The 64,850-nt window shown below is 39.9% G+C and overlaps 2 protein-coding genes across 3 annotated transcripts; both read right to left on the bottom strand.

Annotated features, from left to right (window-relative positions):
* Positions 1 to 8,718: 8,718 nt before the first annotated feature.
* On the bottom strand, positions 8,719 to 23,341 carry LOC308140858 (uncharacterized protein). 2 transcript variants are annotated; one of them, XM_080510809.1, is made up of 6 exons: positions 22,645 to 23,341; positions 21,583 to 21,750; positions 15,059 to 15,183; positions 13,066 to 14,707; positions 11,581 to 12,669; positions 8,719 to 9,990 (listed from the first exon to the last, which is right to left on the bottom strand). In XM_080510809.1, exons 1-6 carry the CDS (start codon positions 23,095 to 23,097, stop codon positions 9,487 to 9,489), a joined length of 3,981 nt encoding a protein of 1,326 aa, XP_080366935.1. In that variant the 5' UTR covers positions 23,098 to 23,341; the 3' UTR covers positions 8,719 to 9,486. The 2 variants fall into 2 exon arrangements, with proteins under 2 accessions (XP_080366935.1, XP_080366934.1); XM_080510808.1 differs by having other exon boundaries at positions 11,581 to 14,707.
* Positions 23,342 to 29,303: 5,962 nt separating this feature from the next.
* On the bottom strand, positions 29,304 to 60,353 carry grapa (GRB2 related adaptor protein a). Its single transcript, XM_080510865.1, has 5 exons — positions 60,226 to 60,353; positions 53,821 to 53,918; positions 52,676 to 52,795; positions 42,052 to 42,220; positions 29,304 to 29,950 (listed from the first exon to the last, which is right to left on the bottom strand). The coding sequence occupies exons 1-5, from the start codon at positions 60,301 to 60,303 to the stop codon at positions 29,765 to 29,767; spliced, it is 651 nt and encodes a 216-aa protein (XP_080366991.1). The 5' UTR covers positions 60,304 to 60,353; the 3' UTR covers positions 29,304 to 29,764.
* Between the last annotated feature and the right edge of the window lie 4,497 nt (positions 60,354 to 64,850).

Raw genomic sequence — 64,850 nt, 5'->3', positions numbered from 1 at the left:
AGGGATGGAGCCAAGCCAGGCATCTTGCACAGATCAGCAATCCAGAGGGCAAACAGATAATCACATTATTTGGACATATGTGGCTCTTCAGCCATCCTGTGGTGGCTGAATGAATTAGATAAATCATCTTAAATGGGTAAAAATGCGTGCGTCTTGCTCAGAGAAGGAGCCAGGATACCGTTATTGGTGGAACAGGAGCTCATTTATAATCTAACCCAAAATTCAAATGTCTGAAAGAACAAAGTCCTCAAAACGACATTACTGAGGCACAAGAAAGCAGGACAGACAGAAATGCAGACTGACACACAGACGTCTCCCTACACAGACAAGCCAACAACCAGAATGCATGGAGGACGGCCCTATATATACCCGGCTGCCACCAGGTGAAGACAATCACAAATTCAGACACAGGTGAGAGACATTAGGACAGGCAGCAGCAATTCGACATGAGTAGGGGAACGCAAAGAGCCTGAGGATCTCCAAAAAACAAACAACAAAACAAACCATAAATGACAAAACATGAACCATGAACCACTGTTTAAATTTGTAAAAAAAAAATAATAATAAAATACAAGAAAGAAAGAAAGAACCTTGAACCACTTAAAACTGTTAAAAACCCCATTAAACTGAATTCAGTTAAATGAGGTGAAATCGCTAAACACAGCGATAAAACATTTTAAGAACTTTTTGTTTTGTTTTGTAAATATGGGGAAATGATTCCGCTCTATATGTTGAAACATATTGTTGTTATTTTAAACTGTAAACATCTTTTGTGTCTCCAGATGGATTTTATTCGTGACAACAATGGGTCTTTGGTTACAACGTTTGCAGACCAATATGTTGAAACCAATTAGATTGAAGCAAAAATTCAATACAATGTTCTGTGGATTTATTATCATTTTAGCTTTTGGTCCACATAATGTCAAACACTAAAACATCATTGTCTTGTTGTGCAAGCTGGTAAAATGTTGGAAAAAAGAGAGTTTGCAGCACTAATTTGTGCTGCATGCATTTGCTTGTTTTCAGATATCCAACCACTGGGTGTATCAATATGGCCATTATGGCCAAAATGTGAGTCAAATTCATTTAAATACATTTGCAGTGGTGTTTGTATTACAATCAAACACCACTGTCACAATCCCAATGGATATTTAAATATTTTTGCTTGGTCTTATTATGACTTATTACTTGTTATGGCTTGTTATGGCTTATTGTGAAACATATGACTTATATATGCTCTCAAAGCAGATAGGTGGCATTTTGGAAGTTATTTAAATCAGGAAAAATTTGGGCACGAGTCTTTATGGAAATCCATTTAAGATGTTTGCAAATTTCAAATGGAAAAAAAGAAATCTTAGTGTTCCAAGTCATTTACATCATGTATGTTTTAATGATAAACACATGTCTGTGTTTGGTATTAGATTCAAACCTCCAGGAAATTAAAGAGTGGTATTAAACAGTGTATGATTATCAAACAACAATTTTTGTCTTACCATTAGCATTCATATCGCATGAATGCTAATATTTCACCAAACTCCTGTCTATTGGGAGAGGACAATAATGTTCCTTTCCGTTGTCATCAGTTCATAAATCAAAAAGCAACAAGATTACAGAGCTTTGACAACTGTCCTGCACCTCACTACTTCCTCCACCAGAGAGAGACAGAGGCTGGGTCTTATCGCACTCGTGCTTTGTGCCATGAAATGACCTTAATAGAGACTTCCTCCACCAGATTTGTAAAGATTTCGTTTTTAATTATTGTAGTCGTTTGTTATTCCTGCAGTTGTTGACGGATTTGGCAAAATGTTCTCAATAAACAGGCAGCTGTTTGTGAGTCATTGAAACCCCTGCAGATGACTGTGTGTGTGTGTGTGTGTGTGTGTGTGTGTGTGTGTGTGTCAAGTCTGGACAAGTCTGACTGAAGGTCATCTTTAAGCTCCTTTACCGCTAATATGCAAATATACATAAAAGCCTCCTGGACTTTCACCACATGATCAACGAATGCCACAGAATTTAATCATGACTTTCCTTTACATTGACCTCTAGGGCAGGTTTATCAATCACCTGATGGCCCAAGTGCTACCACCATGCTAACAAAGTAGCATTGACCTCAAAGCCACATTGTGAGGGCGGGTTTTGTGAATATAATGCAAAAAATAAGAAAAAGAGAGGAGAGGCACTGAGGAGAGTGTATCAGAGTTTCACAAAGATTCTTGGAGCCAAGTAAAAAAAACGTGAAAAATAAATTAATAAATTGCATTATGATGGAATTTCACTTACAGATTCAACTCAGTAATTAGTAGTTATCATTTGCAACTTTTGGTCATTATGCTACCATTTTATTGTTCCTGTCTTCTTGGGATCAAATCCATCTCTTTGTAACCTCTGAGTGAAAATGAGTGTGACGCCTCTGTCGAGTGAGAGGATGCACATGTGAACAATTCTCGCAGTCCAGTGAATGCGGAGTATGTGGGAATTTACTTTCAATATAAGAAAACTGAGACCCCTGGAAGAGTAATCGATAACCTCTTTCACCTGAAAAGGCTCCTTCCATCATGTGGTATAAAGTATGAAAAACCCTTTATTACTCCTCTGAGCTGCTGTGAAAATACATCAATCTACAAATGATTGTGCACAAACCCTCCACATTTCTTAACCTGTGCTGAATTTTTATTTTCATTTACTTTCTTTTTCCCACAAGAACACCTGGTTACATATAATCACACCTGTACGACAAGTCATTTCTTGCACCCAATCCCAGGGTTGAATCATTTGCACCAATACCTGGTAACAATTCTTAAGAAAGGGGATTTACTTTCACTTCATAGACCAAACCCGGAGATCCAGGAGGAGGGCTGACGTCAATTATTGCACCGCGTGTGATTTCTAATAACCTGCTGTGCGGTTGAAGAGCTTGTAACATTGCTATCATACAAAAACACATTCAGTGTGGCGAAGGAAGATTTCGGATACACTAAAACCACTCATTTCCAGAGTGAAGCTGAGAAAAACTGCTCGAGGAGAGATTAATTGTTTTTCAGCTGGCATGTCAAGCACTTTATAAAGTCTCTCCCTCTGTCTACATCTTTGATTCACTTTTCCTCCTTTACGTCTGATTTTTCTTAACCTTCTACTGACAGGATTAATTATCTGCTGCTCTGACAATCCGCTGCATGCCAGAGGAGGGAGTGGAGCCAGAAAGTGATCTGTGCAGATGGGTGTGTGTGTGTATGTGACCTTAAGCTTTTTTTTTTTTTTTTTTTAAACACGGACCCTCCTTGAAGCTCTGCCTCAACAGATCTAAAGCCAGGATGCTCTGGTTGCCTGTCTGTCTCTTGTTGTTGCAGGGCAGCCTGGAGGGCGGCAAGACAAGTAGGGAATCTAAGCATTGTGTCATAATGCTCCCAAAGCCAGAAATAATAATAAAAAAAAAAGCTTTTCAAGACAACTCTATTCAAACAGAAGTGACCAAAAATGAATTGCCAATGCTCTACAACAGGTAAAGATTGTAATTAGAATAGATGCTGTTGCCAATTTATCCAAGAGGTTAATTGTAGGCTCCTTACAGGTACTTTACTTTACTTACTGTCTCTCAGATTCAGCCTATGTCAGTCCAATGTTGACGTCATCATCAAGCTTGTAAAAAAGCCCAATAATCAGCCCCTTATTGTAATGACGTGTGTTACAGCTGGGAGACACCCAAAGCATGCAGCTGCTAATCCCTTCTCTATATCATCGTGTCTGAAGAGCCTATAGGCACATCGTAGGTATTTCATGTGCCATTTAGGAGCTCTTCAGGGTTTTTACGTCCCGTTAGAGGCTCTTTATAGGGACCTCATCGGCATTCTTTTAGGCTCAGAATAGACTAGACTCACTCTATAAGCATTTTAGAAGCTCTTCATCGGCCCCATATAGACACATCATTGCCATTTTATAGGTTCTCGAGACAGTTCATAAGAAACAATTCATAGACACTTTATAGGCTCAATATTTGCACTTTAAAGTGAATACACCCTTCCTTGGTTTTTCATAGAGACTAGGGTCTACTATAGAACCTCCTCTAAGTGGAATTCTACCATCAGGAATCTACACAGCTGCTTTTATACCATGACAAGTTAAAACATCTACCATGAACAATGTCTGTTTCCTGAAGGCCCCTGAAGCTTCTTCCACATAAACTGCATAGTAAAACAAGATATGTGTTTTATGAGATTTCACACAATTTTATTTTGGACTCCAGTCCAAAAAATTGAAGTGGGATGTTTGTGACCAAACTCTTGTAGTATTTAGTACTATTTTGTACTCCATACACATGAATTGTCTTGTTTTTCTATCTTTTACTAATTTTGTGCTTTGCTTTGATGATGGTGCAGTGGATCTTCACAAGAAACTCATAATGTCGAATGACAAATAATGTATTTGATCACACTGTTTGAATATTACTTCCCTTTTTTAATCCTGGTCTTCTTCATACATTTTTTTTTGACAGCAGATGTCTATTTTCAATGAACTACTACTTCTCATTTTTCCCAAATGACAAATTTGGGAAATGGGATATGAGTGCATTTTATTTGCATACAACTAGCTCAGATGTGATATTTTTTTTAAGTTATGTCAGTTGAGTGATTATTAGTTAGTACTTAGTGGAATAACCTCTGGGAAGACTCCCTAATTTTATGTGTTTGGTTACAGAAATATATTATTGTGAATAATATTTTGTGATAAAACATAATTCTCTACAACTGAATATGCTATCAAACTATAAACTATTAACGTCATACCGCATCTCTGCCGGTTGACTTGTTTCTCTGTCTGACATGTGACTGATTGGTTTCCAACCCAGTGTCAGCTATGAATGGTAAGTTTACAACAAAGACAACCACACTTCTTTCAAAATGTGACAGCTCACCATGAAGCAATTTTCCAGGGGATGAACTGTGTGTGTGTGTGTGTGTGTTTTCTTTCTTTGTCTTTTTCATGCATGAAATTAAGGTTTTGTGTTCAACAGTTTGTCAATCCAACGCATTAAAGCAAATAATGCCTGTGAATAAACTCAAAAGTATTCAATATGTATTTTTGATCTTGGTAAATGGATTTTTGTTTTCTCTTCTGTGAAATAACAATAAAAGAAAATACCAAGCATCGGCTCTGACGTGTGAATCCAACAGCCAAAGCTGGCATCAAGCTCTGCTCTTCCGAGCGCTGGAAGCAGGTCCATACACCAAAGAACCCGGTGAAATATGCAACACACCCTTCTTACCTCCAGATTCAGACACATAATTCATTTGGGTGAGGCACAGCACTGTCAGGCTGCTTCAAAAAACGTTGTCTTCTTCATTCCTTTAGGAGGGATCATGGCTTTGTTAGCAGGGATTGCCCTTTTTTTTGTTGCCCAAATAAGGCATTATATCCGGTGCATCACTTTATGTAAACCTATTGGTTTGTGTCAGATGATATAATAAACTGCATCAACAGCACATTGGAGAGTGGATGACATTTTTACCATCAACTTCTCAATCCACGGTGCTTTCAGCTCACCGCGACGATGTCTGACCAGAAAGGGATTACTCAAATTGTCTCTTTTTTTAATATTGATGTGACAGGGATGCTATTTCATTTCATTCAAACCATGGATGAATAAAGATGTGATGTGTCAAGCAGAGAACTGTTCATCAAGAGGGTATATTTAGTGATGACTTCACAAAATGAAAATAAATAAATAAATATATATAAAAAAAATTCTAGCAGCTGTTCCAAATTTTTCCACCAGGGTGTCACACTGTTTCACTATACTCTGCAAGAAGAGATGGCAGGAAGAAGCAAACAAACAAAGATAAAATCTTGCCGGGATATTTCACATTTCAAGAGAAGCTTGATAACTTGCTTGATGCAGTTTGACAACGGTATGAACCAAAGACAGACCACGACAAACAATGTTCAGATCATATCGTCTGCGTCTGTGTGTACACAACAGACTTTCCTAGTCGTTATACCTTTGGACTGTATTGGTCCCAGGATTTAAAAACACAACCAAATGATATTCAGCTCACATCATTGTTAGAAAATGGTACTACGGTACATACCTTTTCGCTTTATATTCTTAAAAAAAGCAAACGTGAAACCACAGCAAACTGAATGACAAAGCTTTTCTATTCAAAGTTAATCTAAACCCAATAACTGCACCAACAGTCTCTTTTCACATCTGGTTTTTGACGACTGAGTCGATACTGTTTCATTGAATGTCTGGTTTCACCCAGTTGAAGGCTGAACAAGCCGACGTGCTTCAAAGATAATTGATGACGCTTTGAGGAAGGATGATGATTTCCAAGAACACGATAATTATCACGCCATGCTGGGGTTTCCCTTTTATTTGTTTTCGTGCATCTCGGTACTCTAACATGTAACCACAAATCTCATCCTGTTAATTCACTTCGCTTGCACATGGTAGCTGACTTTATTCTGTCATTCCTCTATTTAACCCTTTATAGGAAGAGTGCCCTATGAATTTCAGCATTACTTTCCATTTCAAAACATGTCATTGTAAAATGACAAGCTACACCCACTACAGTCCATCACATGGCAATCGTTGAGAGACAGAAGGTCTCACACACTCACATAGGAGTGCTGGCAGGAAACTGAAATAAACTCCATACAGAAAATTCAGACGAAGAGTAGAACCCATGGTACTGTCATATGACATTACTGCACTCAAAACATATAGTCAAGAATCAAGTTAGTCACACTGGACATTTTTGTGTAAATAACAATATAGAGTACAGCAGACGTGATCCAATATGTATTTAGCTCAGGTTTTACAGAAATTTATTGAGAAATATTTTAAAATTCTCCGAATTCTGAGCAAAGAAAAATAGTTTAGATCAGTTAAGCGGTTTTTGACAGACTTTATCAAACTTGTGTCAACTTCCAAAATGTTTTTGAACCTCACAGTCTTGAGCTTAAAATGTCACTGACCTGATGAAATTAGAAAACAGAACACTCTAATAGAACTTGGACCTTTGCTCGTGATTCCTTAAGATGTGTCAATATGCCATCACCAGCTGATGCTTTCTTCAGATCTTTGTTTTTCTTCTTTAGTCGCAAGGCCGACGCTCCAGGATTAACATAAAGTGATAATATGTGTTGTATAAATAAATCTGAAATGACACTTGTGTGCCTTTAATCAGGTCCAAACGGGCTAATGGGACACTTCATTACCCAGAGGACCAAGGGAATGTGAAAAGGCACTAATTAAAAAATGACTCACATCAAGTGTCACAAACTGTTGACATCAGAGGATGTTTTGACTGTCGACCTCCTCTTTTCTGATCACACAAACATAAAGCCGCCACGTATCTGTGCATCCTGTCCTGATGTTCGTGTGAATGTGTGTCTTTTATGAGGCAGCTGAAGAGCCCGAAGGCCTGTACACACAGCAGAGACACAAAATGGCTGAGTCATTGGTGTGTGTGTGTGTGTGTGTGTGTGTGTGTGTGTGTGTTAGGGTTTAGACTGAATGGGAAGTTTGGCATTATCATTTATGATGAGCTTGAAGGGCTCAGCGGAATGGATGATCTTAAAAGCTGCACGTGTGCGCGTGTCTGTTTGTGTGTCCGTGTGTAACCAAGCGTCTCATCTCCATATAAACGACGTGTGGGAGAGTCGCAGGTTGCTATTTAAATTCTGTGAGCATGTGTAACGTGTGCAATTTCAATATATTGAACTACCTCTATCATGCAGTCCAGTCATCGACGCAAACGAGACCATCTCATCAGACTTTCATAGTATGTGTGTGTCACTGCTAAAGAGATTACAATTTATATGAGTAGAGAGGTAATGAAGCCTCACATTGGTTTTCCCACTCACCACTGTGCAAGATACCTATGAATGGCAAACACTCACATTAGTCACTTTCTTGGTGTATTTCCATCTCCCTTTAAGTTTCTACATATCTGATTCATCTAAATACCACCCAGGATCGTGGGATAAGATTCTGTGGCTTCAAATAGGATCGCATCCATCAGTAAACACTGACTTGTGGAAATGATATATGCTAAGTGCACGATTATTAAGTCAGAAAAAGTCAAAGTAACCTTTAAGAGGTATTTATCCAAATTGCGCCTCGATTTGTACGTTGTATTTCTTCAGCTGTTTTTATGTCGTCTGTAATTTGTTTTAGAAGCATTAAAGTCTCATAGTAAAACAAGGAACACTCTGCAAGTTTTGTTGTGCTCACAGATCTTTTCTGCTCCCATCACTTCTGAAAAGGAGGACTTTATTGTTGTCTGCCTCACTACGTTACTTTGTGCGGCTCCTCACATCACCTGATTTTCTTTTTATGTAATATTTGTACTGACGGTTGCAAATCTTTTCTTAATCTGGATGCAGAGATGTATTGTGAAAGCATATTTCACCACAAACAGTCCCAAGTGTATTCGTTTCAGTCGTAATTCATTTTTTCCCCTAACAGGACACTGACAGCTTTTTGCAAACGTGACATGCCCCATCATTTTTCCTGTTCCTATACGCCATTTAAATGTGCCACTTGGCTTTTGTTGGCACATTTTAATAAAATACAAAGATTGTCACCCATCACCCAGTGCAGAATCTATAATCAATCCATTTGTAATGGGTCTGATAGTGATATATGTCAGTGAAAAGAATAGTGGTTTAAGAAAAACACAGGATCTAGGCAAGTGCACATAATTGCTGAAGAACAGTGATTCTATAGTGGCTCGATTTACACATATTTCCATAAATGTCTACAAATTTGGTGACCAATTAATATCATATGTACATTTTTGGACTATGGGAGGAAACCCACACACAGCGAACTCAGAAGGGCCACAGAATTGTTTCGTTTCTGACTGGGAGTGGGACTTGGCGTGAACAAAGAATAAATCAATAGCCTGACTTCAATAAAACGGTTGAGATATCAAAAACAAGAATTCACTAGGTGTATATTTTCATTTTCTTTTTTCTTTTTTTTTTTTTATCATAAAGCTTTATACAGTTGCAGAAGAAAGAAAACTTTAAGAATATAAGTCAAACATATATGGAGAAGAAATAAATGTCAGCAATAAGAGCAAATACTAATCTGTCTGCTGACAGAACATTATAAAAAATAAAAAGTATCATACAGAATGTGTGTCTGTATATTTCTGATAAAAATATAGAACCATTTATGTACATTTTGATAAAACCCAGATATTCCAATAAAACCTAATCACAGACTAATGACACCGTTGTCATCGTGTTCACACTTCACCAACCCTGAGAGAATAAAATACCCGAGAAGAAAGTACACACACACACACGTCAACAGACTAAATACTGAGGTAAGCTTTAGCTCCGTATAAAAATATTCAATGTAATCAGTAAAACAGTTCAGACAAGCACATTTGCTTGCTCCTACACACAGTAACCCCACATACAGGAGTCTCTCTTACCTGACGTGTTACAATAACATGCATTGCTGGTGACAGCACACTAACTCGTGCTTTTACGCGACTCTGCTGGAGATCTGGAACTGCCTCTTTTGCTCTGCGTTGGCGACTTGTTCACTTTGTCCTTTAGGCCCGTCAGGTTGTAGAGCTTGCTAAAAGTGAAGCTGAAAGGACCCTTCCCATCATCCTGCCCGTGAGCCTCCTCTGCAGACGCCACCTGGCTCTGCGTCTGAGGCGGGAGCTGGGACTGTTGGGGAGACGTTTGGCTCTGCGTTTGTCCGCCTCTCGTCCTTCCCCGCACTGCCGGAGGCTGTTGAGTGGCGCCGCTTTGCTGGCTTGGGGAGACCTGCTTCTGCCCAGCGGCTGCTGGAGGTGGCACTCTTGATGGTGATTTGCGAGATTCCAAAACTTCAAGCACCTTGCTTTCTATCTGGGTCAACGGACGGTTTTCCCAAGGGCGCCCACCCATGTACTGGTTTCCCGAGAGAGGCCGACCTGCTCTGGGTGGTCGAGAGGAGGGAGTCCCACCATCATGCTGCTGAGCCCTCTGAGTTTTGTGATGAACATGCAAAGAAAAAAAAAAACAACACAAAAAACATTTGTGACTCTAGTTAGCAAACCAGAGCACAGCACAGATCCTTATATCTATTAGTTTAATTAAAAAAAAAACTATATACAATGCAGGGTAAAACTTTCACATTCACAACTTCTCTATGAAATGACATAAACATTTTTTTGTCTAAATGGAGAGGCTTTTTGCTTTGTTTCAAACATTGGGTGTGTCTTTTACTGAATCTTCTGTTAATAATATATGACTGAACAAAGTTAAAACATGCAAGCAACACCCCCCCTGACTTGAACAATCTTTCGTATGAAAGGCCACGGGCTCAACACGATCCAACAGTGAAGGAGAGACTTAAACACCAATAGAAGTGAAAATATCAATCTTTTACACAGTCATTAATACTGCATTAGTGTGAATGCACGTGGCATTCGATTAAAAGGGATGTCACTTTAATTCACACAGTCTCCTTGCTCAATAATGAACGAGCGCCGTGTTTCAACTTAGTGATGCTCGTCTTCAGGACTGCACGCAGAGAGACAGAGCCACGGGGCTACAGAAAAACAGTGAGGTGATTTGGGTGATTACAGGATACATAACTAACATTTTTATAATATATTCAAAAGGAGTCCGACTTGTTGCTTCTGTTTATATTTATAATTGTGATGCTTGACCGATTGTCCATCACAGATCCAGACAACAATCCACACTCCCACCGACAGAAAAAATTCAGTTACCTGTTTAGACAGGTGTGAGGGAGGAAAGTACACAGAAATAACAGGTGAAAGAAAAGTGCAAGCCCAGAGTCAAACCAAAGTCTTCTCAAAGAATGCAAATGCAAAACATGCCAGTATTAGTCAAGGTAATTTCAGTAGGAATCTTTATATGTGCTACATTGCTCTCTTTCAAACTAACTCAGCACTTGAGACACAGGACAATCTGATGCTGCAATATTTTAAGTAGAAATAAAATGTCTTCAAAATATTTTGGTGTCCACCAAGCAAGTGTACTGAGTCCACTTAAAAAGAAGGTCTCAGTACGGTTGCAAACCAACTATGGTGCAGTTTGATTCAAGTCAGAACAGACCATGGACCAAAGAGCTGTGAGGGGGCCCAACATAAGAAGTGACTGACTTTCACAAATTGTATCTTCACATTTCTTTGGGAACTGTACATGACAGAGAAATCTCTACTCAACTCAATTCAACTCAACCTTAATCATAGAGCACTTTATAGAGCTGCGGTTTTGGTGAGTTCTAAGTTGCAAACAATCCGACCACAATTAATACCCCATGACCGAATTGCACTGCAAGCACAACACACAGCATTGTTGTGAAAATTATGTGGTGAAATCTAAGTTGAGTTATGTTTGCATCTTTTACATGTTAAAAATGTCAGTGTGGACATGAGACAATCCATGCACTACTTGACTCTTAAGAAAAAAAAAAAAACAGATCCTTTGGTCTGGACCAGGGGTCAGCACCATGAGTGCAACGTTCGCAAAGAGTTACTGCTTTGTTATTGAGTTAATTGATTTCAATGAAAAGATGAAAATCTGCTGCCTTGCTGTTCATACCTTTAATTCTTCAGTCTCTCTGCTCAACTGGGGCTTCTCCCTCCTCTCCACAGCACTGGACCTCAGTCCCTCCTGGTGTGATACCTTCTCCCTTCCGGAGGGCACCTTGGCTGGTCTCTCTCCATCAGCAGAAATCCGGACTGGTTTAAGGTCACCACTGGAACGTCGTGTCCGGCTTGATCCTTCAGTGGTCGATTCTCCAGGAATCTCTCTTCTATCTGTCGCTAATTGGTTCAGAGTCCCTTTTTTCTTCGGACTATGGGGCTCTTTGGCATTTTCTGCTGTTTGTGTTGAATTTTTATATTTGTTAAGCTGGTCCGCCATTCTGCCAGCCTCCACACCATCTCTCCTGTCACTCTCCTGGGACTCCCGCTCTGCCCTCCTTCTAGCCACACTCGGTTTCCTCACCTTTTCTTCCTTGCTTTTGTCATTTTCTTCAGCCTCTACCTGCCTTGTTTTCACTCTCTTATCAATAACAGAAGAAGCAGAGCCTCTATCGGACCCAGTTAATGTTTCGCTCCAAACACTGCTCCTGTCTTTAGGGCTTAACGTGGCCGAAACAGGGCTGTGATTTCTGTACGCAGAACCTGAGCTGGAATACATATGTTCAAAAACAGGGTCATGGAAAGAAGAGTCACTACATTCGTAATACTCTTCAGAGGTGGTGGATAGGTTAGAATCATCCCTTGATGAGACATAACCATCACTAACATCAGGTGTGGGCGTTCGAAAGTCTGGTGTGTGTGATCGCAGGTCTGGCGTGGGCGTTCTTGAATCAGGGGTAGAAAATCTATCTGGAGTAGGAGTTCGTACAGGAGACAGGATTGAGCGCGATTCTCGGTCAGGGGACTGCGTATACTGCCCTGGCACGTGTGTGTCAGTCAGCGGTAATTGCAGGGTTTTATCTGGAGCTTGTGCATTTCCCCGTGTTCTGGAAATCAATTTTGGAAAGCTACTCTGTGGGTTTTGTGGTGATGTATCCTGACTGTGTGATGGTGTGAACCCCACTTGTTTCCCTTGCTCACTGAGTTTTTCTGCAGAAACTTTGACTGTACTCCTGCCAGCACTGTCTTTGGACTGGTATCGACTCTGTGAGGGAGAAACAGGAGAGTGAATAAGATCTTTTGAAGAATCGACATCATCAAATACGCCAATATCTTGAGGAGTCAATCTATAATAGGATATTCTCTGGGGGTAATTCTGTTTTGCAAGGTATGTTTTTGACTCATTTTCAACTTTTTCATTTAACACTTGGTCAAATACACGACTTGTTAGATTTTTATCTAGGACCTTGGCGTTTTCCTGCTCTGCAGATACAGAGCCCCTCTTTGGGGTAATCTTGTAATCTGTCGATATGGAGGTTTTGGCATTAACAGCATTAGATACTGTTTCATGCAAAGTCACACTGGCTGCATTTAATGAATCGGTAATCAAAATATCTGACTGGGTTTGCAGTTTGTTTCCAATAAATAATGGAGGTCTTACTTTGCCGTCAAGTCGTCCATCTGCTTCTTTACTCTTTGTTTCTTTGGATGTCAGACTCTCTTTGGGATGTGCAGTTTCTTTGGTAGTTCTCATGTGCTCACTGTGTATTTGTGTGCCTGCTTTACTGTCAGGCCCTTTTACTGAAGATGATGGGCCTGTAGTTTGTACAGGGGACTCATTGTGGACCACTCTCGGCTGTGAGCTTGTCTCGGGTTTCTTGACAAGACACACCTTGCTATTACTGCTCTCATCTTTGATAAGAAGCTGAACGGTTCGAGGCTTTGGGACAGGAAGAGGTGAGGTCAAAGAAGAGGATGTAAAGGATGAGCAGGAAGAATTTTGTGTTGTTAAATGCTGGGTACTGAGGGGAGACAAGGCTGCATCAGTGAAAACAGAAGCAGAGGAGGCGGAAACATGATCTGGTTGCATTCGAACAGCCTGTGTGCGCGAATCCGTATGCAATGCTACAATCTGTTCTTGTGTTTCTACTTTTGTTTTTGAGTTTGAGCCAGAGAAACCAGGTAGCTGAGAGGTTTGTGTGCTGTTTGACTCCAGGGTATGTGCCCTGTACGCCGGAACACCTTCTGTGTTTAAACGAGACACAGTGTCTGCTTTCTTGGTAGTGTTTGATTCTCTGAGGGAGTCTGGTTTAAGGCTGTTTCTGGAGAGAGTTTCTGTTATGTGGGAAGCTGTCCCCTTGCTAGGAATGGGTGTTTTGCTGCTTGATCTGAGACCAATATGTGCACTGATGTAAGGTGTCTCACCACCTGGGACTTGGTTAGTGGCTGTGTTTGTTACATACAGTTTGTTGCCAGGGTCGACAGCCTTAGTGGTGTCTTTGTCAAAGTGGGACTTTGGCACAGAAGCAGGAAGATTATGTTCCGGTGCCTTTTCTGTACTTTTGGTAACACTGATGTGTGCTGGCAGCACTTTGTCTGCTGTAAACTCTTTAGATTTATTTTCCACTTTGTTTACTTCCAACTTTGCAGTTGTGGTTCTATTGAGTGCAGGCTGGGGTTTATACAGGTCTTGAGTTGTAACAGTCATCTGTCTAGGTTTGGCGACGTCTGGTAGTATTTCAGTTGGCTTGCTAAAGGGAGAGCTAAACCTGATAGCCTGGCTGGATTCAAACATCTCTGAGCGCTGCAGATGGACTTGAGTTGGTTTACTGACATCCCGAATGTTAATGAACCCTATTACATCACTGGATGGGTCAGGCTCTGGCCAGGTGGGCAAGTATGGGATCAAGTATGCTTTTTCTAGATTCACTAGTCCAGGATGGATGGGAAAAGGATCCTCTTCAATAGCCTTCTTGTGCCTCTTTTTCTTGGGGTCGTCGGATATTTCCGGCTCTTTGGGACTCTCGCGCCCAGCAGAGGGGGTGGGGCTGGGGTTGGAGGCAACAAGCAGGGCATACTTTGGATTGTACATTTTTCTTGCAATAGCAGCAGAAGGGGGCGCCACGGTGACTGGCTGCGGCAGAGCTTCTGGCTCAGGTTCAGGCTCCATGACAACCTGACGGAGGTCAACACAACTAGAGTTCGCATAGAGGTAGCGAAACACCCGATCAAAGCCATCCACGGCCTGTCCTGTGGTCACGGTGATGAGGTTTCTATCCAGCCGAGAGGACATCCAGGTGAAACTACACAAAACAAATATAAAGTTAGGCTTCTTCATCTGCCCTAAGACCCTAAAAAAGAAACAACACTCGAGGGCAAATACACAAGAAATGACTGACAGGAAGGACAATTCAAGCTGTTATCTAGTTGCTGTTTTTTTTTTTTTTTATATGCATGTTAGTCTTGTATACTTGCTACAATTACAACTTGTTTGTCTGCTATGAGACAGAGGTATGTGGACACGAACCGTCTCATGCCGAAACAGAGAAACAAAGGCAGGTGTGGGGCAGACAGACGTAATGTTTTTTTCTCCTGCAGCTTCTCTCTTAATCTGTTATTTTTATACAAATACCAGATTGATGATGTGGACTGACCTGTATGACCCAGACACAGCTTTGTCTCCATCGACGAACATGAATCGGTGTCCCAGCCGACCTCTGACCTTCCGGCAGGACCGAGTGTAGAACTCTGCTCCCTCTGTGCAGCGTACCCGCAAATGCTGAAACACACACAATGAGCAATTCTATTGAAATATCAACAATTTTACAATTCTCCCTCTATGATCTGAGTTGTATTTCAGGAGCATTGGAAAAATATACTGTTGTTTATTTTCACATGTCCCTGCAGGATCGCAATGTTACTAAAAGCTGTGGCTTATTGTTAACACGTATGAAAATAATAGTTATTGATGATTTTCACTGTACTTTTTATGCTTTTTGAGAGAAAATCATTGCTAAAGTAATGATGCACACATTCTGCTGTTGCTAAATCTTGGGAAAGTATCATTTCTGTAAAGTGTGTAGTCTACAGTATCTTTAAAACTCTAGAGCAGTTATTCCCGAGCTAAAGAATTCCAAGGTCCACTTAAAAAAAAAAAATCTGAAAATCTTCTGGTGCCCTTCTGATGTTTATCTCTGTTTCAACCTCACCACAAGCTGTAGTTTAAGCTCAGAAGGTGCCACTCTTTCCTAACGAAAACTAACTTCAAGACAAAACCGAGTGAATATAAACCAGATAACTGTATTGACAGTTTTGGTAATTTTTTTGATACAAATGTTTTGTGCACACTTTTGTGGTAATAATGAACTCAATTACAAAATACAATACAAAAATCTTTTTTCTGTACCAATTGTAAATGACCTCTCCGATACCTTCTAATGAGTTTTGAGCAAAGCCATCTCATTCCTCGATGTTCAGTCTGGCCTTTTGCATGTCTGCGGTCTTCTGTGCATGCCAGGTCTGTGAGAGAGGCCAGGTGAGGCAAGGGAGCCAGCCAAAACATTAGATAACCTCCCATCAAGATGCAGCAGATTATTCCTGGCCTGGCTTGTTTCACAGCAGAAGCACTTGTTTGCCTCCTTCCTGCAGTCACACCCAACTTCATACCTTCCCGCAGAGCATTCCATCGCTTAACAGCTCACATAACGAATCAGTGAAACTGAAATTGAGTTTGTGTATTCAGCTCTCACTTGTGGATAATGAGGAATTAAGTTGTCAGGAACATGCAACCACAAATAAAAAGGAAAGGAAACTTGGATGGCGAGACGTACAGTAGAGAAAACGTTTCGTTAAAAGTATTTGAGTCTGCCAGACCGACGAGTCACTGTTAAATACTTGTAAGCCTTCCAGAAACCTTCTTGGACAACCGAGGGATAAGAAGAATCTGGCACCTTTTTGTCTACAGAAGTGCCAGATTTTTCTCACTCATCCGTCAGCCCATGAGCTTGTGTGTATCCGCCCTCCTCCTACTTCGTCTCCTCACTTACAGATTGCAGGAAAAACGGTCACACCTGTGCTCTGTTCCTCCTGCCAGTCACATTCACATTCACCAACGCAATCTCAGCCTCCCAACAGACTTCTTAGTCCTGCAAATGTTTTTTTTTCCTTTTTTGTACATCTGTTACCCATAACCACATTTTTGGAGTTATTACATAGAAAGCACAACAGTAACCTTCCTCTATAAACGCATGTTAATGCATACAAAAAGATTAGATTAGGAAATATATATTCTTCCAATCTAATGATTACATACCAAAACCTTTTCAGTAGTAAATTAAATTCATGAGACACATCAGGAAGTGAAACCTGATCATTAGTACACCACTAAAAATGGAGATTAAAAGAGAAAACTGAATTCCAGCTGGCAAACACACACCGAACCATATGCAATTAAAGCACGGGATCCATTTCTAACTGGAAGTGTGACGGCACCACACGGTCAGATAAAAGTAAAAAAGCCAGCTGGTATAATAAATGAGATTCACTCTAACAAGGAGTGTCGCCGGGTGCAACGCCATTGTGGGTGAAGAAGAAAAGAATCTTTCTCAGGTGAATAACTGGTGCTGTTAAAATCTGAATGTTTATGTGACACACTTCCCTGAAGGGAGCTGTGGGTCTTTCTGCACATAGACAGAGTGTGCAATCAAATATTTGACTGATGTCAATGTGTGAAAGGTCTCCTCTTTGTAGAGATTTTACTGTGGTCAGGGGAGCACTTGGTTAGAAAAAGATACAGTATGCAGTACCTACATGTAATGCATTCAAAAACAAATCACATCAATGGTAATAGTACATCGTTTTTTGTTTTTTTTCTTCAATGAAAGCATCTGTGATGTGGATTAAAATGACAAAACGTATTTACTGAAAAATATTTCCACTTACTTATCCTTCTTGGTGCCATAACAATGTGTGTTTATGTAGCACAAAATGTGGAAATGCGACTGTGGCGTCATCCACTGTTTTGCTCGCTATTCAGATTCGGATGGTCCTGAAAGCTTGTCAAGCTGTTGCAGCCTTTGTGCTTCACTTTGATTCCTCCAAGGCATACATTGGGAGGGGTATGTGTGTCTGCCTTTGGCTCTGTACGAGCATATCTGCAGGATTGGTGTGTGTGCAAATCAATATGTAGAATAAAGCGCAAAGATTTTAGGAGGTTTCCACGTCGAGATTACTATCCATCAGACAGAGCCTTTGGGAAAACCTCTGGTGGGCAGTAAATTACTTCTGCAGCATGACAGTGACCATACTGATATTCAATGCGTCCTACAGCAGATGGTGTGGCCTCTACAGAGCCATCATCAAATCAATCTTATCACAAGATAGAGAAAAACAAAAAAACCCAAAAAACAATTAAACAGCCTAAATCCACAGATAAATCATGTTTATTCAGAAACGTGTATGCGAGGGCGTTCAGGAGAACTTTGGGTTGTCAGTCAAGAGTCGTCACACATAACAACACCAATATTACTTCAGTTTACTAAACAAAAAATTAAGAGTTGACAAATGTTTGAAACTACGGAATTGTAATGCCGCGAGTTTTTGCACAGTGCTGCACAGCATGCCCACATGCGTACAGTATATGCGTGTGCGCGCGTGTGTGTGTGTGTGTGTAAACACCAGTATGCAGGCTGTGTGTGCTCATTAATTTGTATGTTTTTCTCTTCATCCCTTGCGATCATGAAAAAACTGCTTTCTGCAACCAGCCGCGCACCCATACAAGCCCCCAACAGTACCAAACCCTCTCAGCACTATCTGACAGTCACACTAGAAGCTGCTGAATTATAAATGAACTCTCACTGAATAGATTAAGTAACGCCTGTGACTTCAGCCAACCAGGTTATAATCTACCGTTTGAAGGCTGATTCACGATGAGGTGGGTTTCTTTCCATCTGCTCTGTATACATCCCTCAAACAAAGGTCTACTTCTATGGGCCTTTATTGGTCTTCGAAACATTTGTACGTTAAAAAAGAAAAGCGGGACAGACATGCAAAATAACTCAATTTAGAGCTTTTCAATTCATGGACATACTTTTATTAACTTTGAAAAGGAGGTAAAAACTGTATTTCTGTGTCTCCCTAAGTTTGATTTTGTAAGAGATCTTCTCCCATATTTACATTATTTTACACAAATTCTGCTTTATTTGCTTGAACTCTCCTGTTTGTTGACTTGTTCTACCAACACCAAACTTCATTCTGTACTTGTGGGGGCTTTCCGCTCCATCAAATCATTATACAAACTCAAGCAAGCGGACATGGAAACAGTAGGGTTTCCAGTAGATTGTACTTGTGTATTTAGGACCCAGAGCATGCAAATACCTCACTTGAGTATGTTTTGTTTGCCTGTGATGTATATTGTGGTATCACTCTTTATTGATCAATTGCAAAACAAATGCTAAACCAAAATAGCGACATATCCGAGTGAGCGTGGCTCATACAGGTACCATGTGTTTTACACACCACACAATGTAAATTAAGCTTATTTTGAAATGACTTGGGAAAAGTCTAAACAAGGAAACCCTTGAAAATGGTCTGTTTTATTGACTAATTGCACCCTGGGCTCATCACCAACTGTTCTTGTTGGTCTTGGCCGACTTCAGTCGAAACAGTCATCTCTGGTTTGGCAGCTTCATCCAACTGTTTATCGCTTGAGAAAAACATTTTTTTCCTACCATTTGTGATGGAACTCCTTTTCTCATGTCTTGACATGATTAAAAGTAAAGCTGCGTCATATCTGTTTCATAAGCTTGTGTCTTCCAGGGAAATCGATAATAATCACAGACTACATCTGGTGTGACACAGAAAAGGCATTCCTATAAATGTATGTGTGTGAGAGATAGAGAGGCAAAAAAAACCAAACAGTTGTCATATTCTTTAGTTTCTCAACACAAAACAGATTTCTCTTGACTTTAACTTTCTCTGACAAGACAATTTGTGCTTGTTTTTTGCATTATTAGTTGAATCACTCATTTTGAGGTGAGAATTTCTGTTTGGAAAACAGTTTTAATACACCTGCACTTCCAAAGTGGTTCAATAAAGAAGGACTTACTCCTCATCACAAACTAAATTTTGGCGCAGTCGACATAAACAGCACAAATTCACAGTGACCGGACCGGACAGTGAAATGATAGGTTATTTACTCAACTGACTTCATTTTTTTTTTTTTTTATTGTGCAAAAATACAATTAAATGTCCAAGAATCATGTCCTCTATTTCCTTGTGTCTTTTCTGATGTTTCTGTGTTTGTACATGATTTGGTAAATCTGCTAAATATCTGAAATCAGGTCTTTTTTTTAGGCTAATGTAGGTGAAAACCAATCTGTGACATGCGTGTTTTCCACACTAATGTCACTTCTTTCACTTTAAGATGACTAACTTTCACTGCTTCAAGGCATCACTGCTCTCTCAGTCAGTGTTTGGTATGCTTGTAATGTATTATGTCATCTACTCTCACTAGAACTGGTCAATCCCCAATATGCAAACTGTGAAAAGCAGAGCAGTCACTTCTGTGAGTTTTCTTTGTCATTTTTTTCCTCCACTTTGCAAGGTCATCCTGCTGGCTTTTACCTTTTGACAGGCTGATTCTGGTCATTTATTGACCCACCAGTGCTGTTGAATATTCTTCATACATTTGACAATAACACATTTAACTTAATTACTATTACATTTACATGCTGATTCGTCTTTTTTAAAGTCGTAATGTGTGATCCTGGTCCTAAGAAGCCATTTGAATGGTTTTCTTTTCCAAAATATCTGAATCATCAACAAGCTCTGCACAAAGCTTGGAAAACAATCCCAACACGTTAAAACCTGGAGGGCCTACTTCTGCTGTATCACTTAAATGTCAGAAATAATTAAAAGAAATAATGAAAAATGTAGGGACCTGCCGGGATTGTCTGACTTTTAAGTGAAGCAGCAGTATCACTGCACTTCACTAATTAAAAAAACTTGCAGTGTCTATGTAATACATTAAAAATGAAGTCTAACATTTCATGATTGCCCATTATCACAGTTTCATTTACAAGTCGTTTGTTGACAATTAACTCAAAAAAAAAAAAAGAAGAAAAGAAAAAAAGACTTTAGCGCTGAAACTATTTCAGGGGGGTGATCTGATGCACTTTGCTGGAAGCTGTTGTGTTGTCTGTTTGAAACAGCCCAAAGGTAATCGTCTGGATTCCTGTCACACCACATACTTGGTCATGCCATAATTTTCACTTTTCGAGCTTCATAAAGATAAATGGGGCAGTACACTTTTGGTTATTATGCTCATCCGTTTTCTCCAGCCTGGAAGTCATCACGCTACAGTAGCTAGTGTTTGGCGCAATCTATGAATGGTATCTCCTGAACACCTTTTTTTTTTTTTTTTTTTTTTAAAGCCTTGCAGCCTCATATCATCACACGTTCCCCTCCGTGATTCACTATCGGGACCACGCATCACCGCGTTAGTCCGGGCAGCACTCACTCCAGACATGTTAGACCCTGTTTGAGTTGGAAAAAAAATCAGGTTGGCCTCATGGGAACAAAAGAGAATGTGATTTCAATGTCTACAAAGTCTCTTTTGATGTTGTTAATCTTTTAAGTTTTGTCTTAAACAACAAGTCAGTGAGTTCTGCTTGGACGTCATCCATACAGGTACATGTTCGTGCAATGGCCTTTTGAGCCGTGCCAAGATTCATCTGTGTTTTTAAAGCTGCTCTGTACAAACAGCATGTGGCATCATTTTAGTATCATTTTGGGTTTGGCAGCTACAACTGGGTTTTATACTTTTTTCAGTTGGTCGTTCTTCAATAATTTTCTAACTCTGTGATTGGTCAAAATCATATATAAGATGTTTAGTCTGTTTTCAGTCTGTTTTTAATGTATTGAGGAGGAAGTGCAAATTTGATTAAAGTTAAAACAATACATTTATCACAAGAAGAAGATTGAGGTAAGTTATTCTAAATTCTGTGGTTAAAATTGAAGTTTTCCCAGTGGTATTGATTCACCTGTACGTCTTTTACGAGACTATAATGTTGAAGAAAAATTGCTGAGAGGTGTGACAATTCAAAATGATTTGACATTCAAGAAAAACCTTTGTTTCACTTTCCAACCGCTATGCAAATATTTTGAGACACTGTCTTACCTTGAGGTGTCCCGAGTGCATGTTTGCCCTGCGACACATGGACAGGAAATGAGGTAGATGTGTGCGTTCGAGCAGGATGTAGACCGAAACCTTCTTCTTGAAACCGACGTCCATCAAGTCTCTGAAGATGTCAACGTCCGTAAAGACATCCATGACGACTCCGATCACCTGGAGATGCCACAGATTCACAGGACAGATCATTACACACACTCTCACATACAGACTCTTCATACACGTGAGATAATCATACTATATAGACCGTTTACTGCTCAACAGTAGAGCCTTGCCTCAGGCGTGAGCACATGGCGAGTATGCTTGTGTATGAAAATACGACACAAAACAAACAAGATTAAAGTTGTTCTCCAGGTTTTGGTGAATTGTGCAAGTTTTGCGAGGTTTGAGAGTTTCCCCAGCTCTCTACATGTGACACATCAATTTTTTTTTTCTTTTTTCCGGTTAACAATCAAACAGTGTTTTGGTCTAATCTTCAGCTGCACTGAAATGACAGCCATCTAAAACTTGTGGTTCAAGATTAGTCAGCTAACAGATGCGGGCAAAACTGCACATACCCATGCAAATAACAGACATAACATGCATATTTGGCTACAGCGTGCTGAAAGCTGCCTTCAAGTCCTGATAAAGCAGCTCAATCCAACTGTACTTTACTCTTCATTGCCTTTGGTTGAGTTTCTGTACTATGACCTGACAGTGACTCACTATCATGGCCACTCACTGTAAATCCATGTCAACGTGACAGACAGGTCAGGAGACTATAATATTTGTGAAATATATCATTCATACAAACTTGTGGAACCTTTATTTTGCTTTAAGAAGAAAGTTAGGACCTACTTTCTATATAAGAGGAGAGATTGCTTGGGGACGTTATAAGCACTTAAAACCTACAAATATGGCACCGAAAGGTCGAATTCAATGATACTGTGATTGAATACTGGTTTAAAAAGTGAAAGTAACACTTTTAATAAAAACAGAAAACACAGACAATAACAATGATCATGTGTTGTGCTTGTTTTTTCTAAATATTTACTTTTGGAGCCCACGCACCTTTTGTGCTTGTGTGATCATCTTCCTGACCACCTCTTTGATGTGGACCTGTCCGTCCAGCGGGGGCTGCGTGTACACGGTGGCGCGCGTGACCCCCCGGTAGCCCTCACCGTCGGGCCAGCCAAGGTCCATCTCCGGGATGGACGTGTCCGACAGGTCGGGCCAATAGTGCTGGGACAGCGGTGTCGGCTCGCCCTCCATGGTCTCCGGGTACACGTCCTTTCCCGGGTCGTACGTCTCCACCGCCGCGGTGAGAGCCTCCAGCTCCAGGTCCGACAGGAAGCCCCTAAGGCCGCGTGTCTCCAGGTACTTGATGAACGTCTCGCTACCATCGCGCAGCAGCGTCTCGAGCGCGAGCCGCTGGTCCTCGCAGTAGAAGAACTCCGGTTTGGACTCGTGCGTCCGCGGGTTGACGTTGTTTTCGTCCAGGCATTGTATCTGAGATAGAGCCATATTTCCGTCAAAAAAAAAACAAACAAACAAAAAAAAAGTATCCTCTCACTTCTTCTGAACTTCTCCGGGCTTTTTGTGATTAAAAAAAGTTGTATAAAAGCTTTCTGTTTCCCGCTGTGCGGCTGGAGCATGTGAGTGAACCCGCCGAAGGCTTGGTACACTTTATTTTTTCACATTGATCCCCAATTCTGTCAGCCTTGTTTTTTCTTGCCATCGTGTATTTAAAACTCAGCCATTGTCACTTTCTCCCCAGTGACCGACTCAAAAACCGGCGAGAGACACAGGATGAGTGAGAGGCTGAGTGAGCACCGCCCGGCAGGTGTGAACCTGACAGGTGAAACACGCCTACCCACGTCATACAGAGCAGATGAGTCAGACGGGCATAAATAAATCATGGAAAAACTTTACTTTCAGTTCAATATATTTTAACAATACTTAAAAAGGCATTAATGCCCTATTCGACCGTGATTACTGAGGCAAACTTAAAAAGCAACTTAAAACAAACAACAAAACAGGACCCACATTTATAGAATGCAGCATGACAGCATATTTTTGAACGTGTTCTCACAGTGTGTCTGATGTTAATGCTACATCAATAATGCCCTATCCGCTCAGGTATTGTGTGACTATCGGCTATTGTGATTAAAACACTTCCACCCATAATAAATGAACTGGAAACAATAACGATAATGGTAATACATTTTATTTATCAGAGCCTTTCAGGACATCCAAGGTCAATGTACAATGAACATATATTAAAACAAAATAGTAAAAAACATAGTAATAACATCAAATTATTCAGGGTTTGACAGTAGAACAACATTTTTAACATGGATATTCTTGTTTAGATAAACCTTTATTAGTCCCACAGGTGAGAATTTCAGTGTCACAGCGGCATAATGGACAGTCATACAGAGGTCCTTTAACTAAGCAAGAAGCCGGGGAACACAACAGAGAATAAAGATAAATAATAAAAAGATGAGTTTTAAACGTGTCCCGGGATGAAATGAGTTCCAGAGGTGGGGGACTGAGTGGCTGAAGGCTCTGGACACCATGGTGGCTATGTCAGAGGGACACTGAGGCCCAAACAACAATTTCCATTAAAAAAACATTTCAGTCAATCTCTTCTCTATAATTGTTCACACTTTGTAAAACCAGGCTTTCCTGTTTTCCAGACTATAACTTACTTTGAGCTTGTGTCTGCCCTTAGACTGTATGTTTGACACCTCTCATGAAGACCTTTGTGACAGACCAAGAGTTTCAATATGCAATCTGCAACTTTGACTAAAGCATTGAGGTGATTAATAAGGCAGTACTTCCTTCCAAGCCCTGTTAAATCATTAGCCGTCAGCTCGGCACACAGATAAAACACCACGTGAAAACCATCAACTTAGTGCGGGGCTGTTTTACCTGTTCTGTCGTGTTTCTTTATCGCCCTCAACCTGACTCCGAGACGTGAAAAATGCAGCATATTACTTAAAACAGGTCAGAACAGGTTTGTAGTTAAAGATTTTTTACAAGGTGGTTACTGTATGTGTAACTTTTTTGTTTGATTGTTGTTGATCTCTCTTTTTTGTGTGTGAAGTAATCACATCATTGTAATAATCCAATCTGACAAAACCATGGTTTGTCCAACAATCCATACTTTAAATATTTCAGCCGGGTTATTTTGGCATAAGTACGAGTGATGAAAGGCTTAAACGTCCTGTTTTTATGAAAACATATTTTGGATCCACCCATGCTCTTCAAGCCTGATCTAGGACAAGCCTGTGACTAGAAAAACAGGTGCAAATATGAGCTTGTGGAAGCTGATCTACACACAAGAAGCACTGAGGATGCCTGACAAACCCTCAAAATAACACATCTTCTGACATGCATTCAGCAGAGACGCTGCTGTTACAGAGAAGAAGGATTTCTACACCTGGCTCTCCATGACTTTTGTTTTTGGATCATTTCCTAGATTCTGTATTTTCTGGGTGTCAAATTCCAATTTATTTGCGCAAAATTTCCATTATTTCCTCGACAAACATATTCAACTCCATATTTTTGTGCTCGAAAAGGACTCATTACTGTATTCAATTTATGGTGAGTGTAAGCAAATGAACAAGGGAGTGATATCATTTTGAGGGCATCGTTCTCATGTAGACAGGGTCTGAAGCATGACAAAGTATATTATGGGAAAAATATTCCTGTGAGCATGTTATATCACCCATGACTCTTGATTTATTTATTCTTTTACTAAGAGATGCACATCTGTAAGTCAAAGGAATAAATCATATTAAAGGGTATACATGTACATCAGAAATCGAGGTGCTCTGATCCAAGTCTACAACTTCCACTATCTGATCAATTAAATTACATTTTGCTGTTTACATGATCACTTATATAATCTGATAAACAGGTAACAGCAAAAAAAAATTAAAAATACATTTTAATATTTTTATAAGGTAATTTGAAATCTGGATGACGTCAACGATTTGATTCGCCCTACTTTGATTTGATGATCAGTATTGATTTCTGTTAATATACAGCCTGGAATATGATCTGTTGTGTAATTATTTGTCATTGAATAGAGGCAAGGCGTCATGGCTGAAAGTTCACACAAGTGTTACTTTGAGGCGAGAGGTATTACAGCCTGCAGCTCACAAAGAACTGTTTATCAATACATGTCAATCTAATTTCGGGATTACTGAATGTGTCTTGATAGATGTTTACAGGGTGAAACAAAAGTTGGTTTTGGTCAATGCATTTTAATGCACTATTGTGCTGCAGGACAACAAAAGTTCAAGCTCCATAAATGAGTCTGAGGCCACTGATTGATATTTTCACTTATTTGATGCAAATTTCCAAATCCTTTTCACATTACAAGCAGCCTTTTGAACTCACATACCAACAACCTGACAGCAGATATTGTTTGCTTTGACACTTGTCGGATTGGATTTGATTTGATTTCCGCTTGGAGCAACTTACAGTCACTTGTTTGACAGCTACACAGCTCCTTTTTTTGAATGAGGGTAAAGTGCATTATGTAAATTAAGGACTAGCAAAGTTCATAAAGTAATCTGGCTACAGCCTCCTATGGATTGTGCAATCTCAGCTATCCTTGATTTTGTTACATGTCATAAACGTGTGTCCAATCACTGTCCCGTTGTACATTATGTCATTTTCATCTGTATTTGTATTGACAGATATGTATTTGTATGAAGTAGCAGCAGGCACAAACATTCCCATCTTTTTTCTGGGAGGGACAAAATCCCACAGCATACCTGTTTTTCTTTTTTTCTTTTTTCTTTCTTTCTTTTTTTTTTTTTAGTTACTGAGTACGGTAAAGGTAAAGGCGGGGCAGTGAAAGACCTTGATTAACCTGCTGATCTTATAATAGCTGATGATACAAAAGCTGCTTTTTCCCCTCATTTCTCCAGCCACTTTTTAATCACGTCCTGTGAAATTATGTGATTTTTGGCCGAGGAACTCAGATCATGTGTTATTGTAGATACTCAAGCTGAAACAACAGTGTCATATGATTAAAAAAAAAGAAAAAGAAAAGAAATTGCAATATGCTTTTTGTTTTTCCACAACTTGAAGATTTTCTTTTTCAGGATTGAATATAATCTTGTGAAGTCATTTAACAAGAAAACCAATTTGCTGCATCCCGGCATTTTTATATATTAAAGCTGCAGACCAGCTGTGTTATTGCTTTAGAAATTATGGCTTGATGTGGCTTTTCATTAGACAGCATTAGCTAAAAGAGCCTGAATTATTTATTGCCTTCACTATGTTTGCCTGTCACAACTGATTCTGTTTCGTGACTTGGAAGGTAAATCCGGTCTGCTGACTCATCAGTCACCCCTGTCATCTTTTACTTATTGACTTAATGGTTAGAAGAATACGACTAACTGTCTGATAACCTTCTGATTTATAGTGTTTGACTGGTATGTGTGCAGATCATTTCCATCTTTACAGTTGTCCAGTCAGACGGATCAGGCATCAGTCAGACGGATTCTGTTTTACTGCTTCGACTTTTGAGGCCTGGGAGTGAAATAGCATTGATGTCACAGCTCACACCCACCTTATGCTTTTTTTTCTCCTTGTTTTTTTTACTCTGCATCATGCTCAGTGTCTAGTCTGGTTCCATTTCAGTTTTCTTTCTGTTTGCCTCTTTAAGTTTTACCACCTCAGTTTTAGTGTGTGACACAAATATGTCATTATGACGGAGACAAAAAAAAACAACAAAAAACAAAACACACAACCGAGCGTTGAGTTCCTGCTGAAAGTGACTCAGCAGGTTCTGAAGAGATCAGAGGAAGAACACAGTCTTACTATTCTTGGTACACCTTTCAGTCTTTTGTTCTTCCTCTTCTGCCCCGATGGATGCCCGAGGTTTATTGAATAACTGCCATTGACAAGCGAGAGGTGACTTTGTCAGGAGGAGTGAGAGAAAGCAAAAACACGACACAAAAGAGAGACAGGCAACAAGACAGAAGCGGTTCAGGGCTGAGAGATGATCTTGTTTCCTGCCTCAGTTGATTGTGCTCGGGTGAAAGAAGCGGTGCTGCATTCGTCACTTTATGATGCGGAATCAGGGACATGGAATGTTTTTATTACACATGTATTAACTAATCCTGCCTTGGAAACACAAATTACACAATCAATGAACTCTCTCTTGGCAGAAGGAATGATGAAATTAATTTACTGTGTGGAGTTGCTTGGATTCAACTGTTTCTAGTATATAGTGTAGTCCTACATCACGTTATTTATAGATACAATTATGTTATTCTCAATATAATGCCTGTTATATTGATGCCTGTTTAATGTTAAATTGAGCAACCACTAAAATACGTTTGAACATTTGAGAGTTTTCAGTTTGTCAAAGTGAGTCAGAAACTATTGTATGTGGATTAATGTTTGTAAAATGTGTCACTATGAAGCTTTGCGTACTTCAGTTTTCTTGAACTTTCAACAATTTAGAGCAGGGGTGTCAAACATAAGACCCATGAGCCAAAACCGACTGTTTTGTCTCACACACTGCAAACATATTCTACAGGTTTCACACAGGAGTTAAACACAACTGGGTTTGACTTGTTTGTCTTTGACACCATTGTTAGTTTGTGGGGAATATGGAAGTTACCATATATGGTCAGTTTCCTGGAAAAGGATTAAATGCAGTTTGAACATGTTAGTCACTATATTGTACTGGGCAGATTCATTTTGTCAATTTAGGCATTTAGTAAAACAGAATTTTACTTAACATGTTTTTTTTGTTTGTTTGTTTGTTTCCCAAAAGTAAACGTGAAGTGTATTGTTTGGTACAGCATGTTCCAGGTTCTTTGATTACTATGGGATTGCAACATTTGTATCCAAGTATGCTATTTTTTTCTTAGACAGCTTATCGTGACACAATTGTATTGAGAATAATGTCCAGTCTCCAGGTTCAAAGAGGTAAATGTATCACTTTATTGAAATGATTTGTCACTACAGGTTAAGGAAGACCGGTCCATGTTCTCAATGTTAATCGCTGTTTTTTTTTTTTTTCTTTCTTCAACATTAGTTGCAACAGAAACCAAACTTTTATACCACGTTTCCATTTTACTTGCAATATATGTATTTCAGGATTACACATGGATAAGAATAAATACATAGAAACAAACTCTTAAGCATCTTACACTTGTCGGCAGAGTATTGTTAAAAGAAAGCGGCATCTGGGCAGTGTTCATCTCAAAGTGCTCTCTCTAATACATTTGTGAACTGTGCTGCTAAACCCCCCCCCAAAAAAAAAGATTTAAAAAAATTTAAAAAACACGGCCGCGCGCACACACACACACGCACATACCAGACAACGCCAACTGATATGATTCCCATCCATCAATCTCTCAGTAGCATTGACATGCATTACGACTGTATATATACCCCCCTTCACACTCAAACACTCTGCTTCTCTCCCACACACACAAACACGAGCCCGGTCTGAGACTAAGAGAGGGGAATCTGCTGTGTCAGTCTGCTCAGAGAGTCTGGCTCAAATGTTCACAACACAATGACTTTCTGTGTGTCCCCGCTCAGCTCACCGGATCATCCTCATGGGAATGCCGACAAAACACTGGAGCAGATCTGTGGCGGAGGAAACTCTGACCTCCTTTCTTCAGCCGGCTGAGGCCCCCCCGCACGTCACCCCCCCCCACCACCACCACCACCAGGTTTGTGCATGTGTTACTTCTATCAAGTCTGCACCAGTGCTGATAAGCTGTAATAAATGATTATGGCTGGCAGCGTGTGTGTGTGTGTATGTGTATGTGTATGTGTGTGCATGTGTGTGTTTCACTGTGTGTAAGTGTGAGAGATGTCCACAGTGTGTAGGTCCTGGTGTGAATGTTAACATGTTTAAAAGGAAGTGCAGTTGTGGGATCAGGTGAAGGAAATCGACGGGCCTTCAGCAGCAGTCCTGGAGAGGCTTCCTCCCGAGAAGGTGACACCACATGGAATTGGGCGGCGCCAGTAAGATAATGAGCAGCTCAGTGGCAGCTCCATCAGTCATTCACCCCAGAAATTAAGTACAGATCAGAGGAAACGTGTTTGTGTGTGTGTGTGTTTGAGGGGTGGGCGGTGTCGAGGCGGTCTCTCTCCGAAAACCCACCAAGGAACGGCTGCGTGTCTACTTAGCCACGTCAGGTCATTGGCATTGATAAATGGGCTGCACATATTCTGGGGGGAAGCAGCCCACACGTCCATGGCAGCGACCCCTCCAGCGTAGCGAGTCAGAGCAGTCAATGAGTTCGATGACGTCCCCGCGCAGGAAGCGTAGCTGCGACGGGTGGTGCGGTGTGAAGTCGAAGAGAGCGTGGGCATGATGGGGACGCTGCGGAGGGGAAGAGAGAGAAAGAGGGAGGAGTTGAGCACAATTCGGTCAAAAAGTTTGAAAACAATAATAACCATGACATCATGGTGCTGAAAAAACTTATTGCAAAACTGCTAGATAACAGTAATGAAACATACACAACAGTCACGTCAGTGTTAGCCCGTGTAGTGCAAACTGGAACCAGGCATTGGGAAATTAGTTTTATACATACTCCACTTTCTATGCTGTTTTATCAAGCTGAGGGTACATCCTGGACACTTCAACAGTTCGTCACAGGGCAGACACAGAGAGACACACATAGTATAACAGCTTAACAGTCATACACACATGTATTTCCAGACATAAAAGCTATTGATACATTTGATCAATTTCTTTCATTTGAATCTTCACAATGATGTAATTGTCATTGGTCGCTTTGAGGGCAACAACATTTGCAATGTCTATACCGGTTACATGTGCATTTATAAATTAGTTTATTAAATCAACATACACGGATTTGCTATTTTCCACCTTGAAATGTATTAAATTGTATATTATTAATTTTGTCTGGATCAGATGTGTTGAAATGACCTTGCTGAAATTGACTCCCAGGCTGAACAGAGTAGGTTTTGAGCCACCAGTCATTTATATCTACATAAGACTCCGCTGTGAGGTTGTATAGTGTCAAACTTGAATGATTCGTGATCCTAAAAGTTGGCCACAAAAGTCAATTCTAATGTGACAAACTTTGTGGTTTTTAATTTTATTTTTTCCTCATGGGTAATGCATACTTATAACAATCAACAGCATGTAGTCACTTCACTATCGAAGAAGGGTGTCTTATTGAGTGACAACAAAAAATAAAAATACAAGAAAGAAGTTAAGGTATGTGTATGTAAATTACATTTCACATTTAAAAAATATTAATACATTCTCAAAAATATTTACGTTAGAACTGCATCAATTTGCCTCCATTGACTCACCCATAAATTACACACAGTTGCATTTGAACTGCAATGTAATTCAGGAATTTAACATCAAGCCTAAAATAAACAGCAATACATGAGATTGATGAGCCAAATCTAATCCAACAGCTTTCTCATGCATGAGAATTCCAGCACTCAGTGAGCTACACTGACTGTACAGCCTGTTGTTGTTTGTATGTGCTGTAAAAGTCTGCTCATACAGTACTCCCCCCCCCAGACACACACACACACACACACACACACACACACACACACACACACACACACACACACACACACACACACACACACACACACACACACACACACACACACACACACACAAATAAAATAAAATAGAGACAGAAAAAAAATCAGGGGCTGCAGATTTATTAATATGTCTGTTCTGTTGCCTTCAAATGGCTGCAGGGGTTTAATCAACTGCATAAAAAGCTTTTTATATAGAGAAAAATGTCTTTGGGCAACAGATGCCATAAGAATAATTTGTTGTTGGTATTACTTTATAGATCAGTGCACAATGCCTCATCCGTGATGCTGCCAAATGAATTTATTATCGTCATGCTGATTTAATTCTGTAAGGGTCACTTTGGTTTTTCTCTCTCACTGAATACTATTTGAATATATTCAGTGCAATACAAACAATTTTTATTGTTCCAGATTCATACTACTACAACAAGGATTTAATATTTAATTGATCTTTTACACTGTCAGAAATTATTAAACAATCCTACTTTTTCTGCAGAAAAGTATGACAGATTATTTAATTTAAAAAACATGGTCCAGCAGGTGGGTTTTAAACCTCGTGCTGTCTCTTTAAAGCGGTTGAACTTGTTGCCATTACGTGAACACTGGAAGAAAACATGAGGAGCTGTATTTGCTCTGAAGTGTTGTTAGAAAATTCAAAATGACAAAGAAACACGTGTTAAGTTCAGTTGTAACTAGTTCAATCTCATCAAAAGGCTTTTTCACTCACGAAGTTTGGTCACATTTTTGTCACCTTTGTTTGTTTTACACAGTGACTTTTTCAGGTTTTTGTCTGTGTGCCCATAGTTTAATGTGAATGAGATCAGGGTAAATACATAAACTCAAACACCAGTTGGAGTTTTGTCTTGGTGAACAGCTTGTGTTTTTCAAGCTGTCTATTTAAAATCAGACAAGACAACTTTTCTCCTCACAAGCGACATCTGTTTTATTCTTTTTTGACAGAGCTAAGCATTTTTACACAGTCAACAACATAACTGTACTCCATGGAGATCATAAGCGAGAAAAGGAAATCAGGTTGAGCACAAAGAGAGGCAGCCGTGAGCCGTGGAGGCGTTGTGAAGACAGTTGCACGTGAACGTCAACCACAAAACAGCAGTGACGCGTTTGTTTCCGAGATGTCTGACTGCGGTCCACGGGAAGGTGAACCGCTTTTAATTCAGTCCTCAGATGCAGCGCCGTCTCCATCTCACGGTGCTTGTCTTTGAATTCACCAAAGCAGTGTTTTGCTTCCCTCCTCATACCCACTGTTCTCTGATCTCTGTTGACTCGTGAAGTAAAAGCAGTTTAAGAGCAGCAGAAGAAAAGCGGCTATTTTAAGAACAGCATCTTGAACCTAACTAACCTCGTAGCTGTCAGATGCACAGAGGGAAGGAGATGTGATACGTGCGTGCGTGCGTGCGTGCGTGCGTGTCCTGGCATACATGTTCCAGTTCTTGACTTTATTCGCAGGGACAGTGCACTTGTCTCACAGTAAGATCCAATATGATGCCAAGCAGACAGAGGGAACGACACACACACTAACCAGACTGCAGGATTAGGACCAAGAGACATGGAACCAATCAGCCTGCAGATCTATAAATCCCCATGCTTTTATATCTCATTGTTTTGATGATCCAGTCTAGACTATTAGTGAGTGTCCGCATATGCAAGCATGTATGTGCAGGCCTCTGTTTTCTCTGTGAGTTTCCATGTTGCTGATGCACATGTACATTTCTTTGCCAAGCTGTGTGGAGCAAAGGTTCGGAGGGAAAAATACAGTCTGTCCATATCAGCTGCGCTCTGTTACTCTGTGATCACCATCATCTCCAGGAGCCACTCCAGCACCAGGGAGAGCACTGACAGTGGAACAAATTACTCCGCAGCGCCAATGGACTGCCGCTTTGCTCTAGATTTGTCTCTGCACTCATGTAGGGAGCACTTAAGGCTAAAAAAAAAAAAAGAGAGAGATATGGCTTGAGTTAGCACTTGAGGAAACATGACAAGGTGTCAAGAAAAGGTCCAAGTTTCACACAAAAAAGGTCTTTGTTGGAAGAGAAAGCTTAGGGACACAGGGAAAGGGGGATATTAGGGATAAGTTGAGAGATGAAATGGGGGGGGGAATCTGCCATGGAGAGATAAGGACATGAAGCTATATGATGAGTTGATGTGAAACAAGTTTGTAAAGACTGTACAATAGGAGGGCACAGCACAAAAAATGATTAATTTACTCATATTAAAGCTGTAGTCAAAATATTGTGTTCCATGTTCATGAAACGAATCCTCATTGTCATGATCTGGAAATAAAAAGGTTTTGTGCTTCAATATTTTCATGTTTACTTTTTCTTGTGGTTCCTGGTATGTTTGTGAAGTTTAGGTTTAGTTGGAGTTAGGGAAAACATACTTTTGGATTAACCAGAAAAAGGACTCAGAACCAGGAGATGTTTAAAGGTTTCTCAAAGATGCCTCATAATATTAATATTTTATAAGTATACTTCCTCTGTATAAGTGGAAAATTCAGTTATTTGACAGTTTATTTGACTGTTATTTTCTGTAATAATGATGATACAATCATTTGAATGAACCTGTTTGGTATATAAAAAAAATCAAAACTCATTGACAAGATAATGACTTGTTTAAGTGTGTTCATAATGTGCCATTTTGCTTATGGTAGACTTGGACAGAAACATTTTTTTTTTTTAATTCATTTCCTGTGTCAAGAAGCCCTTGCTCTGCTTTTCTTTGCAAAGTGCCAGTCAATTTAAATATGTTCTTATAGCTTGCTGAAACAGTAACAAAAAAATTTTAGTTCGATAAAATCTTTAAAATCCCTCCAGATGCTCACAGTAACTCTGAACCAGCTGTGTATGCGGGTCTGTGTAAATGAAGTTTGCCTTGTAAACGTAAAGGGATAAATATCAGTTTTTGTAAGAACTCTGATATGTGTGAACCTGGCCTCAGTCTGTCTGTTCATCTCCATTTACCATCCTTGTCTACATTCTACCAGTATTATTCTTTCGTCATAACTCTCATTATTCATGCCGTGTTCATCTGAACTCCCGGTTGCACCTTCTCTTTGCTTGTGTTTTTTGGGGGGGGGCTTCGCAGCATCTTTGAACCTTTAATTGGACTTGATCTGACTTTGAGTACTCCTTCCACCCCCTTAGAGACACTTATTCCCACCAACATCAGTTTTAGTCCAAACGGTAACATTTTGCTATTATTGGTTTAATAATCTCATGGAACAGATTTAACTAGTTTTTACTTATTGTTAATGTTAATGTTCCTAACTTAAATTTGTATGGATGGAAGTAGGGTGATGATGATAACAGAAGAATTGTGTACTATTATAGTAGCCCAAACTAAAGCAGCACACAGAACAAGTGTATAAAAAAGACAGAGGGAGCAGATATGGAATATATGAGAAACTGGCTTGTTTTCACGTCTGGCACTGAAGTTGTCTTGTTATCTGACCCTCAGGGCAAAGGCTGGGAAGTTATTGTTCCTCCGTTTGCCCACTTTCTAGCCTTTTCTTATTTCTTTTTCCAATTTGTGTTAGCTTTCACAGTTCACCAAAACAAAAACAAAAAAACCCACCCCAAAGTCAATTGCAAACCTGCTTTTTATGTGACTGAATTGTGTGGCACAAATTAATAATAATGTATTTCAAATGCCAATTGAATATGATCCATATCGCATCACTATTACTGCCATGATCAGGTGAAGATAGCCTGGAAGTGAAATAAAGCCTTTATCGAGTGAGAATTTAGGACGGGGTGCAAACACTCAGTGAGAGACGGTGGGCGTAAGAGCTTTGTTGATGCCGAAGGCCAAGATAAAACCCCACAGATACAAACACCAGCCGACTGATTTTATGTAACTTGACAGTCAAAAAGGCAGTTGGGAATTCAGCTAAAATTTGTGTTTCCGTGTGGTTTTAATCTGCAGATCTACCGACAGGGAAACTGAGGCCACGGATGTAGCTTCTGGAAGACCAATATAAACCAGGACCCTCAAAAGGTTGGACTGAGTTTATGTGGCTGTTCTTTGTTCTCTGTCTGCCTACAGACTGAATGTGTGGTTAACACTGCTGATATCTTTTTTTTTTTTTTTTAAACATAACTGGGGGATAAGGCACAAGACAGAAATTAGTAACAATTACAGAACAGAAAACAATGAATGTACAGACAAGCCGGTATGACTAAGCAGCTGTGATCTCATGCGGAAAGACAGACATTTTCTAAGGGTACAAAGAAATAGAGGTAAATACAGCACCTTCAGCACGCGACGCTGACCTTTGGGACATGTTGTGATTCAGACTCAAATTATCTCTCCGGGATATGACAAAGCAACATGGCAACATAGACCACAATAAATCCACATCCAATGTGCTCATGAGAGAGAAACCATCAAATTAGCTTAAACTCTAATATATTAAGAACCACATATATCGAAACATACGGCTGTGTATAAAGTAAATGATGCCACATCTTGACAAATAAGGAAGGAATTCTATGACACGTCATCACAAGACTTCTATCGCAAAGTATTCTCGGTTGGTTGATTCACTAATTCAACTTTACATCATTTCCAGCACAATTCTCAAAAAAACATTTCCATACAATTGTATAGTGTGAGATGTTTCCAGTGTCAAGCTGACACACAACTCTTCTTAGATCTGCACATTGATATAAAACTGCAAGGCGAACTCTGATCACAGGATTCAACCTCAAGGCAGAATAATGCAGAATACAATCCTGTTCAGACATAAATATGCATACTCCTGATGTGATAGCATTAGCTTTCCAACCTGAGGCAATTTACATTATATGATATAAAGCCTGTGTTACTTTATACAGTGTATGGAGACGACTAGAAACTCACATCAAAGAACCAGCTGAAGGTTATCAAGTAATCTCATAAGACCAAGGAATAAAATTAAACATATTTTTTTTAATGTGATAATCTACACTTGTGTTACATGCTCTACACTTTGCTGACTAGTCCTTTATAGACTCACCCACACGAATAAAGGTTGTTTCTGTTGTCATGTTACAGCACAGACAGCCCAGTCAATTTCAAATAAACACATTTTTAACATGAAAACTCATCTATGTATTGTTATTAATGGAGGAGACATAGCCTCAAGATTAGAGCTGAATAAACTAATGAGTAATTGATTGTAGCTACATACAGTAAGCTGTAAACTCAACTTCTTTAGGTAATGGACTACATTTGGTAATGCTTAATTAGGATGTAAAGATCAGAAAAAAGACCAAATGGATGAATGTGGGTAAATTAGCTAAGTCACAGCAGACAATCAACTTTATTATTGAAAAAAGGGTCACAGCTCATAGAATAACTGAATGTGTTTAGAGAAATTGAATAAAGAGAATAAGTAAAGTAGTATGAAAAAGAATGAATGAAAAAGAAAACTGAAATATTTGATTTAGAAAACTGTAACTGTGTTTGTTACTTGAGCTTGCTTTAAATCAAGTCAAACAAGTAGATCCAGTGAAAGGAAGTAAGAAGTATGACCTTTATCTGAATGATTGTTTTGAGGAGATAGAAAGAGCACCTATTGTTATCATGATACTAACAACAGCAAGGTTAGAAGTCCTAACATCACATTTCAGTTTCGGACAAGAGTGTGCACGCAAGGTTCAGGGTGCTTGCATGTGTTTGAAAGTGTTTAATGTCACTGAGGGGATATAATTATAGGTCACTATTAGGAAAATATGTGTTGGTTAGTTTAGGAAAAGATAAAGGTTAGTGTTATACAAGTAAGTGTCACCCCGTAGTTTTAATTAAATCCGCAAGAAATAGATATACGTGAATCCAATGTTCCCATGAGGCATTAAAACATACTGTTTGTGTCAAGGAATTTTGTTTCAACTTTATAATGTTTATATAAAACAAATAGTCGTGAGGTATGAATGCATCTAATAACATTACAATTTCAGTGCACTGGTTCAAAAGTACTTGTATTGACAGTGCACATTTGCATGTCATTTGTTTAATATAAATAAATTCAAATCCCAGAAATACAAATGCTTACAAATCCCTGCTGATATTTTCATGTATTATTTGCTCCTTTTAGAGGGATTGTCACTGTATTTAGGCCAGGTAGTTTATTAGTGTCCTCCGGGACGGCAGTTGTTGTCATCCATTTAACTACCCTCATGAAGCCCCTGAGCTAAATTCATATCTGGCACCTGCTCCAGCTGCACTGGTTTAGTATACCATTCACCTCCCCCAATGCTTTGGAGCAGGCTTGAAAGTGTGCAGGAGGAAGGCAGGTTGCTTCTATAAAAAGTCCCACATTTTTGAGGAGCTGCTCTGAGAAACAAAAGTCTATTTTTGTGTTTCAAAACTGTCACGCTCATTTCAAAATTGCCTGTTCCACTCGGCGAAATACACCTGCACTGAAAACACTCATCACCTAACATCTAAACAATATATGATCAAACTTAATCGGCTATTCCATGACAGTAACACCATCCAAGTGATAAAATAATGCTATTAAAAGATGATTAAAAGCTCAAATCCTACTGCCTTTAAAAGCTCAATCTACTCAGTAATATACATAGAAATCTTTCTCAAAACCACAACTTATTGAAGTAGCATTCGCTCGTCATTAAAATCATTGAGTGTGGATCATCTTGACATGAGCATGAAATTCACACCCTCCTAAATATTCAGCACACTAAACCTTCCTCTAAACTTCTTCACCGATTGATTGTGTACAGATATTCTGTGTTATTGAATCAAACCAAATAAAGGAAGAAAAGAAGGGAAGAAAACACAATGTGCCACCTTGTTTTAGATATTGTCAGGCAAGTGTTTTTCTATGTGTTAGTTCCTCTGTCACTTTAGTTCTAATAACAGCAGTGACTCATTGGCCACTAACCCCACTTCCTATCTAATCATCTGCAAAATATTGCAGAGCAGCAGTGACTGGCTATCTGCAGGCCACCACCTCAGATGTCAGTGCCTCTTTGCTTTGTTTTCTTTATTGCAGGCGGGGTAGTGAGATAATTGTCGAAGGTCCACAGTGCAGGATTAAGATGACTCTATTTGCAGAAATAGTCATATATATTCACAACTTTGATTTTAGTAGTAAGCAGAGTCAATGCGTTGTGTGTCTATCTTTGAATTCAGCATGGCGAGTCACACTTCACGATGTCAAATGTACACTTAAATATATAAATGCAACACTTTAGTCTCAATCTTATCACACGTTTAAAAAGTGGCGTTTTAATGTGGCCAGCCTAAGACACACCTGTGCAATAATCCTGCTGTCTAATCACACATATGGCACACCTGTGAGCTGGATGGATTATCTCAGGAAAGGAGATGTGTCACTCTCACGGACACATCTGTGAACAATATTTGAGAGAAATCGGCCTTTTGTGTACATCGAAAAAGTCTTAGATCTTTGAGTTCAGCTCATTAAAAAAATGGGGGCAAAAAACCAAAGTGCATTGTTTGTGTTCAGTGTAGTGATATTTAGAGGATCTGTGTTCTATGTCTGAAACTCACTGAATTTCTGAACGTTACACTTGTCAGCCAAAACTTGATTTTAAGGCAAAATGAAGCAGGGGAGTCAAAGCAGAGGTCACAAACAGATCCCATCTGCGGAAGTGCTTTGAAAGCAGATGGTAGCATTAAGGACAAAGCACCTGAATATGGTTCCCATCTGTTTTAGAGATGCTTGGGAAAGATGCCAGCTTAATGAGGGTATTCGACACTGTGCAACCGTAAATACAGAAACAGCTCAAGTATCTTGAACAGTCAGACTATCACATCATCACTGAACATGTAGTATATTGGTGGAGAAATCACAGAAAAAGGTGATTACATAGTTTGTCCTGTCACGTTTCATAGATATTTGAGACACATTAAAATGTAATTATCATTCCTGTTTTTATTTACTGGTGTCTCTAATTAAAGAAAAGCTGAAGGGCTATTAATCATACTACACTTGACCATAAACGTCAGATGACATTACAACATCGATGCTATTCTTTTTATCCGATACTTAAGAGCTGAGGGCGAGTCACATACATGAGCGCACATTTCTTCTGAGTAAAATTACCTAAATGTAACCTGTCACATCCTTTTAATCCAAGACGCATAGGGAGCACAAAATGAGATCCAGATAAACCTAAGTGCAACATGCTCACGTCAATTACTTATTCCTTCTGGGATATGTATTAAAGTCTGTATGAACCATTTTCTTAAATAAAAAAAAAATAATTCGAGCTGACAAATATGTACTTATGTTATTACAGCTTGCATTTGGGAATGAAGGACTAGTTTGAGAACCTGCTGAAAAATTCATGATGGACAAATTAATGTTATCATGATGACCTCCTTTTTACCTAATGTGATTGCTCATCCATGTACAGGTAATTTATACTAATATATATTGCAAAATAGCAACTACTGTGCTTTGTTGTAGCACCAATGTTATTCGAATGTCAATTTGTTTGAATGATGGATAAACATTTGAGATGAAACATCTATACAATTTACATACCTCAGCATTATACATATTGTTCACAAAATCCCACAGAGCGAGGGGACCAGCAAACACCTCTCCACCATAATAATGAACATTTCATTTTCTCTGTTGTGTTGTTTCTGTTGATTGGTATTGGTCCATATAAGGTCAATTGTTTTTTTTTTTAAATAAGCTGGAAAAAAATAAGAATTACTTGAGGCTTTGTGTTTTTGTTTTTTGTTGTTGTTTTTCTTTTTAATGTACAAAGCAAACTTCCCTTATAGGATCTTTATTATTTGTCGGACATACAGAACATACACAAACGTCTTACATAATCACAGAAACAAATACTACTCTATATGCAAGACTCGCTCAAAACAATGCCTTGTGAAGTGACGGGCCTGTTTGGATGTAATTAAACAGCCTCACGTGGCCGATGACTCACGCAGATCCAATCTAAGTGTATTTTCCCATGTTCATCTGTGTGTTGAACCAGTGTCGGGCCACACAAGAATATGATGTGATACATATTAGCATCCAGTTGATGTTACAGTGACGTAAACATGCTGTCACGCCAGAATCGCTGTGGATCAAATCCCTCCCCGGCAACCTGCGTCGGCCCGCGGGCGCGGCTCCACTGCCACTCCCAGGAATAGTTATCATGCAATGTGATCGGGCCTGCATAATGACAGTAACAACAGCTTTTCCCATGGTGATGCCATCATTGGAACGTCCTGTCATTTTTCTTTTAGATCTCAGACTGATACTGTTGTTATACTGATGACAAGGTTGGGGTTTTTTTTTACCCCCAGTATGTTGTTATAAGTCTACACATATATGACAATGCATAGCCATAATTTCATTCTATAGTATTTGACTGATGAAAATGTTACTTAATCTCAGCCGAGGTAAATTATTGCCTTCAAAATTCTGGTTTCTTTGCCAGTGGGATGCTCAGTCTTTCTGACTCGGCGTGTTGGATGACGGGTTTGGTTCTGCTCCAAACTGTCAACAGGCCTGTGATCTTTTATTACAAGCTGCACCTCTACGTCAAACCCTGCTGCTGCAATCGCAGCTACAGACATTTCTCCACCATATGGAGCTCTTTCCTTAGCTGTCAGCTCCAGTCAAAAAAAACAACAACAAAAAACTGGTGATGCATTGCAGTTACAGCAAAATAGAAGATTAAACACTTGAATAGCTGGATATAATTATCCTGACATACTGACTTGACAACAGACAGATGATTCCCACTGCTTTATACTTTGATACTGAGCAACTTGTATCGCTGATGTATGATGAGTGAAGGAGCGGGATGGCGGAAAGTGGTACAAATGAATGGGTTCCAAATGAAGTACAAAAGTGATTTACAGTGAATATATCAAATATGAGCAGCATATTAAGAGAGAACACCACAGCTATAAGTAAAAAAAAGGAAAGATTCTTCCAATAGTGAAAAACAGCTTAAAAAATGTTTAAATGATTATTGATATACATAAAACCTGAAAGTCTGACTCTGTTACAATAAAAGTATCTGTTATTTGTGGTTTATAAAAAATATACGTCGATTCAAATTCATTTTTATCATTGCCGTTTTATTTTTCAATTTGATGCTGTTCTTTTGTCAACTATAAGAAGGTAAATTGAGTCAATAACAGCTACTTTGGGATCAATAAAACAACAGGTAGACTCAGATGAATCCTTGTGAAACAGCAAGTCTTTTCATCCATCGTCTGCAGTGACGGTTGAGAACTTCTGAGAAATCTAACCTTTTTATTTGACCTTTTAAAAACGGGAAATTACAGTGTAAATGACACCTTATGCCAATGAGTCATCAACACAAATGTTATTCAACCTGTTCTAAAAATCCACAACTGCAACTTCAACAAGTGTGATTCAGCTGTATTGAACCTCAAAACACTCCACACCCCTTTTCAGTCCAGGAAGGAAGCCTTTTCTTTGATCTTACCATTTTTTTTTAGCAACCCCTAACACGTGGCACCACTTTCCTCTTCAGAACAGATATGGGCTGGGCAGGAATTTACAGGAAAGGAGGGCTGAACTGTACAACACAATAAACAGTAAGATTTTTTTTTTAATTCAGCCAGAGACAAACCATTTATGGCATGATAGAGTGGAGCTTTAACTTTAAGTTTCACTCTGCAAAAGTTGGCAGCCCTGCTTTAACTAGATTATAAAATATATTTATTTATGGTTGGGATTGATTTTATCAGCACTGACAAACCATACTAAATATACAAAAAATTGCATACGCATACATTTCCTTACATTTGTGCAATAATTTCCGAGATTTTTAACACGTTTTCGTCAAAAATATTGCTCCCTGTGTGACTGAAGTAGGAATTTGACAACAGGAGTTGCAGACTCACCCTGGCAAAGTGCTCGGGGTCCCTCAGGAAGACCGTCCTCTCCTTAGCGATACTGTTGCTGTGGTAAAACTCCACCAGCTCGTTCAGAGAGGAGAAGGCCTCGTCCCATACGTAGTACTGGCTACAGCGATCCTGCAGCACTTTGAAGTGCTGAACGTGGTCCCCATAACTGCAAAACACAGAGAAAATCTCATCAATGTTGATTTGTCGAGCAGAGCAATAAATAATTGTTTAAAATGGGGTGATGATCGGCACATATCAGCACATCTTCAAGCATCTCTTTTTTTTACTAACATGTATGTATAAGGTTTATTTTAGATTTCTCGTTATTTGGTTCAATCTCTGTTTTCTGAATGTTGAAGCCTGACTATGATGGCTTAAAATGGAACATTAAAGAATATTTTTTTTTGCATACAGTATATTTCCACCAGCATTGGGCTGAAAGCAACGGTCTTGGCCTTCAGTCTGCAAAGCCTCCCTCCTCACTACACAGCTGTCAGCTGTTGGAGCTGGCGCGCTTTCAGTGAAGTCCTGTTGTGTCCTCCCAAAACAACAACAACAAAAAAAGAAATAGAATGACCCTTATTCTATGTGAAGTTTGATTCCTATCCATTATGACTGGATGAAGCCAAAACAGGTAATAAAATAACACTAAAACAGAAGAAATATGATGAGAGTATGCCAGAAAGTTCATATGGTCACTAGATTTAGAAAGCAAATCCCACACTGGAGCACAATCTAAATCAGTATGATGAGTTCAGACTGGAGGCAATTACCAGTGCAATCTTTTTGTTATTGTGCGTGTAATTTCTTGGAACTAAAAGAGCAGACAGTGACATTTCCATGGGCTTGCACTGTGGGGTCTTCGGGGTTTGTGTGCAAAGCAGAAAAAACGACATTGCGCTCATTTAAATGACATTTGTAAAAATCACATCACACAGTGTAACACCCTTGAAAATTAAGTGTTAAATTGGCTGTCGTGAATGATAGTAAAATAAGGCCGATGGCATAGCCGAGAATAGCCTGGGTGCCGGAGAGCAGGCCTTGTTGTGATTAAAGGAGTTTGGCTGGGATTCTTTGGCAGTCGTACCTGCTCTCCTGTCCTGCTCTGTGGTTGTTGCTAAGTAACTTGCCAGCTTATCTTTAGATATCTGGACATCTCACCATGATTACGCCGTTATATAACTGCCTCTAATATGCGGCAGAAATCAGTACAATGCCCCCGTATTTCTAAACACTTCACAGTGTAGGTGTGTGTGTGTGTGTGTGTAACGTTTATGTTAATTATTGTTAAAATGTCATGGGCGTATACAATGAGTCATAATGTTGTCTTTCCAATTTTTGGGGGGTACAAATCACAATTGGTGTGGAGTTAAATTCAGCAGAGTCTCCCAATTAATAAGATGCGCTTGTCCCAGAAAAAGCACAGTGTGACACTTGTGGTTGAACCTCACCGATCTCCTCCTGTATCGAGCCTGATGGGCTCCGCTCCAAGCTCACACAGAGTAAATGAGCACCGGCTCGTTTCACCCACAATTCCTTTCTCTATTCACGACACTGAGCTCTGTGAACAAGCAGAGCTGAGTCCCGGATGACTGCATGGCATTCAGCTGCACCTCCACCCTGCCCTTCTTTCCCCGCCGCCTCTTTGTCACCCCGCACGTCCTCATTTCTCTCCTCTCAGCATCAGTCAGACTGCTCAGAAATGATGAAACCGGAGAGGAAAATAAAGCAGGCGGGCTGCAGTCAGGCAAATTTGAAGTTTCTGACGTATTGTCGAACGTCGCAGGCCTTTGAAAATTAACTCATTCTGTGTGAGCAGGAGTGCTATCTGTCCCTTCTCTGCTTCGCCTGTGGGCTGGTTGCTCACACTCTTTTCTATTATCTGACTTCTATCTAACTTTTCTCTCCATATCTCAGCTCCTCTTATTATCTGCTGTCTCCATCACTTCAGACTTGAACTCCACTGACTCGCTCACACACAGACGCAGCACTGACTTAACATTTCCTCTGAGACTCTTCCCCATCAGCACCCGACTCCTTCCCCATGTTGTCTGGTGCTCTCTGCTACTCCCTACTGGTGGGGTTCAGTCACTGACCCATTTCTCCCAGCAATGAGTCCTCAGAGATGACAGACATAATTAAAAGAAAAAAGAAAAAAAGAAAAAGGTGTGGTGAAAAGAGAAGAAAGGAGAGGGGATTAAAGACAGGGTGTAAACAGGACACAGCCTTTTCCTGTTGGGAATACACAGTTATGCAGCGGAGAAAAGAGCGCATTATCAATGCATCTTTTTCGATTTCCCTTCCACCTGTTCTCCGCATCGACTTAATGTGTCCAGCTGGTGCAGCACGTCAGTGCCATGGCTCCGAAATTCATTCAGTTTACACTGAAACATACTGATGTTGTCAAGAAAGTGCAACCGCTAAAAACTCAGACTGCGCCATGTCACCGTGCTTAATTGTGGTTGTCTGACCGGAATCTCGTCTATTATCACGAGAGCACAACTTCACACCCAGTTTGACCTGCTGAGCAATATACAAAATACACAGATACTAACTAAAACACTGCTATGAGGTGAGAGTGCTAACTGCTACATCACCATACGAGGACAATCAGAGCCTCACATGTCTGAAGTGTTTTGTGGCCGACAGAATTGTCAGGTATTTTGATTTTTTTCAGGGAGTTTTGAACCAATGTCTTTCAAGAATATTCAAGATGTAAAAAAAAAAAGAAAGACATTTGACATGCTAAGCTAACAGACCACTTAACAAGGTGCAAATAGAAGCAACACTTTCATCCACATCATTGCTTTTCTGGGAGCTATTACATGCGAGTGTCAAAGTAGAGATCAGATATAATATCCTTCATGCTTTATTAAGGTCGTTTTATTAATCATGCTGATGAGTAAATGTTTGACCCCTTTGCTCATTTTAGTAGTTTTATTTCACAGTTACGATGTGCAATTAAAATGTGGTGACACATCAAGGTTTGTGGAAGCAGACAAACGATAAACCGTGAAGGAGAGGAGAGTGATAATGTGTGCTTTTGTAGTTCATACCGATTTTAGGTGATGTCACATTGACAGTTTTATTAATTATTACCCAGAGACAGCGGAGAACCAGTCTGCTGATATAATGCAGACAGCATCTGTCTCAGTTTGATCACTCACATACACACACATCAACACACACGCACAAAGCGTTCCCTCCAAATGCGCTCTCATCTCTCTGATCCAGTGTAATTAAGGCCTACAGCGATAGAGAGATTATGTTTTTTTTTTTCCCCAAGTAAAAAGGAAATGAGCGAGAGAGAAACTAAGAGCCAACGAGGGTGAGAAAGTGACTGAAAGAGAGAAAATGAAATAGATGTGGAGATAGAACACAGAGGCAGACATACTGTGGCTGAAAACAGAAGTTATTTTTAAAACTTTTGCTCGGCGCCAGCACAAGTCTAAGATGCGTGAAGGTCATCCATCCATCCGTCTCTGAACTTCCTCCATCAATCTATTCTCACTTCCATGTTCTTGCCGTCTCTCTCATTCTGGCAACCCTCCTCCTCTAATCTGCTCCTCAGCTCATAAACTGCTGCAGATGTCTGGAATACTTCACACAGTCACCCAGTGACACCTCCAGCTGTCAACACAACCGTGTACATTCGTTGTGTATGCGCACTTGCGTGCATGTGCCACGGATCACTGATTACATCATGCGTTTGTGACAACCAGCATCCCAGCGTTGGTGTGCAAGACTGTCTGGAGTATTCCGTGTCTTGCAGAAGCTGCATACTGTCTTGTGTGTTCATGTGTGTGATTTTTACAGCGTTTCTCAGTGTATCCTTGCATGTCAGCAAAGGTGGGATGGATTCAGGACTGCTTGGAGCATTATAAAAGCATCACTGGTTTCAATAGATGGGTGAGGTGAGAGGGAAGAAGTAATGTGAATTAAAAACAAGGCAAGCTGTCGTATTTTTGATGTATTATAGGACAGGTGGAGTCATTGTGGAGTCATCCTCCCACTGCAGTCCAAGTGAAAAAAATATAGATTTGAGTTGCCCTGAAATATTTTGTCAGTGCTGCAGCTGCTTTGAGGGAATGTACAATCTCATTAGCTTAGAAACATTTCAGCAGAATAGAGCCGAAGAGCAACAAACCACCAAAACTAGGTTAAAGCTACGGGGGGAAAATATGTGGTGTTGCTATGATTTGAAACACTTGAAATCTTGTTCAGCTCCATGAAGGTAACAAGTTTCAGCACACTGGGCCGGAGCTCTTTTGCAAGTTTGCACGGGTGATATTTTCTTTATATTATGGTTTCCTCTCATGTTTGTATGTGTTTGCACAGTGATGTGTTCAGAGTGGATTCTGCGTTTGGGAGCGAGAAGAAACACAGTGATCCTTAGTGTGAATAACATTAAGAACAATGAATGAGTTTTTCTGTAGTCATGATATAGAGTAATGCAGACCAACCGTGTCGACAGTGTAAACACATGTATTGCTCTTAGAGCACAAACTGTCAATTAGTGTAAAAGCCTGTCAAGTCCAAAATAATAAATCACTGTTGAAGATTAATTTTCCAAACTCCGGATTTAAAATTGTCAAAAGCCAGTGCTGTTTTGTATACTTTATTGATTTTATTTACAAATACATTTTAATTTACAGTTTAATTCCCTTTCATCGTTTGTTTGTTCAAACCTTATTTGTAGAGATTATTGAGCAAATAAGCAACTCAAAGTGCTTTACATGAAAAAACAACAACTCATTTTTGTATCTTTGATAAGACTGAGGGCAGAGTCCATGAGCACATCAAGGTTTCAGGTTTTTGTACTTCTTTTTAATCTCTAATCATCTAACTCTTCCTCTTTTCGTATTGGCCTGATGAACTACAACTTTAGCTTTATCATTGTTAAACAAAACACAGTCACTTTGCCATTGGCAAATACATAATAACTGATATATTCTAATTTGTAGGGTCCTATAAATTATTTTTAAGTGTATATACTGAAGCCAAACGTAAAGACTTATAGAGACATCATTAGGAAGTTCTTTAAAGTCATGTATAACCCGTTAAACCTGAGCAAAGTACAGAGTTTACAATCTATTGGCATATATATGATTATCTGTGTGTATGAAACCATGTCCATCTTTGACTTAAGATGGAGCAAAAAGTCAAATGATAAAATATGGATTTCATAAAATAAGAAAAAAATGAATAAAGAGAGTGTGCTAATAAAGAGAAGGCAATCCCTCCAGAAGGTTGATCTTCCTGTCTGATTTTATTTCAGCTTTTTGTCCAATTGACAAATTGGAGAAATAAAAAGTGAAATCACACCTCCTGTCATAAACTTTCCTCTCCTCGTGTTGTTTTTTCCCCTTCCCTTTCTTTTTGATCTCATTTTACATTTTTCATCCTGTTTATTCCTCCCTGTATTTATGTCCTCGTCTCTTTTAATTGGATTTTGGTCACTGAACTGTGGGATTAAATCATGCCAGCCTGAGTTGTGGTGTAAGCTGGAAAGCCTAACTGGGTAATTAAAAGAAGAGGACCACAGTGCACGAAAAATAACATAGAGTAAAAATAATAATGGGTCAAATGTGTCCAAACAAATATTTAGTTATCAAACCATTTTAAGCACCCAAGCCCAAACAAACACGTAAATGTCATGATTATTATTCATCATGAAAGCAAAAGCTGATGATCATTAGTGGTGTTGTTTAGCTGCTTTGTAATGATAAAAATCGAGCTTGATTTGTTCATGCATATTGTTGTTGAAATTGTTTTATGCCAATCTCAACTAACCCAACAACTATCCAGACTTTGTATCAAGTTGGATCTGGGTTACAGCTAAAACAGAATAATCAAACTGTCTCCTTCTTAAACTCATGAGCAAGGTCTTTTTTTCAGTATTTTAACAAAAAAAAAGGAAGAAGCCAAATCGAGATTATTTGAGATTCAAAATAACTTTGCCTTTCTAAACAAAATGATCTGTTTGTTGTGCTTTTGAGGTAAAACAATATGATCTGTTTAGCTAAGGATCAAGCCTACTATAGCAGTGGCTATCAGCATTAGAACAGCTGAAAAAATTATGTTTTTTGGAGAAAAAATTGTCAGGCTTTTAATTTTGCAAGGAGTCAATATGAGTGGAAATTATTTAAAGATGTGTGATGGCACTAAAAGGAAAATTTCACAAAGTATATCTTAGTGGCATAGTGACAAATAGTGAAGACTGACTTACTTCCTCACTCTGACATGCACTCTTTGACACATTTTCCTCATATGCCTTCATTTATCCAACTGAAATGTAAACGAATGTACTCTTTCTGAGGGGCACCAAGTGTGAAATTGCCCCTCAAGTGATGACAGTCACAGGGCGGTGGACCCACTGTGCGTGTGTGCGTGTGTGTGTGTGTGTGTGTGTGTGTGTGTGTGTGTGTGTGTGTGCGTGCGCGTGTGTGTGCCTATGCTCAGAGACGATCATGTAGCTGTAAAATAAGCATATTGCCCACAGGGTCAGTTCCCCTTAATGGTTCTTTTCTTGGACGAATGTCCCTGATAAGAGACTAATGGTGACTGATGACAAGGAAGCTGAATGAAAAGCCAGATTCAGCACTTAGTGGATGAGCCATCAGCCAGAGGAGGCGTGAGTCAGTGATCAGTGAGGGCTTGTCAAAACGGCAGCACCCACACCGAAATGCCCCAGCAACAGAGAAACACGTTTTTTTTTGTGTGTTTTTTTTTCACAGGCATGTGTGAAACCTCTCAAATCAACACAGCATAGTACTAGCGATTATTAGCTGAAGCAATACAGCTCTGTTAGCGGAGTCAGAGGTTGCGATAGTGACACCTTTTAACTTTCTACAACTATATTCTAGAGCAGGTTTGGTGGTTATTTGCAACTGGAAGTGTTGACTTGTAAAAAAATGTTTAATAGGATGGAATGATAGCATTGAATTTCACTTGAATGGCATTAATGAAGGCACAAGACTTAAAGATATCACATTTATGTTAAAGAAAGCTCACTATGGGTAGCCGAGTCATACGTTTGACTCAGTTCTACTCAATATAAGTATGCCTTTAAATTAAAAGTTAAAAAGCAGTGTGCATGATTTTGCTTAGATACTGTTTCTGCAATGAAACAGTCTAGTTCTTGGGATTGTTTTATTATTTGACTGACAATAATTTTTCAAATTTTGATCTCATAACTCATCCAAAGGGTACTCACACAATCATGAACTATGAGATGATGTAGATGGGGTAGCCAATCATGCTAAATGTACATAAGTGAACATGAGAAACCACCAGTTTGATTTGATATCCACAGAGGAAGAGAAAAAAAAGCTAGTTTTATCTCATCCTAAATATATATGTGCAATTATGACTTATTGACAAATGCATAGTTAGGGCGTCCACATAAGATTAATAGTACACAGAGTGTATTATTCAATTTACGTGAATTGCACTTAAATTGAGTTGAATTGATACTCCAAAAGTTGTTGTAGTCCAGCATCTGTTTCATACAAACAGCTTGCTCAGGCAATAAAAATGCCTTTTGTTTTACATGAGCTTCACTTCCTATAAGATAAAGGCCACAGGAAAACCAATTGTGTACACATATGCATGCGTGCGTGAGTGTACGTGCACAGCATTGTGACTGCACGGTAATGGAGGGAGATAGAAGCAAGCTTGGCCACATCATAAAACCTACTGTGGGAACTGTGAAAGAAGGCCACATCCGCTCAAACTAAGAAACAAAAGAGAAATATAAATCCTGTGTGGACGGTGAGCCAAGGACAAACACAATGAAAACACCACGCGTAAAGTAATGAAGGTGAGTTACACCTTGACATGTTGTTGATTCTTGAGTGCAGTCTGCCTTCGCTTCAGTTATGATTCCTCGAATCTCTGTTGATGACTCACAGAGACACAGTTGTTGCTTTCAGCGACTCGTGTAGGCGGTGTAACTGATATTGGTTGTGTGGAAAGGAAGTAACAATTTCCACCGGAAAGAAGGTGAAAGTCATATCTTCTCTGCAGGTATCTAAAACCCCCCCCCCCCCAAAAAAAAAAAAACCCAACTCCTAATTGAGAGCAGTTATGCAGATCTAACATGGCAGCGAAGACTGACTGTGTCCTTCGGGGGCATCTACTGCTGAGTCAAAGAGAAGGGGGAAAACGGCCAGCGAGGCAAAATGGATCCCTCATCTCTCGGTGTAAGACTCGAGCTTGCCACCGCTTCGCGTCACTCTCCCAAAATAAGCTACTAAATTACCCATTGGGACAGTCCCACTGACATCGTCTGCAGTTCGTGGCCTGCCACATAGTCCAGCTTTCAAAAAGTATTAAGTAGCAAACAGTCAGTTTGAAAAAAGAAAAAAAGGCTTTGTGTGGTCAAAAAGAATTGTTCAATTCACAATACAAAAGGCTCGATTTGAAAATTTTACAAATTTTATACTCTGAACCATGGTTACCCCAAACTCTATGTATTAAAGTTTAATCATGGAATTTACCAAGGGTGTTTTCATTTGAGGGATTAAACAGAAGCTTTACTTTATTTGAAGGGCGGCTGAATAAGGCAGTGCAATTTGTGAACAGGCTGCATTATACCTGCAGAAAGTGAGGGTCAGTGCGTCCTCAGTTTGAAGGACAAGGCAGAGCACAGCGTTAAATAATGCAGCAAACCTTTCTGGATGGTTAATTAGATTTGTGGTGAAAAATAAAGCCAGAGAAAGGCATATGCACAATGATATAAAAGTCAAAGGAGATTACAGGGTGTCTGAATATATATAATAGATATGTTGCCAAACCCCGTGACACAGTTTTGTTTGTTTCTTAATAGATTTGAGCTCCCAACAAACAAAACCTTTTTTTATTCTACTTTACGCCCAGTATCGATTTCTGATCAAACCTGCTTCCTGTTTTCACAGTCAGACATGCAGTAACTGTTTTTCTTTTCTTTTCCTTTCTTTTTCTTACAAAATCAAGCTGCAAAAAAAAAAAAGAAAAAACAACTCTGACTCCAACTTCTTTAAAACAAAGCTGATGTTCATTGTGTTTGCTGCTGCCTTGATGATCCATTTTTTCTATACTAGTGCACAAAATGTCAAAAAACAAAATACAAAAAAGAAAAGCCACAGTAGAACGGTGCCTCTTGAATGTGACGTTTGTGACAAGGAGAACTGGGAGCGATGACAGAACAGATTCAGAAAATAAACTTTTTTGGGGGAAAACGTCAAAATTATTGGCCTGAAGAACAGAAACGACACAGGAATCTTCTTCAAATGACCTCTTTTACTTTTATACCTTGTGGTAGTGTTCGACAAAAGCAAAGAATGGCTATGCTTCTCCATCTTTGCACTTTCAGTACGTTATATCAGCATACTGTCTGCACATTTAAGTCTTTTGTCTTTAAAGACCCACAGTGCATCTGATCAAGATCCTTATTTTAAGAAATGGGAGCCAAATATTGCTACTTTACTAGATCAACTTCACACTGGACACATGATATTGTACGGCTTCTATCTTTACCAACAATATGTGGAGAAGAAGTCTCATCTTGGCTTTGTTCCTGTCTGTGAGGATGGATCCAGTTTTCCACCGGCTGACGTCAGAGCCGGATCGAGCTGAGCTGTGACTAAAGTCACCACAGTTCCTGCTGTCAGGACGTCTCCTCTGACAAGAGTCCTGTCAGCGCCCGGAAAAAAAACCACACACCAGCTCTGAAGACTTACACAAACACCTGACCCATTTTTCAAGCTGCTACACCATCCAACAACAACTGCCAGAAAGACATCTACAAACAGCCAAAAAGAACGAGACACATCCAAATCTGCTCTGCTTCCTCATGGCAAATCATTTTTTTCTTTTTTTTTTTTTTATAAGCAGCACCTCGCTTCCCCTCGCTCCCTCCTTTGCAATTTTTGGTTTCAGATGTTCCTAATATAGACAACCTATTTCTTTCCTTTTGTGCCCAGGCAATTTCTCCACAGACCACAGAACTACCCACAATTCCAATTATTAACTACTGATTTGATCCAGGCTCCGTTATAGCCCCAGAAGCCTCTTCCGGGGCAAACACGTCAGATCCTCACCAAGAACACAAACTCTGGACCTCCCATCCCCCCCCCCCCACACACACACACCACCCACCCCCGCCTCCTCGGGGCACAACACCAAGCCTCAGCTGCATTCTTGACCGCCATCCACTGACAAGACAACCGATCCTCCCCATCAGCAGCTCCAGATGCTGCGGTGTGCTATACACGATTAACTCACACCAGGCCAGAGGGGCTGCAGATCCTCCCTCTTACCCCTCCACCCCACACCTTATCCTCTAACCCACATCCACCGCCTCCTCTTTTGATCTCACGCCACCCTCATGCATGCTACAAACACAAACACCCTTGAATGCATAAGCAAACAAGGCATACGATATATGTTTGGATAGATCGGCTGATTTAATTGGACTGCATAAGATCAAAGGGATTGGCGCTGGAAACATGTTTCGTGCAGCAATTAGAGGCAATGGAAGTGTAAGAGTATTTGTATGGATAGAAATGTAAACGTGCAGTTTCAAGTGCAAAAGAGGACCCTACAGTAATGTGTACATGTGTGAGTAATAATCCCGTACCTGACGGACATGGAAAACTCTCCAGGAGCACTCTCGCTCTCTCTGACAAGGAAAGCTCCACACTCTCGGTGTCTGAGCCGACTCTCTGCCACGCCACGAGATATACGACCGGCAAACCAGCTGGAGGCCAAACAGGGGGGGGGGGGGGGGGGGGGGGAAGAAAGAGAGAAAAAATTAAGTGAGCAAGAAAGAAGGAGGTCAGTTGGGTTACTAGTTTATGCATGAACTGTATTTGTTTAGTGGAGCAGCTCAAGTACAATTCCACACTCCCAACATGAGAAAGGAGTGTGTTTCTGCATACCACAGCAGCTTGAAACAGGAGATGAATGCTGACAGGACAGTAAAAGAAAGAGATGCGATGACAGAAAGAAAAAAAAATACAAACAGTTCACACATTTGTGAAGTTATTTTAAGACAGACTGATATTTCCAACGGCTGCATTTCGGATGTCAGCTGCCTAAGCGTAAGTAATAGTGTCATTTTTCATTTCATTTCTTGCTCATTAGTCTTGCTTAGACGAGCATAAATGGCATTCTGCTTTTGTGAACCTGCAACAATAGTTTGATTTGATGACTCAAATGAGGAGAGAGAGCGCATCCCCTCCAAAAAATTATAGCACGCTTTCAGTGAGGTCACAATTGATTGTTGTTTTTTTTAATTCTATTGCCCTGGAACAAAATCTGTAAGAGGCACTATATGGAAAACGGTCAAAGATGCAACAAACTTGACCCAGAAGAGTTTAAAATCTCCAATAGGACTGTGCGTCAGCGTTCGATACTAAGTTGGAGCCGCTGGAATGGCTTTGTTGTCAATTTAGTGTTTGTCACAGCCCAGCTGGTGTATGGCCATTTGATAGAGATACAGAGTGTACCAGCAGCTCCACTGTAAACACAAACACACACTCACATACACACAGTTGTATCATGCGTGATTACGTAAGGGATGGAGTGAGTGTGTCCCTTTGGGTATTGCAGCCTTCTGCCGGAGTGCAGATGTCCAAAGCAGAGCAGCAAAATGCCCGGAGCTGCATGCTGCACACATCCTCACACTGATGAGCTGCTCAGATAAACCAGTGCCGGACGTGTGAAATGTGTTTCATCTGCTGTCCAGATTAGACCGAGACGTGTCTGCGCGTTTCAACTTACGCGTGCGGCCGCAGGTTGATGTAGTTTTTCGGCACAAAGCCTTTCCTGTTGAGGAGCTCAGCTGTGTACCAGTTGGGATCATCCTCCATGTTTGTGATCTGGAAGCAGACACACACACAAACACGCACAGAAATGAAATGTTGCCCATAATGATGTTGGTGCAGGCTATTACTTTAAGTTGAAAGGCCACCATCATCCCTCTCCCTCTCGCTGTACATCAGCCGCCTCGCCAGGCCTCCCCGCTTCTATTATCCGGGACTGCGGCTCTCATCCATCCTTGAATGAAGTGTGGCCCTCAATTCCCTCCGATTGGAGGGGAATATTGGCAAGTTCAAAATGCCACATTAAGCCTTCACACACATGATGGCCAGCAGACACGGGTGACCTTAACCTGACCATTTTACCTAAATGTCACAAACATGATTATGTAATCAAAAGAGCTGACACACTTTGCTTCATTTTATGCAACTATAGTCTGATTTGACAGGGAAAATATTCCCACATGGAGTCCATTTGTGGGCTTTTTTTGTGTGGATTTTCCACACATGCCTTGGGTTTTTTCTCACAGGGCAAAAATGTGCATTTGAAGTGAATTGATGACTTTAAATTGTTTTTTTTTTGTCTCTGTGTGTTTGCACTGGTGGCCTGTCCAAGGATTACCACGGTATACAGTTGTATAGAAGACTGACTTGTTGAGTTGACTTAAACTTGAAAATAAAGCACACTTTTACTTGTTGAAAACACAGCATTTCAGTGGATTCTTGCAAAAACAGGATACGTGGCTGGAAACCAAAAAACAAACCAAAAAACAAACCAAACAAGTGACAGCTACTCATTTTTGCTATGGTTGCTTTGCTCCAGGCTTCAGTTTCATTTTGAATAAAGCCGGGACATGTAATCAGAATGATTATTATTATTTTGGCAGCTTTTAGAGAAGCTCATGAGAAAACAAGGGCGGCAGAAGACAGTCTGTAATTATGAGAGACAGCGATAGCTTCCTGCTTTAATGCTCACCTGTTTGTTTCTCTCTGGTCTCATTGCCTGATGCTCAGCTTATGTTCATTCGTCATTTTTGTATTCTAATCCAGCTGTGACGTGCCTTGTCATTTTGATATTTTTTGGATGTTGTTTTGTTTATTCTGCCTGGCCCGCAGTGACACATTTTCATAAACCTCTTATATACCTTATCTTCCAGACGGGGCTGAGCCGCCTCGCTCTTTTGTGCCTTCGCCACATTGTTTTCACAAAACTTCAGAGATGGGAAGAGCAGTTGTACAGATACTGAAGGGAAAGTACAAGTAGTTTTAAACCTTATTTAACTGCTGATTTGAGCCCATTTACTGACATTTATGTTTAAAGCAATTTCATAAATAAAATAAGAAATAAGGTATTTATAAATCTCACCATAAATGTAAATATAAGAATTTTCTTTGTTAAAACAAAGATATTATTTGCCACAAACATGCAAGTTATCTTGAGGTCAGAAAGTCTATTTTATATATTTATTGCAGTTAAGTTACAATATCCTCAACGAACAAGTAATCAAATGCACTCCTTAATTAAATGAACATGGGCTTATAAATCTTTTCATACAGCCTGGAACTATTACACTGATCTCCAAATTGCACAGTCAATACAATATTTTCCCTGAACATTTCATCACTACAATGTTTTTAGGAGTTTAATCCCCTCTCTTTACTGTGATGGTGAGCGCCTCGGTCACTTCTGCCCTCTCTCCTGTCTGCCTTTAAACTTCATTTCATGCATCACCTACTTGCAGTGGTTTCACTGCACAGTTGTACACGCATTTTAAAACCTGTTGGAAATCGTTTACCCTTCATGGCATCAGCGGCAGCTCACTCACAGACCAGAATGATTGCCCTCTTAATAAGTCGCTGGTTTCGGTGTCGGACGTCAACGAATCTTGAAACAGATTCAGACATTTTAATACAGCGTGATGGCGTGCAATCTGGACGATCACAGTTGGGGATTTTTTTCTCTCTCTCTTGTCTGCTCATTTAGTGAAGCAACTGTTCCATAACCTCAGTTAATTTAGCTCTGTGAATATATGAGTCACAGATGTTAACTTTACTAAGCACAGTTTGAAGCAAAAAAACATTAAAAATACCCTCTCTCCTCATCCGTTCCGCTTTGTGTCAGTCTCTTGCTATGCTGTTTTAATTTTATTGTTTCCAGGAGCTACTGACATTATTCAAAAAAATGTGCATGAAGTATTATGAGGAAAAAAAAAACCAAACATTCTAGTTGGATAACTTTTATCAAACTTTTTTCATAAAAGACACAATATCTCAACTTGAAGAGAAAACTCAAAATTCATGTCTACTTTTAAATTGTTTTCTGATTTTGAGGAATTAAGTAAGTGAAGCGGTTATGTAACAGTAACACAGCTCACTGTATCTTATAGCACTGTTTGATCCAGCTGTTTTGAATGTTGAGCATGTCCAATATTAGATGTGAATTATTCATTTGGGGCACGCATTCTAAATTATGCTCCGTTTAAATCCTTTTAAATCTGTACACAGAAGATTGTTGACGTTTGAACACAATCATTGCCATAATGATTCACCTGTGACTCCTGATAAATTTTACATAATTACAACATTTACCCTCAAAATGGGGAAACAACCATGTGTGCCCACATTCAGTAATCAACTACAACTAAAGAGTATCACTTTTCTGATGGAAAAGTGTTTTCCATCCTCTGTTTTTGCAGGACATTAACACATCCAGTGATGTAATGATCTAATGTTAGCCTATTTAGCTATTTAAAGATTTATTTGTATTATAAGTTTTGAAATATTATATGTTTAGGTCAGTCGGTTGCTCCAAGAAATTTCCATTACATATGAATAACATCTAATTGTGTTTTTTTTTTATGAAATGGAGGTGTTGAGTGTTGAAATTAATAGAGAATTTACAACACAAAAATGGCAGCTGACTGCAAAAACTGGACTTAAAATGTTTAATGAGGCCAGATAGAGGTCCAGTCTGGCATGTGAACAGCCAATGTTGTTACTAAAAAAATATAAATATATATATTCAAATTTTAGAGCAAACAGTAGAACTGTGGAAGAAAATGACGTGACTATCGTACTAACGTTGTCTAGGAACATAAATGCTACCACAAAGGAGAGTTTATGCCCAGTTCACTTTGTTTCCTGACAGCGCGGACCATAAATGATTTACAGAATATTGAAATACGTTATAGCTCTAATTCTGTGCAGGGCAACACTGTGATATCAAACTTACTGTCACACACACATTTATGAAGTCTATGCAGGTACGAAAGTTATAGCAGTGTTAAAACCATCTGCAGGAGCCTTCAGTCACGGTTTGAGAAAGCCAATCACACGGGAGTAAAAACTTATCCAAACTGTCTTCCAGCTCACAACTTTTCTATTCCCTCTATGAAGCTATTTTTATCATTTCTTTATGAGTCAACACTCCACTCAGTCTGATTGATCCAGTTCCACATGGCTGCTGCACAATTAGACATGAACAACAATGCACCCCAGTAGATTTACACACAGACGTTTCTGCTCTCGTCCACGTTGGCAACAAGCTGTGAAAAATCTGTCCCTAAAGTAAGTGTTTCAGCTCGAAAGCTTGTGGTTTATTGTTAAAATTACGAGTCAATATAGGGATGTAAAGCTTTAAAGAGGAAATGTAAAAATAAAAAGAAGTGAAAACTTATTTAAAAGTGCGGTTTGACCCCAGTCTGAACCAGAGTTGTAGCCAGAGAGACAAGACAGCCATTTATCCCAGCAGGAGCAGAGAGCGTGTGGCACGTAAACTCTGCAGCGTTTTTAGTGTTGGTCCCAGTTTCGGTAGTGCAAGTGCATCCCTGCATCCATAAATGCATAACTTAGCATAAAATCTGAGTGTAACTGCTAATTGCTTATATCAAAACACAAGGAAGCGTCACGTTGGCCGTTTTACACACAGACACTCAGCTTTATATAAATGGCAGATTACAATCGGCTTTAGGTGAATATATATGAGCAACAAAATGCTTTTAAATCCCTTTCAGAGAACAAAATCAGCTGTAAATAGCACTATCTTGATGAAAACAGACAACCACCTCAGTCACACAGTTTGACCTGACCCACAATCCAGTTATAGAAAACGATCTCCCAGTGTGTTCAGTCCTGGATTTGTCCGCTGGTGCCACACTCTAAAGCGCATTCTCTGTAATTCTGAGGTTTACCGCAGATGTCTTAGGGGGACAATTTTCTACTACGGTAATTTCCAGCTGTGCAGAAACTATTTCAATGCTGCGTTTGGCCTGTTATCCATCAGGAAGGGGAAAAAAAACAAAGCATTATGCAAGCTGCTGAAAGGTTGGGCCAGATCTCAGCTTTAGTTTTAAGACATGCTAATTAAGTTTCATGTGGACGGATGGAATATTGTTACTAAATCCTTAGCCAGGAGACAGTTATCCTGGCTTGGCCAACAAATTGGCAATGGGAATAATTGCTTGCCTGAAGATGACATGTTTTCATTTCTATGTGGGGAATTATCCGTCCAGTCATCTCTTATATCAGCTGCCTGGATCAATGGAGTGGAGGATGGAGCTGGTGACCCCTGGTCAGATCACCAGTTCATCACAACTCCGGGCAAATATACTTCATACTTGAATTGGAGTGGTTTTGTTTGTGGAAGTATGATAGCTGCATCCCCGCACAAGTAAATAAGTCAGTAAAGCTTATTTATAAAGTGGTTTTGTGCTGTGCATAGAATGGGTGCAAGAAAATAAAACAAGCAAATTTCATAAAATACAGTAAAAGTGAGAGAAATATTTAGCTCAACGCGTTCTTAAATTAAAAATGTCTCCAAGTGCTTTTTAAAAGAGCTTGTGGAATCGAGTGTGCAGAGGGACAGGGGCAAGTCGTTCCATAGCCTGGAGGCTACAGCCTGAAAAGATCGGTCCTCCCTGGTTTTAAAGGGACCTTCAGGAGACTCTGTCCTGAAGATCAGAGGGTGTGCCCTGAGGTGTAGGGGCACAGCATGTCCACAAAGTACTGAGGGGCCTGACTATGTAACAGCAGGAACATGAGAATTCATATTTCAAATTCAATTTGAAATTTGACTGGGAGCTAATGAAGATTTGATCAAATGGGGGTGAAGTGGACTGTTCGGGCGAACCTGTCAAAAGTCTTGCAGCTGAATTTTGTATGACCTGAAGCCTGCCGAGGCCGGTCTTATTGAAGATAGTGAAAATGGAATTGCAATAATCGAGGCGAGACGAAATGAAAGCATGGATAATCATTTCAAGGTCTGATTTTGACAGTATCCTCCTCACAACAAGCTCACTGAGTCAGCTTGAAGCCTTGAAGCGGCTCACCAGCTCAGTTCTCCGGTGTTGTTCATTTAAAGATCATTGTAGTTTGATTGGAGTCAGAACGGTCAAAGAGTTTGAAACAAGGCAACCACAGGACGTGACAGACTTCAGAAGTGCCGTACCGTCACAGTTTATCACAATGGATGTAAAAGATAATTCACAGAATGTTGTGTACATCACAGTTCCTGGCTGGCTTGTGCTTTTTATACATCTTTTGGTCCAATGATATGGATGTGAGAACAAAACTTGAAATTCTAAACCCACCCCAGCTTGCTGTGAGGTGATGGTGTTAATTACTGCCATGGCAGGAAGCATTACGCGTCACGTTATGTCTTGACTAGGATGAGTTGACGGCAACCAACAAAGTCTGAACATTAAAAAAAAAAATCTGTATCAAAATGACTGCTTTTAGTGATCTTGTTCAGTTGGGATTAAAAAAATGAGCTACAACATGATACCGAGTTTTACAAGAGCTGTTAACTGGATATTGTCACCTTTAAAGAGTGAAGCTTGAGACTACTTCCTGTTTCCAGGCTAAATGAAACTAAGCAACTGCTGGTTCCATCTTAAATGTGTGTGTTTTTAATCTTTAACTCAACAAAAGAAAGCCAGATTGATATCATAAAATATTCAAAGGTTTCTCTCTATTGGGTTAACATTTGCAAGATTCATTCACTACCAAAGAGTTTTCACAGCTGACTGTTCTGTACTGCCTCGTCTACCAGGTACGTTCATGCATGGCTGGATGTTCACACTAATCTGTCTTTAATAAGCAGCAGCAGCACCTGGATACAGAGTGGAGAGAGCTGTCAGACATAAAAGTTATAATTGTTGTAATTAGCACAGTGGAGGCAGAGAGAAAAGTGAAAGGTGGGTGATCAATTGGTCCACTGTTCTGATACCGTTACACGTGCACTAAGAACTAGATAGATAGATAGATAGATAGATAGATAGATAGATAGATAGATAGATAGATAGATAGATAGATAGATAGATAGATAGATAGATAAATAGATAGATAAAAAGTGAAAAAAGTATCTTACCTTGAGCAAGTCTCCCTTGTTGAAACTGAGTTCATCGCTCTCTGTGGCACGAAACGTATACAAAGCCACTGCTTCCATACTGAACCCCCCAGGACTCACACTCACTCAAACACACACACACACGCTGGGACCCCCACTAATGCCCCTGTCACAGGGGCGGGGGCAGCAAGGGGTCGGAATGTGGAAAAAGGAGTAAGGGTGATAAGGGGAATAACAGAGAATTAGGGGAGAGAGGAGTGAAAGAAGAGAGGTCTTTCTCTGTCTGCTGAGCAACAGAATGTATGAGGGAGTCGCAGCACAGGATGAGAGAGGAGAGAGTGAGCTCGGCGCGGGGAAAAGCACGACTGGCTGCTGCTCAGCAACACACTGCCATGAGTAACATGCAGGGAGGGAAAGAGAGAGAGAGAGAGAGAGAGAGAGAGAGAGAGAGAGAGAGAGAGAGAGAGAGAGAGAGAGAGAGAGAGAGAGAGAGAGCACAAGTAAGGGCAAGAGAGTGGGAGGCACTTCCTGTGTATATATTTGTCTTACATGCTCAATGTGGCTTCCGCTAGTGGAAGGTGTGTGTGTGTGTGTGTGTGTGTGTGTGTGTGTGTGTGTGTGTGTGTGTGTGTGTGTGTGTGTGTGTGTGTGTGTGTGTGTGTGTGTGTGTGTGTGTGTGTGTGTGTGTGTGTGTGTGGTTTGGATGGAAGCTTCTGTCACTGTGAACATGCTTAAGTCTTCGCACCTTTCGGTGAGAAAATCGAGAGCAGGTTTGTCATTTCGCAATTTCACACTTGACGACTGTATCACCTGTGTCACCTGAAAATGTAATCATTAGTTGAGGTCAGTATACCATGAAAGACACAGAGGAAAATCATATCATATGAAAGGATTTCAATTAAAGAAAAAAACAAGCCAGTTGATAGAATTCAATCTGACGTAACAAAACGAGCTCATTTCTCCTTTTAGGAAAACTGTCCTCTCTCGATGTCCCTGTTTGCACATGTGCTGTATATTGCATTACGATTTCACATTTGTGAGGCATCAGGGTTGCCCTGAAGAGGCGTCTGTTGGAACGACAGTGCACTTTTTTTTTCTCACACATCAAAATGCCAGAAAGGATTTCCAGGCAACCGTGAGAATGTTTCCAAGATGAAAGAAGAAAACATTTACCATGAGTGTTGAATCATAATGTGAAATTTTGCAACATATTGTCAGTGTCTGACAGCAGCAGCAGACAGCTATCATAATCTCTCCCAACTCACGTCAACTGCTGTCTTCTATTCCACAGTACCAGAGGTGCTGCAGAGTACAGTAGGTAAAATGAAATGCTTATGTTGTTCAGTTTAGCAAAATAAATCAAATTTCTTCTTTGAACCAAAACACTAAACATTTATTTTAATTTAAAGCTTATTTTATTGATCCCGAGGTAAAAGTGCAAGGCCCTGGTAGGAGTTATGTTCAGGTTTGATCCCATGATCCATCTGTGTGCAGATCTATTTGAAGAAACTTCAACTTAAAAACAAAATAAAATAAAAAAAATCTGACAACCTTCATCATTTTGTCACTCTGGTTTCTGATACTCAGTCATTCATTCACTTCAAATGGTGTCACTCTAATAGAAAAAAATTGTGAGTATTATCGTTAGCAGTGTTTTCTCTGCTTTCTAAAGTCATCCCCATCTTGCCTTCGAAGACTTTTTTCACTCATTAAACCGTTTACCCTGCTTCCCTTTTGTAGTAATTACAATAACCATTAGAGCTCATTATAGAGACTAACTTCTGGCTCTGAGGAGTGTAGTAGCATTTTAAATTAACAACATTATGTCGAGCTGACAATATAAAAACATTGTGGGGATTGCAAAAAGAGAAAACTACATTGAACAAGCTTAAAAAAAAAGCCTCATCTTCTTTTTAGAAAAGTCTGTAAATATAACAAATTCCACTGAAATCGTCACCTTTGCTTTTATGTGGAAGCAACACTACAGGACACTGGGTAATATAATTACCTAATTCTGGTGGTGAGCATGTTTTCTGTAAGTTTGACAGTCAAACTATATCTATATCTTTATTCATGATATAGAAAAGAAAGAATGATCGTAACATAATTTTATCAATGTTCCATAGTTCTGGACAGTTTGGAAGTAATCCAACACTCATAGTTGCTAAAAGGTAATTGTTGACTTTTCCAGTGGCAGGGCAGGTTGGGGCTACAGCACACAGCAACCTCTCACAGTCCTGCGCAGCCTTTTGGTTGTGTTGTTTGGTCGCATACAGCGGGATAAGAAGCAGGAAGAGCATCCTGTTTGTGTCGTGAACTGGGCCCGTGCCAGTTTTCTTAGAAGTGGAACCATTTCTGTTTGAATCAAACAATCCTTCAATGTTTGGCTTCTGCCATAGATTCCTCTCATCAAATCCTGGAACGACACGGTTTGGCAAAAAGCTGAGAATTGATTATCTTGTTCCTGCTGCTGCCCTTTGGTGTCACCACAGTGGATCCTTAATGACTTGGTGCAAGTTTTAGGTCGGATGCCCTTCATAACGCAATCCTGAAGTGGATTAAGGGGGCAGTCGGGATCAAACCTGAGAGAAAACACTGATCATGTGCCAGTGAAATTGAAAATCACAGTCGAGTTGAATGTTAGGCAAAGCTTTTTGTAAACTTTGAATGTATCATATCTTAACCAGGTCTATAAACTGATTTTAATCTCAATGTATGGATGTTAACAGATGTGTATATGTCATGAAATCTTCTTCTTGGAATCTGTGTTTTGCATTCGCAGTTTCAAGAAATGTGTGTTAGCAATTGTGTAAAAGGGTTAATAAACACATCCATTAAATGAGATTCTGGATTGTTGTGTGTGCTAGGAAACAGGAAGTGTCATGAAAAATGTCTTCCCTCCAAAACAATGCAACAATCACATTAGGTGCCAGAAATGTTGCCAAAGGGTTCAGTTTTGGTTACATGTCAAAGACAAGGGGAGACAAATCGTAGATAGAGAAGAAAAAAAAAAGATAATGAGACAAAGCAGGAAACAGAAGCAAAGCTGTGACTGTGGTTTCTTTAGAATGAGCTGACCAGGAAATCCCCGGTCAGATGGCAGCTTGACTCAACCATGAGAAGACGGGCTGCAGGAGGAAGAGAGGAGGGCTACATATGTGTGGTGTTAGAAAAACAGAAGAAGAGGAAGTGGAACTGCTTTTCAGCACAAAAGCTGATATCCAGTCTGGAGCCTCACTTTTTTTTAGTGAGATGCACATAGCATTAATTTCTAACGTTTCTTTTGAAATGTATACACAAATCATTGACATTAAACAAAATCTTTCAAATCATTGCACAGACCAACATTCCAGTGGAAACATGTTTTTTTTTAAAATCATTCACATATTCAAATGTGTGATACTTTTCTTTTACTTTTGCATTTATGTGTCATCTTCACTTTTCAAACAGAATTGGTGATATTTGAGTTTCTTTTCGTTGTTTTGGTTTGGGTTTTTTTCAGTTTGTTGAGTTTGAGGGTATGTAGGTGGCTCTCTTCTTCGTCGTCTCAGTCACAGCGTTACTCTCTGCTCACATTTTGTTGTTCGAGCCACTCAGCTGATGCACTTGCATCACTTCCTCTGTCCTTTTCTAGCAAATATAGCAGCAGATGTTTGAAATGGCAGGTTAAAACTTTTATGAACTGGCCTTACCACCATTGCGTAACATCAGCTGTCTATACACCGTGAGACATTTCATTTCTTGATGATAAAATGAGAATGACGATTCAAAGTCTTGATATTGTCCTTTTTTTTTTTTTTTTTTCACTATTAACTGACATCCATTCTTTAATTTTGCTACAGTGGTGGTGCATGTCTGTCACAGCACATAAAACACAGGCTCATCTAGTATGCAGCCTTGTGCATTTTTCTGCTTGAGTGACACAAACACTCTATCCTGTTAAGGGCAGTGATGCAGAGGGCATGAAATAGATGAGCAGGTGTGTGTGTGTGTGTGTGTGTGTGTGTGTGTGTGTGTGTGTGTGTGTGTGTGTGTGTGTGTGTGTGTGTGTGTGTGCGCCTGTCAACGGAAGCACGTGGGCAATGTTTGAAAGAGAGCAGGTGGGCACAGAGTGTTTCAACTTCCCTTCAAAGACAATTTAGTCTCAGGCTCAGTTTCACATCGGTTTGTTTCCACTCTTTCTTAGCCTTTGTGCAACGTCCATCTGGAAAATGTCAATTCTGTCCACTATGCTGCTTCCCTTATCATTTGTATATTATTCCCAGTTGCATCTAGTTAAAATTGGATTAAAGAAAGAGAAAAAAAAAACAGTTATTGAAGTACATATGTATTTAAGTGTTACTTTAATTATTTATTCTGAGTTGTGATCACAATACTCAACTGTGGCAGGGAGGTGATTAAGCTCTTGATGTGAATCAGGTTTGCTGCCTCACCTCTCGGCCCATTAAGGAGGAGCCACCCAGACACAGGAGTGACAGACCGGACACACAGACAAGAGAGACTGAGGCCCCGTTTACACAACAATGAATACGAGTGTATCCACAAAGCTTTCTTCACTTTTGAGGGGGTCCGCTTATACTGCACGAGTGTGCGGATCCACTGTATTCGCAAAGTTGTTATCCCGGCTGCCAAGGTGGAAAGATTCT

This window comes from Blennius ocellaris (genome assembly GCF_963422515.1).
Source record: "Blennius ocellaris genome assembly, chromosome: 16".
Classification (NCBI taxonomy): Eukaryota; Metazoa; Chordata; class Actinopteri; order Blenniiformes; family Blenniidae; genus Blennius; species Blennius ocellaris.
This window is presented reverse-complemented; position numbering and strand designations above follow the sequence as displayed.

Coding starts and splice junctions, on each gene's coding strand:
- LOC308140858 (XM_080510808.1), bottom strand. CDS start 23,097: ATGGCTCTATCTCAGATACAATGCCTGGACGAAAACAACGTCAACCCG. Junction 21,751..22,644: donor TGATCACACAAGCACAAAAG/GTGCGTGGGCTC, acceptor TGGCATCTCCAG/GTGATCGGAGTCGTCATGGA. Junction 15,184..21,582: donor TGCACTCGGGACACCTCAAG/GTAAGACAGTGT, acceptor TGTGTGTTTCAG/CATTTGCGGGTACGCTGCAC.
- grapa (XM_080510865.1), bottom strand. CDS start 60,303: ATGGAAGCAGTGGCTTTGTATACGTTTCGTGCCACAGAGAGCGATGAA. Junction 52,796..53,820: donor ATCAACCTGCGGCCGCACGC/GTAAGTTGAAAC, acceptor TTTGGCCTCCAG/CTGGTTTGCCGGTCGTATAT. Junction 42,221..52,675: donor GAGTTTTCCATGTCCGTCAG/GTACGGGATTAT, acceptor TGTGTTTTGCAG/TTATGGGGACCACGTTCAGC.